Here is a 69,865-nt window from a genome sequence, read left to right as displayed (position 1 = left end):
CATTCTTTCTGGAGATGGTAAATCAATGTTTTTTTTTTTTTTTGGTACTGGGAATCGAACTCAGGATCTTACGCTTGTGAGGCAGGCAGCAGCACCACTGAGCTAAATCCCTGGCCTCAATGTTTTTTTTTTTAAATTCATCATTGGAAATTTGCACCTTCACATAATCTCTCTTGGTTCTTATTTTTCCCCCTTCCCCTGCCCTCCCTTCAACCCCTCCATCCCTCCCTATTTGCAAAGACTTTGTTTCCATTTTTTGCTTTTCTCATATTAATCCCATTCCCTTCTTTTCTTTCCCCACGCCTCCCACTTCCCCTCCCCTTTGCCCCTTTCTTCCTATTTCACATGACCTATTATACCTTTAGTCCTTATTTACACTTTCAGCTTCTCACCCTAGAGAAACCATTCGCTATTTACACGTGTGTCCTGTTTATTTCACCTAGGAGTATCAGTGTTGTTTTAATTTGCATTTCTCTACTGGCCAGTGATGCTGAACACTTTTGCACGTACTTATTAACCATTTGTACTTTTTCTTCTGAGAAGCCTGTTCATTTCAGTTGCCCATTTTTTGATTGGGACTTTTCCTTTGGGGGTCTAATTTTTTTAAGTTCTTCAGATATTCTAGGTGTTAGTCTTTCATCTGAGGAATAGCTGACAACAATTTTTGGGGGAAGGATATTTGATGAGCTTTCTGGGTGAGGTGGGGACGGTCAGCCTATTTTTTCCATAAGGGAAACTGAGGCTCAAGGCATTACATGATTGACCAAAGTATCTCCCTGGCTGTCTTCCTGCCTCTGGATTTTTTGAAAGTGGCCACCACTATTGGCTCTGTGACCCAGAGGGCCTTGTGGCTCCTATAAAGGGACCTGTTCCATCTCCCCCGGCAGTGCTTGGCCCTGAGACCCCTCCAGGGTCTGCCCTAGTGTGTCGCCCTTTCTGACAAAGCTGTTGTGTCTCAGAGGACCCCCGGTTCCCTCAGGGCTCTGGCCTCACACTCTTTTATTCCTGCTTCCGGGACTTGTCCGGTGCCCATGATGTCACAGCCCGAAAGCCCAGGGCTTGCAGCCCCTCTCTCTTCTGGGGGTGGGGATGCTGCTGGCACTGCCCTCCTGATCCCAGTTTCCCAGCTGCTTCTCCCTCACGGCTTAGAGCAGAACAGCAATGCCACCTCTTCCCAGAGTGAGACAGCCACTGTGTTCTTGCCTGCCCATCCCCAGGGCCTGCAGCATCGCTCCCCTATGACAATGCAGGACTCAGGTGGGGCCCCCCCCAAACCCTCCAGTTCCTCCCAGGCTCTGTCCTGGGCCTGAGGGACTCTGACTATAGAGTGTCTGCAAGGAAATGCCTTCCTTGGGCTTTGGTGGGCAGAACCATGGCCCCCCAAGAGACACCTTAAGTCTTAGATCCCAAGAGGTTACGGATATCAAGATGGCAATTGGCCTGGTTTAGCCAGGTGGGTTTGATGGCACCTGAGTCTCCTTCCATGGGGAACAGGGGTGCAGGAGTCTGGCTGTGAGAGGTGGCAGACTCAGTGGCCACGACTGGCTTTGAAGGTGGCAGGAAGCTTCTAGAAAACTCTCCCCTCACACCTGAGAGGAAACACAGCCCTTTCCACACTGTGGTGTTGCCTGGTAAGACCCATTTCAGAACCTGCAGGTAATAAATTTGTTTCATTTTAGCCTCCACATTTGTGATAATTCATTAGAGCAGGACTAGAAAAAGAACACCCTGGCAGCATCGTTTCTGGTGGCACGCTGCAGGAAGTACAGGCCCACAGTGGCAACCAGGCCGCAGGAAGTGAGGCATCTGGGCAGAATCGAAGGTTCTCACCTCATTTACCAGCATGGCTATGACTCCTCAGTGCCAAGCTCGGAGAAACAGCTTCCTTTGTGCCCTCACAGCTAGCCTGAAACGCCCTGACTCAGAGCATTTCCTCACCTGCTCTGGGCAGGCGACAGTTCTTGGGGTTACAGAAGCTTCTCTTGAGCTGGTGGCCAGCTGGGAGTGAGGAGGGAGGACTGAGGCCTGCGCTGACTCCAGATTCTCTCCAGTTGGGACGCCAGTGCCTAGGACGCAGCCACAGCGCTCAAGAGGACCGGGGTGGCTTAGAGCTCCAGCTGACTCCTGCCCCAGCCTGCTGGCTCCGTCCCAGGGAGGCAGGGACCCAGCTGTGGCCCCTTTGCCTCTGCCTTGGGGGGCCCAGGCCTCAGCCCCTCAGGGACCTGGGTGCGGGGGACATGGCCCAGCCTTCCTGTGGGCTTAGCCCTGGCCCCATGGTCTGGGGAAGGGAGCGTTTGTGAGGCCGGAAATCAGCAGTGTGAGTTCATGGGAAGTCCAGGAGCCTGGAGGGCAGGACAGGGCCAAGCCCTGGGGCACAGAGGGGCGAAGGTCGCTCGGGGAGAGTTCCTAACTGCCCTGCCTCCAGCACGTGGTTCCAGTTTGGAAACTTGTCCCGACTCTGCTCTGCTCTGCTCCGCCCGCATGAGTTTTATCTGTCTTCTTGGGGACTTTAGTCTGTGGCCCTCACTGAGGAAGCTGAGTGCTGGAAGGTTCCACAGCAACGTGCAACTCATTTTGTTTGAAAGCAGTTATGTTTAGACTTGGCTAGAACAGGAGCTGGTAAAACTGAAGGTTTTGGAAGATAAAAATTTGAGACTATCTTCCCCCTGGTATTTGGGATTGAACCAAGGGCCTACACAACAAGCTATAGCCCAGCCCTTTTTTATTTTTGAATCAGAGTCCCCCTAATTTGCTAAGTTGCCCAGGCAGTGCTTGAACTCATGCTCCTTCTTCCTGCCTGGGATTAGAGTGCTAGGATTGCAGGCAGGGGCCACCATGGTTGACTAAAATTTGATAATTTTAAGTTTGGAATCAGTGAAACCAATAGCAGTATTCCACTAGAAAGTACATTATTAGCACTTATTGTATTATTTTATGGGTAAAAAATGCTTACAGGTGCAAGATTATTCATATACATTAATGGTAGACCAGAGCCTTTTAAAAGAAATTTTTAACTCAAAGTATAAAGTACATAGAGAGCCATTTATATGTCTTTAAAATGGCATAAAACCGTAACATTCATGTATGAGCTAAGATTCTTTTTGTTTTGGTTTTTGAGGCAGGGTCTCGCCGGGTAATTCAGGCTCACTATGTAGCCCTGGCGCACTTTGGACTCCTGGCGATCCTCCTACCTTACCTCAGCCTCTTGCACCCACCACCACCATATCCAGCAAGATTCTTCCCCTTTAATGTCTCTATTAACTAATGTGAGCAATTGCTGATCATTGATTGAACCCTCCGCATCTGGGTCATAATCATAGCCACAGTTTGTGGCTTGGTTCCTGTGTCCAAGCTGCCTACCATGCATGATTCCTTTGCCTCCTTTTGACTGACTCATCATGAGATTCTATCGAGACCCTTAATTTGGAGACAGCGAAACCAAAGCGCACAAGGATCAGGTAGTGGAGCTGCAGGCTCCTCAAGGGTGGGTTCCTGCCTCCAGGGTGCAGGGGGTCAGGCTCCTTGCTGTGCACAGGGGACTGAGAGGTCCTTAGCCATGGGAAGGACCCTGGCCTGCAGCTCGCCAGGAAGAGAGGGAATTTTGCTGTTGGTGACACATTGTCACTTCCGAATCTGCCACGATGACTTGTAGAGGAGAAATTAGAACCGTGCTGATTTCTGAGCGTTCCCACACCTAAAAATTCTGAGAGGTGACAGGCAACTCTGGCCAGCCTCTTAGGGGTGTGCTCATTAACTGGGCTCTTAAGGCACAGCGAGGCGCAGAAAAGGGAGGGGCCTTGTCTTTCCTAGAGGAGCGTTGGGGGCATTTCTTTCTCAATCCCAAATAAGAGCCTCAGCTTTTTTATATTTTTAAATATTTATGTTTGTTTGTTTCTTTGTTTTTTGAGACAGGGTCTCGCTATCCTCCTGGCTCGGCCTGAATGATGGAGTCAGGTGTGTGTCTCCATCCCAAAACGGACTTGGGGTCTTTGGAAATCCTGCCTGACCTGTGACCCTGCAGGCAGCCAGCCTCCGGCCTGGATGGTGGAGATGCGCGTGTCTCACAGATCCTGCGGGGTTGTACTGCTCCAGTAGTCACTTCTGAGCTGGTGGGAGAGCGGGCAGTGTGTCTGTGGAGTGGCTGCCGGGGTCGGCTCCCTCCTCCAGCCCTACAGCACCGTTTGTCACCTTCCCTGTGGCAGAGGAGCTGAGGCTGGGCATGGAGGCGCATGCCTGTGATCCCAGCACCTGGGAGGCTGAGGCAGGAGGATGACTTCGAATTCAAGGCCAGCCTGAACCACATAGTAAGACCTGTCTCAAAAAAAAGAATTCACCTCTGGAGTCACCCTTCTTCCCACAGAAGTTTTTCTTCTCTACTTTCTCCTTTCCTGGGAATCAAAAAAAGCTGCTGTGCAAGGACAAACATCTTTCCCTGTGTCCAACTGTGTTTTGTGACCCCAATGAGGTCCACACACCCACATGTTGGCTTCCTGCCCTGCGCCTGCAAAGGGGCAGTAAGAGGAGACTGAGAAGCACAGAAGCACTTCACACTTCCTGACTTTCGTGCCCATTTTAGTTTTGTATTAAGATAAATGAATCTGGGTTTCAGGTTACGCATGTGTTGAAGTCAGAGCGCACAGTCTCGCTCCCCTTTCACAAGTTTTGACACTTCTTTTTTTTTTTGTGGCACTGCCAGGTGAACCCAGGGCCTAGGCACTATGCAGCACCTCCCAGCCCTTTTTCAATTAAATGTATTTATTTTTATTTAAAGACAGAATCTTGCTAAGTTGCTAAATTGCTCAAGCTGGGCTCAAACTTGCCATCCTCCTGCCTCAGCCTCTCCAGGAGCTGAGACCACAGGTGTGTATTGCCAAGCGCAGCCAACTGGGTATTTTATCGAATTTGCTTTTCTGAGTAGCTTTTTCCACCACACAGAAGGTCACAGCCTCCCCGCGCACCGGGCACAGGTCTAGGAGTGTCACGGGTTTTAACTCCCCGAATCTCAGCCCTGTCCATCAGAAAAGTGCTACTCTGCTTCTGTTTCAAACGAGAGTGGGGAACTGAGGCAGGGAGTGGAAGGACATGCCTGCTCGAAAGCCATGGTGTTGCAGGCTGCAGCTGGGCCTGGAGCTGACTTCTGCCTTCCTCCTAGCTCTGTCTCACTCCTGGTCCTTGGCCCTGGTCCCAGCCCGGGCCGCACTCACCTGGTCCCCGTGCTGACCACAGGTGTCTGACAGCAGGCTCCTAGTCACTCAGGTGAGGGCTGCTCCGTCCCCACCGTGAGGCCTGCAGGGACAGCCTGGCCACTGGAAGGGAGGCAGGTGGGCCTGGGCTTTGGGTCAGAACAAAAGGGTTTGTGTTCAGGGTAACTCTACACGCACGAAGGAGGATGGATCAAAGCCAACACAAACCAGCTATGGAACCCTGAGTCCGCAAGGACAGACACCCTTCCTGTGGGCGCAGAGGGATGGGTGTGGTGACCACCCCACTTTACCCCGTGTGACCTGCGTGGGACTTCCAGGAGCTCCTGGGTCAGATGGGCGCTAGCTCTTCACGAACAAGCCTGGAAGAGAGGCATCATGCCTTGGCTTTGTTGAGTAACCATGGGTAGAGTTTTGTATGACCCCCTGGGGTTCTGTCCTCCTGTTTTTTTGTTTGATAGTTTTAGTTTTGACACATGGTCCCACTGTGTACTACAGGTTGGTTTTGAACTCACTCCGATCCTCCTGCCTCAGCCTCCCAAGTGCTGGAATGACAGGTGTGCGCCACCGCACCCAGCTCTGTCCTTCTGTTTTCCTAGGCTGTCCTGGTAGTGGAGAAGCTGGTGTCCTTCAGTAGGGTAGGGGACAACATTCACGAGAAGCATGTATTGGGCCTCTCGACCGGACCGGGCTGGCTGCCAGCTTACCTGCAGTGGGCTGCTTGCTTTCTTTCTACCACCAGCTCCATTTATTTCTGCAGGTAACTGAGCTTCCCAGGTTCTTCGCTTCCTGATCCATCAAACTGTGACTGTGACACGGAGGAGAGAGTCTCTGAGGGGAGAGGGGTCTGGGGCACCGAGCTGGGTGCTCAACCTGTGGCAGCTACAGACAGCTCACCTTGCGTGCCCACGACTGGGTCAGATCGATGTGCCTGATACGGGCGGAAGCTATCTTGGGGGAAACCCAGGAGAACACCCAGACTGCATGGCCACTCCTGCTTCAGCATGGTCACCTTTGCTTTTAATTTTTAAAACTGGGTGTGATGGTGTAAGCCTATAATCTTAGCACTTTAGGAGGCTGGGGCAGGAGGATTGCAACTTTGAGCCCTGCTTGGACAACTTGAGGACCTCGTGAGCCCCTGTCTCAGAATAAAATATAAAAAAGGGCCCAAAGTGTGGCTCAGGGTGAAGGCCCCTTGTTTAATTCCCTGTCTCTCTCCCAAAATTAAATTTTTAGTTGATATACAGTAGTTGTCCATATGTATTATTATATTTATTGAGGTGTCTCTAAGTTAGTAAAACCACTTTTAGGTGGACACGGGGGTGCGTGCCTGTGACCTCAGCACTGTAGGAGGGTGAGGCAGGAAGATCACAAATTCAGGCCCTGCTTGGGCAACTTAGCAGTTTAGTGAGGCCCTGTCTCAAAAAAATAAAAAAAGGCCTGGGGATGTAGCTCGGTGAGAAAGTCCCGGGTTCAATCTCCAGCACCATCCCCTCAAAAAACCCCAAATCCAACACCTATTCATGCATAATCTGCAGAGATGGATGGTGGCTCAGTGAGGCCAAATTACTTGACACATTTGCAGTGTTTGTAAAGGACGTGTGTCTTCTCTGGCAGTGGAAGCAGCAAATAGAGAATCTCCACAGCTCATGGGATTTCGGTTTACAAGAAGCTGACCATGGGTGGGCCGAAGAGATTAATGGTGCTCCGTGTCTGCAGCTGACCATGCTGTCGCTCGGCTTCTCTGAGCTGAGGCCGGAAGCCCAGCCTCATTCGTGCTGGCTGAGCCCTGTGGCGGGCACTGAGCGGCGTCCAGCCTGGGGCCCTTGAGTGGCTCAGCTCCCCCTCCATGGCAGGGGCCGGCTGTGAGAGGGTGTCCCTGCTGCACAGGACTTGTCTGTGGTCAGCAGAGTGGCCCTACTGCCGGGACTTCGGCGTGGCTTCTGTCCAGCAGAGACAGTCCCGGGCCGGTGGACTTGCTCCACAGGCAGAAGTGTGGCCTCCTAGGACGAAGGGCAGATACGAAACTGCCAAACGTGTGACCTTGCAGCCTTTGATTGCTTTGCTTGGAGGTGGATGGGGCGTGGTGGTGAAATCAGCGGGACGTGGCCGTCATCCTCAGGAGAGCAGGGGGTGCCCGCCAGTCTTAGAGCACAGGGCCCCCTGGAGACGCGGGACCCAGGACCCGGCTGGGTGCTGCCCGTTTGAAGCTGGGAAGGAGACACTGGTGAGTGGCAGCCAGGGAGGCTCCAGCTCGGTTCCACAGCTTTTAGCCTGGAATGTCGCAGACAGAGCTTGGCCTAGCTTCGGTCATCGGCCTCTGAGTGATGGGACATGAATCTGTGCTGCATCAGCCACTGGTCTGTGCCATTTTGCGATGGCAGCTCTGGGTGACTCCCACAGTGACTTGTCACTGATGACTGTTTAACTTCCTCCTCATCCTCCTCCTTCCTCTCCTCCTGTTCTCCTTCTCCTCTTCCTCTCTTCTTTTTGGTGCTAGGGACTGAACCCAGGGCCTTCACACTAAGCTCCAGCCCCAGCCCTTTCACTTTTTATGTTGAGACAGGGTCTCACTAAGTCACTAAGTTGCCCAGGCTGGGCTGGAACTTGTGATCCTCCTGCCCTAGCCTCCCCCAATCTGGGCTTGCAGGTGTGCACCCTCATGGCCCACGCTATTTTATCTTCTGATTGCAAAGGTACACAGCCCGCAGCCTGGCTCTTCCTCACCCCACCATCACTGCACAGTGGCGGGCCCAGGCAGGGTGTGCAGAGGTCTGAGTGGATTCCACAGTGTGTGGTCCCACAGGTGGCCCTGGGCTGGGAGATCTGCCACAGCGTCTGGAGATGGTGGCCACTGTTGGTGAGGAGCCCTCCCTCTGCGTGGGGACTCATCATCCAAGACTATTAAGTAGAACCCCCATCCCAGGAGCCTCACTGTCTACAATGTCCCGTCACCCACTTCTACTTGGCCAGTCCAGACGTGTCTGTCCTGGGGCCGGTGTTGGTAAGAAGGGACAATAGGATGAGGGACCCCCAGGGGAAGGACACCCCCAGTAAGGGGGCTGCACACATACTGTACACAAAGCCAATCAGAAAGGTGCTATTGTGGAAGATCAGAAACTTGCCATTTTCAGTCCTGCATTTGAATCTGGTGCTGTTCACAGGACCAATCAGAGCATGCTCTTTTCAATGCTTCATTTGCATGTTGGCACAGCCAATCAGAAGACACTTCCTGATCCCTCATTTACATGTAACAGGAAGCTAGGAGCTTTTTTTTTTTTGGTACCGGGGATCGAACTCGGGACCCTGTGCTTTTGAGGCAGGCAGCAGAACCACTGAGCTAAATCCCCAGCCCCAGCTAGGAGCTTTTTGATGGGACAACTATCCCAATGCCTTATTCACATGAAAGAGATAACCCAGGGATTTTGGCTACAAAAGACACCTTTCCCTTTTCTTACAGCCTTTTCACTTGCTGTTCTCACTCTGCAGAGAATGTTTCTTTTCCACTTTCAAGAGACGCACACTTCTGCTGCCTTCTCTGTGTGTCTTGTTCAATTCTTGGTTGGGGACACCAAGGATCTGGAAAGGATCCCATGGGACCCCGCATGTAACACTGGTTATCTGAGCTTGGAAGGAAGGGACCGGGACATCCTGTGACCTCTGTGGGACCCTGGACATAGTCTACTTAGGCAGAGAGTTGGACTTTAGGTGTGTGTACAAATAGCATGGTCACCTGTCATGCAGAGAGACAGAGGCACGTGTGATCCACTTAGAGTCATCCGTTAGGGTCAGACCTGAAGCAACCCACAGGCACCATGATGTTTTAAGGTTGTGTGTGGAGTGTGACCACTCAGGCATCTTGGACCAGAGCAGAGTTCAGCGAGTTCCTGGCTGCTGTAGCCTACAGCACAGTGGCGCCAGGAAAGGAAATGGTCTTTAAAGAGTCTTTCCCTGGGGTTAAGCCTGGTTTAAGACTTATTTGCATGTTTTCTCATTTCGGCTGGGGGGAGGCTGTTGGCACCTGCACGGATTACCTCCTCTGAGCTGGGAGAGGTGGGACAGGGGCTGGGAGCGGCGAGAGGGATGGTGGCCCGAAAGCCCCTTCCTCTGGGCCAGGAGCGGCGGGACTCAGTACTGTGGTCTGGTGGTCCGGTGTCCTCTGCGTCTTTGTAGTGTGGAACCAGATGGCTGTAAGCCTGGTTTAAATTAAGGGTTTTTTGTTTGTTTGTTTGTTTTTTGATACCTGAGATCGAACTCAGGTCCTTGTGCTTGAGCAGCAGGCAGCAAATTAAGGTGTTTTTTTTTGGCGGGGGGTACTGGGGATTGAACTTGAGACCTTGTGCTTGTGAGCCTGGTTTAAATTAAGAATTTATCAAGCTAGGCATGGTGGTACACACCTGTCCTTCCAGCACTGAAGAGGCTGAGGCAGGAGGATCCCTGTGAATTTGAGGCCAGCCAGGTCATGAGACCCTGTCTCAAAAAACAAAACAAAACAAAACAACAACAAAGAATTTTTTATGTTTCTTTCATGATGAAAGCCCCTGAGGAAACACTGATCATCTAAAAAGGATAGGAAGACATTTTGTAATTCCAAAGAAATGTCTAAGTAAAATATTAATAAACATAACTACTGTGAGCCCCAGGGTAAGTCCTGTGTGCGTAAAAAGTATCCAGGCTGGGCATGGAGGGCAGCACTGTAGTCTTAGCACTCAGGATGCTGAGGCAGGAGGAGCCCCATGAGTTCAAACCAGCCTGAACTACATAGAGACCCTGTCTCAAAAAAAACAAATAAAAAGATGTCCAGACTGCACACGGGGTGGATGCCTTCCTGGCACTGCTCACCTCCTTGCTTGAAGGTGTAACTTGCTCTCTATCTGTTTCCCCATAGACTCTGCTGAGACTTCTGCATGGTCGTGGAGTCTCAACAATTCTTTTTTTTGGTACCAGGGATCGAAATCAGGACCTTGCACTTGCCAGGCAGCTGCAGCGCCACTGAGCTACATCCCCACCCCTACTGAATTCTTTTATGGAGGCCTAAAGGACCAAGGATGCTGGAGGCAGCTCGTGGCTGAGTCAGGACCTGGCTTCCCATGAAAGTTTGGTTTGGTGTCTGCCACTGGTGCGTCGGGCTGATGCCAGCCCTGGACTGGAGGTGCTGGCATGGAGGGTGAACAGGACCCTGGGGTGCTGGCTGATGGCTCAGATGGGACACCTGAGACCTGGCTGGGGGAGGCAGCTTTGTGCTGGGCACCACAGGCCCTGCCCCGGCCTGGCTTCCTGGGTGTGGCACCACTGGGGAGGCAGCCAGGAAGCAGTGGACACTTCCTGGGATCAAGTTGCTCTGAGAGGCCACCCTATCTTCCTGGGAGAGGACGTCAGGCCCGGCTGTCCCCAGACGAGCGAGCAGGCTCCTCCTGCTCCTCATCCAGGCCCAACACCGTGCTGGCCACTGCCTGCAGCAGCTCAGGAGCCCTCTTTCCTGAGTGCCTTTGCCAGGTGTGATCACAAATGTGGTGACTGCTGCTGCTGAGCACCATGCAGCAGAAAGGCAGCTCATAAAGACAGGACGCTGTGTCCTCATCCACCTATGTCACTGGATGTAGCACCATGGGACTTGGGCTCTTCCCCAAGGTCCAAATGACCATGACAGGGAAATGTTTTGAATCCACTCAGAACATGAAGGCAGCCAGGACAGCGCAGCTAAATACACTCAGGAAAGAGGACTCCAGAGCTGCTGCAGGAAGCAGCAAGGACGATGGGATGAATGTGTTCAAAGCAAGGGAAAGATGTCCAGAGGGATTCCTGGAGACATTTCTTTCACTGTTACAAATATTTTAAATTTAAGCACATTGTATTTTTTTAAAATCTCACTTTGTACAGTGGGTGGAAAGCCAGCTCGAGACTGTATGACTGTACACCAGTTGAATTTGGTCACCAGGGCCTGTGAGAAGTCCGAGGCAACCCCTCCCTCCCAGGCTCACCCTCCTAGGCCACGGTGAAAATCAGATCGGATAACTCAATTGAACTCAATCAACTTTAATTTAGCACTAAGTTCCAGCCAATCGCTCCTGCCTATAAAAACGGCTTCACAAACTGTTAACCACCAGAAAAATCAAGAAGAAAACATTTATTTCAGATAGTACAGCTAATTAGCCAAATATTTATAAGAACCAGCTTCCAATTATAAGACAGAACCCTCCCAACAAGAAGATTCATTGGAAATGAGTAGTCACTTATTTTATTGAGGTGCTAGGTTTCAAAGACGACACAGCATCTCCTTGTAGCCTCCGTGAGAGGACATATCACTGCCTCCTCCATCCCCAGAAGCGGGTGAAGGTCAGTTAAAGGCTGGCTTAGATTTTTCTTTTTCTTCTTCATATATACTGGGAGCTGAGCCACGGCCTTCACATCGACTCTGTCCCCAGCCCTTTTTAATTTTTTAATTTTTCTCTTTTTTTTTGTACCGGGAATCGAACATGGGACCTTGTGCTTCTGAGGCAGGCAGTGGAACCACTGAGCTAAATCCTTGGCCCTTAATGTTTTTAATTTTGAGACAAGTTCTTCCTAAGTTACACAGGCTGGGCTCCAATTTGCAATCCTCCTGCCTCAGCCTCCCTAAATGCTGGGATTGCAGGTAGGTTTCTATACTCACAAGATATACTAAAGCCCTGTGAAAGAGTATGTATGGAGAGACAGAAAGAGACACTGGGGCAGAGACAGGCTCACGCAAGGCCATGTAATAAAAGGGGGTGCCTTTTCTCTGGGGCTCTGTTTAATTCTGCCTCCTCCTAGATTGGATTCTGGCTGGCAGACATGTCAAGCTGCATCGAAGAGCCCCATGCCACACTCCTCAACGTCTGCTCCGAGTTTGCAGCGCTGGCCCTGGGCCCTCCAAGGGTAAGGGTGCCTCTGGTGTCCCCTGTGGCCTGGGCATGGCCGGCCTCCCCGGTGAGGCAGTGAGCTGAGACTTTTCCCCACTCACTGGACCCTGGCAGCCATGCTGAACTTCCTCCTGGGTCCTCATGATTTGCTGAGGCTTTGGCCTTGCACATTGCAAACTCGGCCCCCAGAGCAGCAGAGCAGCCTACGTCCTCCCGATGACTTTGGAGAGGAGGGAAGAAGAGACTCGGGTCGGGCAGCACGGGGCTCATGGAGGGCTACGCCCCCAGGAAGCAGGGCAGGGCTGGTGGGAGCAGTTGGGGCCTGGGGTCCTCTTACTGGGTGGGTGGCACTGGTACTGCTCGGGGGTCCCACAGGCTTCTTGCCAGGCCGCTGGTGTACCCGACAGAGAATTGGGTGAGACACAGAGAAAAGGGAGGGAAGGTGTACTTCCACTGACAGTGGAAAAGAAATACACTCCTCAGGGGACAGCAGCTGGTGAAAGAGCTCACAGAGCTGGAGAAGGGAAAGGGGTCTTCTGTATCCAATAGTTGCAGGTTACCTCTCTTTCTTGCAAAGAAAACATTGGGAAGGTAGGCTTAGCGAACACTTGGCAACACACTGTCCTATCAAAAAACTCTGGCTTCCTGCTGTATGCAAATGAGGGATCAGGAACAGTGTCTTTTGATTGGCTGTGTTGACATGCAACCGAAGGATCAAAAGCACGTCTTCTGATTGGTCCTGTGAACAGCACTAGATTCAAATAAAGGACTGAAGTTTCTGATTGGTCCACAATAGCACTTTTCTGATTGGTTCTGTGCATAGTGATGAAGGAGGCACTATACTGGGAATGTCCTGTCTCAGCCTCCCCAGTGCACCACCACACCTGGCTCTTCCAGCTTTTAGACAAATGAATATAGACATGGATGGGTTTTCAGTGGACTCCAAACCCACAGGGCCCACAGGGTTTAAGGTTGAGACCTCCCCACACTCAGTCTTAAAGTGAGGGCCGTATTCCCCACCACCCTGCCCTATTCCCTTTGGGTCCTATGGGCAGCTAGGGAGCTTCAGCCCTGACCCTAAATTGTGCCCACCCTGCACACCTTCATCAGGTAGCATTGGAAGAAACAGAGCCGGCCCAAAGCCCCCTGGATGGGCACCCTGCCCCACCTACGCTGCAGGGGTGAGGGGGGCTTGGGAAAGGAATCTCAGAGGAGCTGGCGCTTGGGGTGTTGCTGGGGGAGTTGCTTCAGTGGCGTGGGGCCTCATTGCCATGGCTGCAGGCTGACCTCTCCGCATCTGAGCAGGATGCTTGATGGTCAAGAACTTATTCTCTGGTAGCAACGGCCTTGAGAGGTGACTTCACTCCACTCAGAGGTGGAAAGTGCTGATATTTGAGGGGTGTGGATAGTAATATGAAGAAAGGATGCTAAAACAAACTAGAAAAGGCCACAGAAGACCCAGATGTTCACACGTCCTGCCAGCTGGCCTCCCCTTCCCCGGACAGGGATGGTCTCAAGCTGCAGTTACTGAGGTGGCACTTTTTTTTTTTTTTTAAATATGGCTCTGGGAATTGAACTTGGGACCTTTGCACTGAGCTACATCCCCAGCCCTTCAAAAAATTTATTTTGAGACAGAGTCTTGCTAAGTTGCCCAGCCACTTGGACTTTAACTTGTGATCCTCCTGCCTCAGCCTCCCAGAGTGCTGGGATTACAGGGGTGCACCCTGCTGTTTGTCTGGCAAACTTGCTGCTGCTCCGTCCTCCCTGGTTTGCTTCCTGAGACGTGGTCCCAGGCCACCTGGGTTGACGCCTGCCTCTCCAGGCAAAACCAAGTTAACTTCTCTGAGTGCCACTTTTCTCACACACAAAGTGAGTGAAAGTAGTCTTGCTGGTCACCTCTGCAAACTCTTTTCTTTTGGTACAGGGGATTGAACTCGGGACCTTGCGCTTGCAAGGCAGGTGGTGGAACTACTGAGCTAAATCCTGGGTCGTGCAAACTCTTCAAAGCAGTCTCCTCTAACGACCTCATGGCCTCTATTTAAATATTTTGTTTTCTAAAAATAGTTTTGAGCTAAATTCGCATCCCAGATGTTTCACCCACTTAAAGTGTACAAAATGTTCCTCCTTGCCATATTGCTTTATTAATATGCCCAAAGGGATCAGCCCGAGCTGATCCAGCTGCTTTGTCTCCTCCCTAGGATGAGAAATATGCACAGATTAGGAGGTGGGGCTTGGCATGCTGGGGTGAGGTGGTAAAGGAGGGAAAGACTGTATCTAGGTTAAGCAATGACAGGGACTTGAAAACGGGATTTGGGCCCTGGACTGGGGCTCAGTGGCAGAGTGCTCGCCAGCAGGTGCAGAGCCTGGTTCTGTCCCTACCTAGCACCAGCAGCGAGAAACAAAGGTGCTTTAGAGGGCGCTGTGGACTCCGGGGCGGGGCTGGAGGAGGCAGGGGAGTGGGGAGTGGGCGGGTTGTGGAGGGGCCTGGGGGTGGGCGGGGCGTCCCTGGCCCCGCCCCCGCGTTGGCAGTGGCTGTGCACCAAAGAGGAACCTGCCTTACGGGCTGGGGAGCTGGGACACCCTGTTCTGGAGGCCCAGCCCGGAAGCGCCCTTGCAGGTGGCCTGGTTGCAGGGTTCCTCTTCTCTGATGTCTGAGAGGGGAATTCAGCAAGAAGGACTCAGTCTGGAGCTGCCCAACTTCCTCATAAGGCAGCCTGTACGAACCAGGTGACACCTTCCCACCTCGGGTCCTTCGTCCTGGGTGACCGTCTGCGGTCCTCTGTCCCTGCCCCGGCTCTGGGTCCTGACCTGGGCTGCGGCCCCCTGAAGGTACAGAGCTCTGGCGTCCTGAGCAGCCCTGCCTGTCAGGGGCCCTGGCACTCGAAAGGAGCAGGGTGCGTGTGATCCAAAGAGATGGTGAGTGTTTGCATTACAGTGATTATTACAGCAGAAGACTCGGGCCACGGATCCCCTCAGAATCCTCCCTACTGTGCACACACTCATCCCATCGCCCTCGCCACTTCCTGCAGCAGCTCTGGAGTCCTCTTTCCTGAGGGTCTCTACCAGGTGTGATCAAAAGTACAGTGAATGCTGCTGCTGAGTGGCATCCACCAGAAAGGCGGCTCATAAAACCATGACTCTGTGTCCTCATCCACCTTAGTCACCAGGTCTGGCACCGTGTAACTCCTGGCTCTTCCCCAGAGTCACAATGACCATGAAAGGGAGATGTTTTGGATCCATTCAGGACGTGGAGGCAGCCAGGACAGCACAGCTAAAGACCCTCAGGAAAGAGGACTCCAGAGCTGCAGCAGAAAGGAGCAGGGACCATGGGAGGAGCGTGTTTAAAGTGAGGGAGATTCATGGCAGTGTCTTTTACTGTAATACATGAAAAAAAAATCGAAATAGCCCTGTTTCCCGCTCCCACAGAGGGGACCCTGGAGACCAGCTGGCCTCATCCGTGTGCCTGCAGGTCTGAGGCTGAGCTCCCCCATCCTGGAGTGGCATCTTGCTCTCTGGAGGAGGGAAGCAGGGCCTGGCTCTTGGACAGCAACCCCTCAGCCTCAGTGTGATGCCCGCAGCCCGAACTTCTGTTCAGAGTGCCTGGGTTTGGGGGACACCCGGTGCTGGAATCGCAGGGGGCTGCTCTCTGGGCCCTGAAATCCTGGCTGTGGGAGGCACAGGTGAGGCAGGAAGGTGTTGCCCATCAGCCTGTCTGTGTGGGACCATGGCTGCTGCCTCTGCCCGCTCCTGGGAGCCTGAGGCTGATCAGGCAGCCCTGAGGGTCCTGGGCAGTTCCCGGGGCTCACAATGGGGCTCCCAGCTGGTGTGCCCCCCAGTCCTGTTTCTGCTGATGCCTATCTCTGGTGCCCAACACAGTCCCCCTCCACCCCTGATGCTGTGCTTTTGAGTGCTACCTCCTGGGGGACTTGGAGGCTCAGCAGAGGAGGCTGGTGGCCTTGCTGCTTCAGGGCCACTGTCCTCTGTCTGGGCTCTGGGGCTCCGTGCAAGGACGATGCACGAAGCGGATCCATTTGGAGTCAGAAAGAGCAGACAGCTTTGATCCCTTTCCTGGAGGTGGGAGATTCAAGGCAAAAAGCAGGGGCCCTCCCGGGGCTCCGGGTCCTTCCGTTCCAGAGTAAGGAAAAAACGGTGTGCGATGAAACTGCAGAGAATTATAGCATTGCCAGCCGAGGTGGCACACATCTGCCATCCCAGCACTTGGGAAGCTGAGGCGGGAGGATATCCATGAGTCTGAGGCCAGCCTGGGCTACATAGTGAGACCTTGTCTCAACAAACAAGCAAACGAAAGTCCCAGAACCGTAGGTGTCATACTGGTAGTCACCTTGGTGAGCAGCTGGCCCAGTCTGCTCTGCAGTCCAGAGGAAGGAACCACAGATTCCGAAGTGTAGGAGAAGTCACAGAACAGGCCCAGAACATTCTGCAGGTTTGAGCAGGAGGACAGAGCACACTGGGCCCTGCAGAGCACTAGCCAGCTCGAGCCAGCGGCCCCCAGAGGCCACGACAGCCTGAGGCCACCTGCTGCAGGCCGTGTCCCCTGGGCCAGGGATCAGCCGGCCGTGCCTGTACCTGGTGGTGCTCTCTGGCTGCCAGCCCTGACCTCCGGCAGTGCCCCTGCCTTGGCATCGTCCATGCCTCCTGGCCGGTGTCCTCTCCGAAAGGAGAGAGGGACTGGACTGGACAGTCCCATGGGACTGCAGGGTGGAAGGCCCTTGGGGACACTCCCTCTGGGCAGGTGGCCAGAGAGGGCCTGCACTATTTTCTTTTTTTTTTCAGCCCCTAGGATTGAACCAGGGCCTTTGCCCTGAGCTACAGCCGATACCTCAATTGGAGACTGAGTCTTGCTATGCTGCTAAATTGCCTAGGCTGGGCTTCAACTCTCGAGGGTCCTGCCTCAGCCTCCCAGCATGCTTGCATTATCACACCTGGCTTTGTTCTGTTTCTGAGACGGGGTCTCACCGTGTTTCTGGGGCAGGACTGAGCTCCTGGGCTCCATGATCTTCTCTGCCTTCCGAGTGGCTGGAATCTGGGTGCCTGTGCCTGGCTTGTGTTTTCTCATATTTGTTCCCAGGCTAGCGGAGCGCCAGCCACCCTGGCTTTGGGAAAGGTGTATGTCCACTCCTGTGGCTGCTGTCCCTGGTGTCCCCCCAGTGCCTCCTGCCCCTCCTGGCTTCAGGTCACACCCCAGCTGCAGCCATGCCCACCAAAATGCTCTGCAGAAGCCACGGGCGGGAAGAACACTTCCCCCTGCAGGGAGGCCCTCCTGCCCCTGGGACCCTTCGCTTTGCCCCTCCTCTTCCTTTCCCATGGAAGCCACAGCCCTGCCCCTCGGTGACCCCAGGGCAGCTTTCTGTCTGTAGCTCTCCCACCTCAGGCCATTAGCTTTGCCTTTGGCCCAGTGCTCGGGGCCACACAGCTGGGAACAAGACTCAAATCACAGCCAGCAGGGAGTCGCTTGTCCTTGACGGAAGTGAAAATCGAGCTGAGGATGATCAAATCTCAGACTCAGAGGGCATGGAGGGTTGAGGGGCCTCCGGAGGATCTGCTTCCATCTGCCTGGTCACGAGGCCTGGACTAGGGATCCCCATGAAAAGTGTCTGACTTTAGCCGGGCTGGGTGGTGCACGCCTGTTATCCCAGCACTGGGAGGCTGAGGCAGGAGGATCACCAGGAGTTCAAGGCCAGCCTGGATTACAGAGCAAGGCCCTTGCAGCTATAAGGGGAGCCCATTCCACACCTCCGGCCCTTATGGAATTGCTGGTCCTTTGGCTTGAATCCTAACCCTGCCATTTATCGTGTGACCACAGGCAAGTAATTTAATCTTTCTGAGCCCCAGCCTCCATTCACAGGATGAAGGCAGCAACTCCTGCCTTCCGGAGGAGGAGATATGTACTGGCATGCAGTAGATGCTCAATAAAGGTAGCTTTTCTCAACGCCATTTTCCAGACCATTTCATTTTCTTCTCATGGTGGGACTGCCTGGAAAGCTGAGGGTTTGGTTTGTTTTGGTTTTTTGAGACAGGGTCTCACTATGTAGCCCAGGCTGGCATGGAACTCATGGTTATCCTCCTGCTGCAGCCTCCCCAGTGCTGGGCTGACAGGCATGTGGCACCATGCCCAGTTCTGTCCTGAGATCTCGAGTCCCTGAGAGGGAGGATGTTTGCCAACCGGCCTTGGTGTGCAGGGCTGTGGGTGACCCAGCAGCCCACCTTGGAGCAGTGGGAGCTGAGCAGTGGTGTGTCACGCGTGCGCGCTCTCATTCTGCCTCTCTGGTTGGAAACTGGGTCACTCTGCAGACAGCCTGTGTTGTCCATGACCTTGCACCTTGCTTGAAGCCTCCTGGTCTTTGAAGTTCCCCCTAGGAACAGCAGGTTCGGAGGTGCTAATCCCCAAGTGGAGCATGATACAGTTCCCTTACATGGGGGGGGCGGCTAATTGCTATCTTGAGCAATCATCTTCCCAAGGCTGAAAGTGTAACCTCCAATTAATATTTCATCTGCAGCTAGGGTGGGTAAAGTGAATAGGCCGAGAGACGCTGCTGCCCGGGCGTCGGGGGACACGGTGTCCAGTGCGCCGTGCCGGCTGTGGCTCCCCGAAGAGCAGTGTCTGACCCTGAAACCCAAATTGCTAGGCTGGGTCGGCTCCTAGCCCCAGTTGCCCAGAGCATGGGGCAGGGACCCTGGGTACCGTCAGAGGCGGCCTCCCAGGTGGAGTCCTGCAGCCCTTGTGGGGCTGGATTTCTGCAGGTCAGAGGTAAGAGAGGGGAAGCTGGGTGGTGGCGCATGCCTGTAGTCCCAGCACTTGGAAGCTAAGGCGGGAGGATCCCTGGGAGTTCGAGGACAGCCTGGGCTACATAGTGAGACTATCTCAAAAAGCAAAACAAAACAAAACAAAACACAAACCCAAATAAGACCTGAGCACTGTCTTGATGTTCCTGGCGTAGGGGGCTCCAGCTGTTCTGAGTGAGTGGCTCCTGGAGGGGCGAGTGGGCTCCCCAGGAGCCTGAGAACCGAGTTCTGAGCGGTGAGGGGGGAGGCGGCCAAGTGTGTGGAGAAACCGAGTCTTGGGTGCTTTGGCGACCAACCGTGATTTTTTTTTTTCTTTTCTTTTTTTTTTGGTGCCGGGGACTGAACTCGGCACCTTGCACTTTCGAGGCAGGCGGTGGAACCACTGAGCTAAAGCCCCGGCCCATTTCTTTTCTTTTCTTTGAGGCAGGGTCTCACTATGTATTCTGAGCTGGCCTTGAACTCGAGGTGCTCGTCCTGCCTCAGCCTCCAAAGTGCTGGGGAGTTCGGCTGGACAGATTATGATATAACCCTTTAATATAGTCATTCTCCTGTTTTTAGAAAGCTTGACTCGTGGGCCTAGTGCGATCCCACTTCTCCTGCGACATCTCGGGGGGCCGGTGTCTCTCTGGCCGTGTGGGTCCCCCTGGCCTGGGCAGCAGCTCCTGTGGCTGGGTCCATGACATCGGCAGCCTCCAGATTTCCCCAGGTTGGTGGGGCCTGGGGAGGTCGGAAGCACCTCCATCAGCCAGGTAAGAGGGGCAGGACAGCAGGGTGGGGCTGTGGTGGCCCTGAACTTGCGCTGAACTGGAACCAGAACCAGAGCAGCCCCAGTAACGTCGGGTCACCCACGTTTACACTGGCAGGATTATAGGTTCAGAGAGCACAAGTGACTGGTTGAAGTCCCACAGCAATGTCAAGAGTGGCCTGGGGCTCAGGGCCTGTCCGGCGTGCGTGCACGTGTGTGTGTGTGTTCACACGCACACATGTGCAAACATACATGTATTGAGTGCAATGTGTGTGCACACATGCACACGAGTGTTTGTGCATGTGTGCAAGGGGAGACAAAAGCTGACTCAGCCCCCAGCCAGGGCCTGCGCCCCTTCAGCGGCACCTGGGGCTGGGTTGGGAGAGGCGAGGGCTCCAGATGCAAACCTCTGTTTTCTCCAGCTGTCTGCCCCTAGTAATTCAGGTAGCAATTACTCATTCTGAATATTTGGCAACCAATGAGTCTTTCCCGGAGAGATATGGCTCAGAGGAGGCTCTGCCCAACCTGATCCACTTTCTTAGCAGCCCCAGGAGAGGAGGTGGAGCGCTGCAGGGCAGGGGGGCCCCGGGCCTGGGCTGGGCACAAGTCCTCAGGAGGAGAAAAGAGCCAGGCAGGGGCCAACCCTTCACAGAAGCACGCGTCCCTAAGGCTCCAACACACAGGAGGGCTTGGGGGGAGACCCTCCTGCCTCAGACTCCTGAGTGCTTGGATTGCACCCTCCATTTTTTTCTTGTTTGCCTTCTGTGGATGTGGGGTGTCTCCCGTGCCGTGGGGTGCCTGGCCACATGGTCCTGGGCTCCAGTGCACCAGGACTGGGTGATGCTGGAACCCAAGGTTCAGGGTTGCCTCTGAGCTTTTGAAGTTCCTGAGGTGCTCTGAACCCCACTTTCCTCATGATGCCCATGTTTGGGGGTTTTCTGCTGCATATTTGCTATGACCCAGAAATGGATGCTCAGGGCTCCCTGCTCCATGAGCTGGGGCTGAGGCCAGTGACCCTTGCACCTGCAGCTTGGACAAATCCCCGGGGGTACCGGAAGCTGTGGGGACACCTGGTGTTGCTCCCTCTCTCTGCAGCCAAGAGCACCTCACTCTGGAGGGGGCAGGATGCAGCGTGGAGCACGCCCAGGAGAGGCAGCTCAGTCCCTTCTTTAAGGTCAGGGTGACCCCGGGTATGTCTGGGACCGCAGGGACAGGGCTCAAGGAAGCTCCACTGCACAGTGCCCAGCTGGGTCACTTCCAGGCCCAGACCAGCTGTCCCCAGCCCTGGCACAGCCACTCCCACTGGCCACACCTGGCGGTGGCCTGCTGGGCACACACAGCCCCACACCATGTCCCTCCCCCTGTTGCTGCACTGCGTAAACACCAGGTGTGCTGCCGTTAGGGTTTCCACCTAAAGTACCTGCCTTTCTGTCAGCTTGCCCTTCCCCCTGCCTGTGCCTGGGAGCCCTTTGGGCCGCTGTACCTGTCTGTCCACCTGTGCACGGACCTGGAGCAGGTCCCGGGAGAGTGTGGAGGAGGGAGCCCACCCCAGACCCCTCTCCTGGCCTGGGTGACTCAGCACAGTCCACCACTGCCAGTTTCTGCCTGTTCTTGGCCCACCACGAGCCTGAGCCAAGGCAGGCACTCAGGACATGTTTGCTGAATGACCGGAGGACACCGAGGGGGCTTCCTGGAGGAGGCAGTGTCCTGCTGAGACACACAGCAAAGTCCTGTTTCCACGAGGAGAAGATGGCTCGACAGGGCCTCTGGGGCTTGCTTGTCCCAGGGTGGGGGACTTCTGGGGGACTTCCAAGGGCCCCAAGCGGGGAGGGACAGCAGGTGGCCCAGGGCAGGAGGCAGAGGTCGGGCAGGAAGGCTACGCAGTGGCTGAGGCTGCTGTTCTGAGAGGCGGGGTTGTGGGCCCGGACCTGGTGACCAGGGACTCGGGGACAACAGAGGGGAAGGGCAGAGGACCCGGCTGTGACCTGGAGCTGGGCCCTTTTCCTGTCCGGACACGGCTTCTCGGAGAAGGGAGGTTCTTAGTCCCATGAACCCAGGGACTGGCTCCCTGGGACCTGGGCACATCGTCTTAGACTGGAGGGCTGGTTTCCAGCACTCCAAGACATGCCGATGCTGGTGCTTCACCGTGGAAACCCCTCTCTAGCAGCTCATCCAGGCAGCAAAGCCAGAAATAGTTTAAATCCACACCCTGTTTGCTTTTGCGGTGCCAGGAGGTACATCTCCAGCCTGACCCTTCTGGCCCTGGCTGCAGCCATGAGCCCCACAGAGGATTCTTGGAGCTAAGCAGGTCATGGTGGGGCACACCTGCGATCCCAGCACTTGGGAGGCTGAGGCAGGAGGATCGCTGTGAGTTGGAGGCCAGCCTAGAATAAATAGTGGGACCCTGTCTAAAGAATCAGGCAGCAGCAGCAGCAGCAGCAGCAGCAGCAGCAGCAGCAGCAGCAGTGTTGGAGGGGCTGGAGCTGGGGGGTAGATTGAGCAGGGCTGGAAATGTCCCAGCTCCTCACCTGAGTGGGGCTGGCACCTGCTACCTGCCACCCTGAGGGTTAGGTGAGATTATACGTGCAGAGCACGGGCCAGAGCTATTATTTTATTATTTTATGACACTCAGCTTGTGCGACTGCCATGGGGAGACAAGAAGTCAGGCTTGGGGCAGCCCTGTACCTGCTTTGTGCCCAGGACAGGTGAGGGCAGATGGAGAGAAAGGGGCCACCTCTGCGGGGGCGGTCTGCTAGGCTGTTCCCCAGGGTATCAGGCCTAGACTCCCGAGCCAGTCTTTAAGTCTGGAGGTGAAGGACACATGCTGCTCTCTCTCTCGGAAGTAATGGCGGCTGTGGAGGTTGCCGTGGCAACAGGTAGCTTGCTCAGAAGACCCCTAACCCATAGGCGAGGTGGCTGCCTGCAGTCTATGGCCACAACAGGGAAGCCTCCTTTGGGGCTTGTAACCCAGACCTGGTTTTATTTTTGCTTCCTGTTCGGACGAGATGGGGAAGCCTGCACGGCACACTGTCAAAAGGTCAAAGTCCTATAATCCCCGAACTCCGGAGGTTGAGGCAGGAGAACTGCCATGAGTTCGAGGCCACCTGAACTGCATGGTGAGACGCTGTCTCAAAAGGAAAAACTAAGAATAAAAAGATCATTTTCTGATGCTTGTGGATGACATGGCTTCACGCTCACTGCCACGGGGCTGTGTGTGACACCTGTCTCACTCAGGCCCTGCACAACGTGGGTGCTAAGCCCCCTCATGGTCCTCTCAGCTGGCCGAGCATCCACTCTCTAGTGGACGGTGCTGAACATCTCACCCGAGTGGTGGCCCGGCCGCTATTTTGGGGCTGGTGGAAGTGCTCTCCCTGGGCCCAGAGCGCTGCTGGCCTGCGCGAAGTTCTGGGAACTGGGGTGACTCAGACCCAGCTGAGCATCCTGCTCACCCCTTGGCTGCTGCCTGGCATGCGCTCTGGGCAGGGGTCCCCATGCCGGACACAGCGGGGGACTCAGCTGGCCCTGCCCCCAGGGAGCAGCTGCTGCTACCTCCTCTCAGACCAGTGTGTCTCCGAGAGGCTGGTGCTGCCCCTTGGTCACTGCCCAGCTCCTGCTGACCGCAGGGCCTGCTGGGGGGTATGGGTGCCCTTGCCGGGCTGTGCTGCAACATCTCCTCTGGCCCTGCCTCCATCTCCTGGTGCCCTTCCCCTTTGCGAAAGGCCTGTGCCTCTTCCGGCCTGTGGCTGGTCACCCCCACTGCAGGCTGGCGTCCCCAGGCTCTGCCATCGCAAACGACTTCCTGCCAGGCCACTCTGCCACGGTTACGTGTGGTCAGTTTTCTCACCATTTCCCGGGCTGCTCCTGGCTTCAGGCAGCTCCAACAGCTGCGGGAACTGGGGAGGTCTCAGGTGTGACTCATGAGTTGGGTCGGAGACCGAGACCCGGTCGGGAGGAGTGTGGTGGGGCGTCCCCACCGAGCCCTGGGTTGGCCCACAGAACACAGACTGCACACTCATTGTGACCCAAAAGTTTGGTTTTTCTGGTGGATGCACCGAAGCTGACAAAAATGGTGTCATGCTCTGAGAAGTCAGAAACTGATTCCAGGCCCCTCCCTGGGGGAGCCCTGAATTCCCTTGGTGGCTTAGCTTCGGTGTTTTCTGAGCCTTCAATTAGGAGACTTGCAGCCACAGTTTAAAATATATTTCCCAAGCCAGGTGTGGTGGCACATGCCTGTGATCTTAGCACTCAGGAGGCTGAGGCAGGAGGATTGTCATGAGTTCAAGGCCAGCCTGGGATACCTAGTGAGACCCTGTCTCAGGAAACCAAAGTAAAACAAAATCTTCTGCCAGCAGCAGCCTGGGGGTGCAGTGGGGTGGGTGGCAGGGAGGGAGGTGGCCCAGGAAAGAAAGGCAGGCCCGGTCCTGGCCCTGCTGGCTGGATTGCCTGCTGCTGAAGTGGCTGCTGTGGGAACAGCACACGTCCTTGGGCCAGGTCAGAGGTGGCATTTAGTGAGTTTGCCTGTGTATGTGTAGGGTCTCGGCTTGAAGAAACAGGAAACACAGGATTTGGGTCAACACTGGCTCCAGCTCCTCGACCCTCACCTCATCCTGCAGAAGAAGGGGCCAGGGTTGGGGTCCCCCAGAAGGTCAGGGCTGACGTGGGTACCCAGATCCACGGTGGCTGGAGATCATGAGGGCTGTGGGCAGCCATTCCTCCATTGCTGAGGACACAGGCCTAGGGAGAGGGACCGAGTGCTCCCATTTCCTGGGGGTCAGCACCAGGGCCAGATGTCCTTACTTGGCTATCATGGTAGATGGCCCAGGCTGGCCTTATACCCGAGGCAGTCCTCCTGCCTCAGCCACCCCAGATCTGGGATAACAGAGCTGAATTCCCCACTGTGAGTTCCAGAGCTGGGCACCTGGGCCAACTCTCATCCCCCATCTCCGGTGCTGTGGATGCCTTTTGTGTAGAGTCCTGGGGTGTCCCATGGGGTGTCCCATGGGATGTCTGGCTGGAGGCCACCCCATGAGTATATGAGGAGTGGTCGAGAAATTTGGTGAGTCCAGAAATTAAAAGATAGGACAGTAACAGATGCATAGCCATGGGTGCTTTCAAAATCCTCCCCTCCTTTCAAACACACTCATCCCCTTGTCCTGATGCTTCCTGCAGCAGCTCTGGAGTCCTCTTTCCTGAGGGTCTTTACTGGGTTTGACCAAAAATCTGGTGACTGCTGCTGCCCAGTGCCATCCAACAGAAAGGCAGCTCATAAAAACCTGACATTGTGTCCTCATCCACCTTAGTCACCACATCTGGCACCGTGTGACTTCTGGCTTTCCCCCAAAGTCAAAACGACCATGACAGGGAGACGTTATGAATCCATTATGAATCCAATCCAGGACCTTGAGGCAGCCAGGACAGCACATCTAGAGACCCTCAGGAAAGAGGACTCCAGAGCCGCTGCAGGAAGTGGCAAGGACGATGGATGAGTGTACTCACAGAGAGGGGGACTCACGGCAATGCATCTTTTACTGCAGTATTTTTAAAGATATAGACACACACCTCACACGTGGGACAGGCTGAAGGACACAGACAGCAGCCTTGGCAGTATCTGGGTCAGGCTCCCCATGTCCACCTGGACAGGTCCTGGAGCTGGGAGTGGCTCCACCTCTGCTCCAGAGCCTTGGCTGGCATCTGGTGAGGGGCAGTTTGTGCTCAGGGAGGGAAGGAGCTGGGTCGGCTGGGTGGGACTCAGTCTTCCCCCTGGAGTTCCACCCTGTCAGCTCCACCCAGAAGGCCCCTCCGGATGCTGCCCCCCAAGGCTGGTGCCTCTGGCTGCGGAGCCACGGTGGGGGGGGGGGACCTGGCGGGAACAGCTCACCCTTCTCCAAGTGTGCCCACACTAAGCCTTCTCTTGTTCCACTTCCAAAAATAGCTAATGAGGAAACTAATTCTGTCACCCAGAAGTGTTCTGTAAAAACATGTCAGGGAGACAATCAGCCTCTGCCCCATCAGTGCTTCCCACATTAGTGAAGCTCGCATTTGGAGATGTTGAGAGATTCAGGCGGGGAGAGACCCCCAAGTCAGAGCACCCCCCAGGCTGAGAAGGCAGGGCCGGGGCTGGGGAGTAGGGGAGAGAAGCAGGGACTGGAGTGTAGATTTCCTGCGGGCTTTTTATTATTCACTCCCTTGCTCTTGGTTTATGGGCAGGTGAAGGTGGGGCAGATTCCACCCAAGAATAAAGAGTTAGAATTCTCTGAAGATGTGGAGTTTTCCACCTTCCCTTGACCAAGTCATCTCTCCATTTCATGCCTCTGTATGCTTCTGGGGGGGGGGGGGGACCCTGAGCCCCAGGAGGTGGCTTCCCAATGGCTCAGGCGAGCTGGTTAGACGTGTTTGCTGGGAACCTTCACTTCACGTCTCCCTCAGTGCCTCAGAGTCCTGGCGCTGGGGCCACCTGGGGAGAGGTCGAGCCCTGAAGACGTCGCCTACCGGGGCTGGGAGCTGATTGGAAATTGTGGGCGGGAGACACAGGTCCAGGCGCCGGCAGGGGTGTTGGCCTGAGAGGGTGGTGTGAGGGGAATAGACACAGCCGACCCCAGGCCTGGCCCACTTTGGGGGCCCAGGGAGGTGAGTCTGACGGGCCTCCTGGGGCTTTCTTGGCTCTAAGATGAGGGTAAGTGGCCCTAGGGCCCCTCGAGTGTCCGCCACCTCTAGGACTTGGGTCCAGGCCCTGCCCCTGAGGTGGAGGAAGTGCAGGACTCCCCTGCTTTACCCAGACAGCATGCCTAGGTGGCCAGCCAGAGGAACTGCCTTGCTCCCCCGGTCAGAACCTGGGCCTTTATTCATGCTCCTCAACTCTGAAATGCAGGCAGGACCGGAAGCAGCAGCCGTTCCTTCAGGTCCGGTGAGCGCATGGGTGTCAGGGTGTGCGGGGTGGGCTGGGCTTGAACCATCAGCTGGGAGGTGGTGAGGAAACAGAGAAAGGCAGGTGGAACTTCGTCCCAGAAGCTGCGGCAATGGCAGTAGCCAGCTGAGGGGAGCGTGGGGAGGGACCCGAGACTGAAGCTGAGCACGGCTGCCATATGGGGGACTCAGCGTTGGGCTGAGAAGGCGTGGTCACACCAGTCTCACAAACAGTGCGGCACAGGGGAGAGAGGAGGTGTTAGGTCCCTGGAGCTGGGTTTTCTGATGACCTGGCTCTTACTAATCTGATCTTCTTGGGCAGAGCGACAAGCTTGCAGATTGCATGGACGATAGCTGTCACCTATCTTGGGTTCAGTTAGGCCGTTGCCCGCTCTGTGCGACAAACCTCCTAGCCAGGAACCAGGGGAGACGCGTCCAGCTCTCGGGGGTCACAGCTGGGGAGCCAGAGCTCCTGAGTCCTGCCACAGAAGAGGTTCTCAGAGCGGCATCTGGGGGTCCCCAGGCTGGCTGGAGGGGACAGAGGATGGGGAGCTTGTGTTTCACGGAGGACACTCAGTGTGGAGGGAAGTGACCCAGTAGAGAGGATCCAAGTTCACATAAGCTTGGGGGCCACAGGAGGGATGAGAAAGCAGGCATGGGTGGGAGTCTGGGGTGCCGAGGGCTCAGGGGCTTGTGGTGGCTCCTGGCCATCGGTCTGGTGTCCTCCCAGGCCAGGGGCAGAGCCAGGCTGTAGATCTTGTCACCCAGCTTCCCAAGGTGGCAGCAGCTCTGATGACTGCTGGGTGGGACCAAACAAGGCCCCCAGATTAGTACAAGACAGGAAACTGGGAAAAGGAAGGGGCTCGGGGGGCAGAGACAGAGGCTGAGAGCCGCTGTGCTGTGCTGTGCTGGGATACAGGTTTCCCAGGGTGCAGTGGGCTCAGGCCAGTGTGAACCCCCGGTGAGAGGGTGGAGGAGATGCAAATGATATGCAAATGAACCAGCAGGGACGCAAATGATATGCAGACCAGCTACTCACGGGTGATGTCTCCCTGTCCCTTGGGTGCAGCTTCACAGCCTCGCCCCACCCTGCAGGACCCAAGACATCTGAGGGACCCCAGGCGTCCCAGTCCAGGCCCTCATTTCCAGATCGACCAGGACAGTTTCTCCTCATGAGAGGGAATAAAGTGTGAGAGAAGCATGTTTTCAGCTCAGAAGCCCTGGGCTTGCAGGTCTCACACCGTCCCCAGGCAGTTGCGCGGAGCTGGGGCCGACCGAAGGCCTGGCCTGCTCTGCATGGTCCCTCTGCCCACCTTTGTCCCCCGCATCTGCATGCACAGGGAGCTCAGGGACTGAGCAGAACCTTGGGTGAGCCCAGCTCCTCCAGGTGACAGCCAGCCCGGACCAAGGGTCTCATCCGGCCCCTGCCCTGTGTCCCTGTGCCCCGTGTCACCATGTTCCCGTGTCCCTGTGTCCCGTGTCCCCATGTCCCCGTGTTCCCATGTCCCCGTATCCCCGTGTCCTGGCTCTGTGGCCTCAGGCCAGGCCTGAGCTCTGGCTTCCAGCCTTGGGTGCACCCAGGCCTCTGGCTTGCTCTTCCTGGGGCTGTCTCGTCGGGCCCCGCGGGCCACCTGCTGCCCTAAGTTGATCAACTGTCACGCTGGCCACGGGGTGTGACGGGGAAAGTGGGGAAGTGGCAAAGCTGAAGAAATCGCACAAGGCCCTTGCAGCTGGCGCCCAGTTCCTGAATCTCGTGCCCTTTGGCTCCCCTTCTGCCAGGTTCCCCTCCCGGCCCCCACGAGCACCCCACAGGCACCTCTGACTCAGCTGCTTCTCGGGGGTGGCTGGGGCAGCTGGTCAGGGGTCGGGCGCGTTTCCCAGCTGGGCCGGGCACTTCCTACTTCGAGGCTGGGTCTCGGGGAGGTCAGGTGACCGGCAGCAACGCCGGGATTCACTGTCAGGTGGCTCCGCGTCCACGTCTGTGGTAAAAGAAGGCAGAGAGAGCTTAACGGGGAGGGACAGGAGTGGGTTGTCCCTGAGTGGTCACTGAATGGATGGAGGCAACCTCAGCTCTGCTCTGTTCTTTTTCTTCTTGCTGAGATTTGAACCCAAGATGCATGCCCACTGGCCTGGGAGCCCTCTGCTCCACTCACTTCTGTTTCTGCAGCCTGAATTTGATCTCAGCAAAGTTTGAGTTTAAAAAACATAATCCCACCCAGGCGTGGTGGTGCACACCTGTCATCATTCCAGCACTCTGGAAGGCTGAGGCAGGAGGGTCCTGAATCTGAGCCCAGCCTGGGCAACTTGGTGACTTAGTGAGACCCTGTCTCAAATTAACAAGTCTAAAAAAGGGCTGGGGTTGGAGCTCAGCACGAAGCCTCTGGGTTCAATCCTCAGTGCCACAAAAGAAACAAAACAAACAAAAAACGCCAGTCCCATGTGCAGATGGCGGGGTTGAGGGGAAGCCCCCCAGGGACAGGAAGTGGCTGGAGGAGGCCTGGGGCCAGGCACTGTCCTGTGTCCCTCTCACTCTGCTGGGGAGGGGAGGTGACTCTGAGAGCCCAGCATGAGCCTGGTGATCTCTCTACACACTCGCGTGGCCCCCCGTGAGAAGGCGAGTGAGCGAGGCGGGAGCAGCTCCTGCAAGCACCTACTGCGCGCGCAGCCAGCACGCAGCCTGGCGGCCTCCTGTGACCACATCACAACCTTGGCAGCCGCATCTGATGGACGACAGCTGGAATATTGAGAAACCCCACAGCTGCAAAGAGGTGGAGCCGGGATTCGAACCTAGGACTCTGAGCCCTGAGCTTGCCCTTTAGCTTCTGTTGTTGTTTGAGTCAGGGTCTCATTATGCAGCCCAGGCTGGCCTCGAACTCATGGCGATCCTCCTGCCTCAGCCTCCTGAGTGCTGGGGTCACAGGCATGAACCCCCACATCTGGTTTAAAACTCACTTTTAATTGACAGGCAATAATTGTGTGTATTTATGGAACACAATGTGATGATTTGAGATATATTCTTCAGTCTAGCTAATGAACAAATCCATCATTTCACATAATTATTTCTTGCACGAAATGGTGATTTAACAATGCATTGGTGTTTCAGAGGTGCCGAAAGCGTACATTATAAACTCTGTACCTGCGCTCTGTGGTTAGGGACAGACAGGCCCCGTCCCCCTCAGTAATAAATACACACGTGTGCACACACAGAGGAACACACACCTATGCACACGTACATGTGGCTGTAGCTTTCCAGCCCAGCAGAGGGCTCAGCCGTCAAATCCAGCCCAAGTGCAGCATGCTGGGGTCACATCTGAGCTTGCTCTGTGTGTGTGTGTGTGCGTGTGTGTGCACATGCACTGTCACATACACCTGTTCACTAATGGTGGTGAGGCAGCCATGGCCCCAAGCTCACCCGAAGTCCCCATTCTGTCTGTGTCACTGTTCTGTAGCTGAAGGCACCTGGGTGACACCCAACCCGGGGTGTCCCGGCCTGGTCAGAGGGCCTTTCAGCAGACATGTTTAGAGGGCAGGCAAGCCGAGAGTGGTGGTAATCCCAGCACACAGGAGGTTGAGGCAGGAGGATTGCTGAGAGTTCGAGTCCAGCCTGGATTACATAGCGAGACCCTGTCTGAAAACAACAACAAAGACAAATAAAAACATAGAAGGCAGGAAGAGCATTAGCCCACACGGCCCTCCAGCTCAGACCTCCTGAGGCTGACCCTGAATCCCACAGTAAGAACCAGGAAGGACCTGGGCGGCCTCCAGTCTAGACGTGAGCAGTAGCCCTCAGAGCCCGGATGTGAGCAGCAGGACAGGGGAGCCGCTTTTACAGCCTGGCGCTGCCTTCAGTTCAGAGGCCCTTCTGCCTCAGCCCACTCCCCAGCGCTGGGTCCTCATTAACTCCGAAGTTCGTGACCATTCTCACCCGCCTGGGTCGTGAGCGAGTGGAAGTCGGGCTGGAGAGGAGCCCAGCGGCAGAAGGGCTGCGACAGCCCTGCGTTGGCCTGAGGCTGGGGACGCTCCCAGGCTGCCCCTCCAGGGAAGCCCAGGATCAGCCCGCAGGCGGCCGGGACCCTCTGGGGTGACTGAGTACAGCGCTGGCACCGCGGGGACCTCAGGAGACCAGGCTGTGTGCGGGGTCAGGGCAGCGCCGGGGTTTCGCGATCTCCCCGGGAGTGTGTGCATGTGCACGCGTGTGCGTGTGTCACGCAGGTGTGACCGTGTGCGGTGTTCTGCACATTGGGGCTGACCCCGTAACCGCTCGCGCATCTGTGCGGCCCACATCCAGCACGGAGGGTCCCGGCGGCCGCCGGTGGGAGGAGCCACGCCCGCCCTCATTCCCGTCCAGACCCCACACTCTGCCTCGGGTAATCGCGGCCTGCAGGCGACCCCCGGGATCATCCTGCAGGTGAAGCCCCGGGATGCCAGTCAGACACTGCCAGATCCTCTGGAGACTTGTCCTCATTCAACAGGAAAAGAGTTCAGCTTCAGGAGGGCGAACTTTTAAATTCGCGTTCTCAGCCAGGCACAGTGGTGTGTGCCTGTCATCCCAGAACTCTGGGAGCCTGCGGCGGGAGGATGGCAAGTTTGAAACTCAGTGAGACCCTGTCTCAAAATTAAAATATATTTTACGGCACTGAGCTGGGCATGTAGCTCAAGGTGAAGGCCCAGGGCTCAAGTCCCGTAGTGAAAAAAAAATCAAATTCTCAATTGGGTCTGTCATGGATGGCCTGTTTTCGGCCCAGGCTGGCGATCTAGAGGGATAAGCAGAAGTGGGGTGGCCTCAGGGGGAAGCCAGGGGACCTCTCTCTTGGGACTGGAACCTGCACTAGGAATGAGGGCACTGCAAGCATTGGGCTGGCATGAAGGCCCTGTCTCTGACCCTGGTTTCTCCTCTGTGCACGGACGGAGCAGGCAGCACAGGTGTGAGGGGGTCAGACAGAGCAAGCGTTCTGCTTTCCGTCTTTTGAGACAGGGTCTCACTCACTGTGGAGCCCAGGCTGGCCTTGAACACAAAGAGATCCTCCTGCCTCAGCCTCCTGAGGAGAGGGCTGGGATCACAGGTGTGCGACACCACGCCCAGCTAGTGGCCTTGTTTCTGTTCTGTGACTTTTGACACTTTGGTATGTGCCCCTATCTGCCTGTGGTATGTGCCCCTATCTGCCTGTGCTCCTTTATCCTCTGAGATCCTGCACAGTAAGCAGCTCCTGGGCTGTAGGTCAAGTGAGTCTGTGTCACCCGGTGACTCCCAGAGAGCACTGCTGCTCCCGAGAGGCGCCCTGGGGATGCTGTGTGGCTTTCTGGCTTCTGCCCCTTTGCTGTCAGCTCTCTGCCTACTCACTCTGTGACCTGGGAGACCCGGGTTGGGGAGTGGAGGAAGCAGACAGCATAGGAGAAGGGGCGCCCTTGCCTGAGGAAGTGGGTGTGCCTGGGCCTGGAAGCCGGAAGTGAGCAGGCCTCGTCCAGGTCCTTGGGCAGGCAGGGGAACAGGAGTGTGCCTGGTGGAGTGGGCTGCTGGCCTCCTGTGGCAGGGTCAGGTCGCTCTGCCATGCACTTCCCCTGGGTGCCATCTCTGGGACAGGAATGGCCTGCAGGTGCAAGCTGAGCCCCTCAGAGAGGGCCGGAGCGACAGTCCAGGAAGCCAACCCCCTGGACCCTGCCCACGGCGGCCTTTGCAGCCTTCTCTGGGAACACCGACACCCGAACCTATCCGCTCATGCAGTGTCTGGGGACCCACTGGCCGGGCCCAAGTGGCGCTGTCCTCCGCCCCACCAGCCTGTGGGCTTGGGGGCCAGGCCTGGGCCCTCAGGACACGGTGACCCCTGCTGGGTGAAAGAGGACACCCACTCTTCCCTGGGCCCTGCTCACTTTGGATTTCCACCCTTGGAGGAAATCTGAGCCCCTGGACCACCTGAGGACAGCGCTGAGCAGGGAGGGACCACAGGCCCCAAGCCCCGCTGTGCTGGGGAGGGTCCCTGAGTGTGGAGGTGTCCCTGCCTGTGGCTTGCTGGCAGCCACCGGGACCTCTGGAGTGCTTTCCAATTCCCTCTGGCCCCTTGGAAGCCCCTTGGATTTAACTTCCCCTGGCTGCAGCGTAGCCCTAGTGTCGAGGACTGGACTCTGTGTCCAGAGGCCAAGTACTATCTCGGGGGGCAGTGAACCCGGTGCTGGGCAAGGCGGTGGCTCAGGAAGGGCAGCTCTGAGGCCCCTGTCCCACCCGACCCTAACCATAGGAGATGGCCCTACTGTCCGGGTCCCCTGCTGAGGGTCCTCGAACCCAGGATAGCTGGGCAGTGCATGCTGGGCTGGGAGGGAAATGAGTCAGCTCTCGGGGCCCGGCTGCCAGCCACAACCTGTGCTCTCCACGCCCACCTCCTGGTCTGCATGTCCCCAGCAGTGAAATCCGTCCGCTTGGCCGACATGGGGTGTGAGCTTGGGTTTCTGGCGAGACTTTCTGAGTCCAGGGCGGTGAGGCTGTGCTGTGCCCCGGTGAGGATGCAGGAAGAGCCAGGGCTGGAAGTGGGGTGATGGCCAGACCTGGGCACCACCCAGGTGCTCAGTGGGGTGGTGGGGCCAAGCTAAAGCCCACAGTTGGCAAGGCTTCTCTGGAGGGAGAAGCTGAGGGCCACCTGCCCAGTGGGGTACAGGACAGGGACCCAAAGCTCTGGCCAGGCAGTGGGCACCTGGGTGTCCAGGCTGGCTGGGGAGTGAGAGAGGGCTTCTGGGGACGTGGACCTGGGCCAGCAGGTCTGGCCTTGGCATGAGCGAGGCGGGGTGGACTTGGCGGCGCCCAGCCGTCTCTACCTCCTTGGAACGAAGCCCTGTGCAGCAAGCGGCTGCTAGGAGAGCAGGGAGGGAGCCTCTGTGGCCGGTCTGGATCCAGATAGGCAGCTGGGCATCGGTTCTGCCGCTTACCAGTGCCTTCCCGGCCCAGGGTCTCTCCCTTCTGCTCCACGTCCATGCCACGTGTTGCTTTTGATCCTTTCATCTTTGACCTCCTGGTTCCAAAATGGCTGCTATTGCTGCACAATCACACCCCAATCCAGGGAATGAGGGCAGGACCAGCAAGGTCAGGCAGGAACAATCTAGAGAGCAGGAGTTTCCCGGTGAGGCCTGGGCCGTCATCGGGTGGTCATGGCCGCTTCACCTCACTGACCAGGGCTCGTGCCCACCCTTCGGCCCAAGTGTGCAGGAGCAGGTCTGGGCGTGGATATGCTCTGGAGGTTGCATGGGTGGATGAGTTGGGGAGGGGCCGAAGCCCTCGGCTCTGAGACGACAGAGTGACTCGGCTTTTTATTGCCTGCCTTCTATTCTCTGGGCTTCTGGTGACCGTGTCTGCTCCTCTCTCATGACAGCAGCGTGTCTCAGCCAGACCGCAAAGGCCAGGACGGCTTGGTGTGGAGTCTTTCAAGCCCTGACAGGGTGCCACTCTGTGCAGCCTTCTGTGCCCTGCAAAAGTAGCTCTCACAATGGATGGCGAAGAAAAGACTTTTTAGGAGAAAGAAACCCTAAAGAAATATGTGAGCACTAAACCAGCACAGTGGAAAATCCTTTTGGATTTAGTTTTAATTTTTGTGAGCCCATGTTTGTAGCACATAACGATCACATTCACCATGGGGAGTTAGTTGTTCATGGACAAAGCACATCTTAATTCTTTTTACGTTCCAGAAAATACTGAAGGGAATACTAGACAGACATGAAAAATAATTAAAAAGCCTTAAGCGTTGTGAGATGAGGGTGTGAACCGTGGCAGAACAGAGACGATTCAGACAGTGCAAGATGTTTTTTGTTTTTGCTTTTTTTGAGACAGGGTTTCGCTACATAGTCCAGGCTGGCCTCAGTCTCCTGGAGATTCTCCTGCATCAGCCTCCTGAGTGCAGGGATTATAAACACATCTGCCCCTCCGCTTGTGAGCATTCACTCAGTCAGTGCTCAGTACTTTCTCACTGTGCTGTCTCATCTTCCAGAGGGAGAGTCCAAACCGAGTCTTCAGGAAACCCCTCCCGCTCTGCTGTCAGACTGCGGCGCACTTCTAACTGTGAAGACGACCAGGCCTGAGTCGTGACGCTGACTCTGCGGTGTGGAGCAGACCTGGGAGAAGCTCGGAAGCCAGCCCTGGTCGGTCAGATGACCAGGATGGAGGGGGCGGAGGCGCAGCGTGTTCTTCTCCCGAGGGTGAGCTCATCTTCCGGCCTGGCCAGGGTGGACCTGCACCCCGCGGCTCAGGCCCCGGAGTGGAGCGCGCGTTCTGCTCGGCCCGCAGCTGCGCGGGCGGCTGTGGCTCTGCGCAGGGCTCCCGCTGGACGACGCCGTGCGCACACTTCCGGGCTCCGGCCGGGGTCCTGGGCTGGGACCGGAGGGTGCGTGGAGAGCTGCGGGACCCCCCCGTGTCTGTGTGCCTGTGAGCTGCCCAGGGCTCAGAGCACTTCGTGCAACATGGCTCTTGGTTCCTGGTGGCGCAGGACCTCACGCCCACTTCAGAGGCTGATTTCCTGGTCTCCCGAAGATCAAAGCAAGTCGGAGGGAGTGCTTGTGGGAGCTTGGGAAGCCCAGGTGCTGGGCAGCTGCTACCTCGGGCTCCCTTGGGGCTTTGGGGAACTAAAGCCTCTACGGCCCCAGCTCCTGCAACCAATTCCACAGAGCCCAGGCTGGACTCAACCAGGCCAGCTCCCGACTCTGGGCAGGCTCCCCTCGATGGGACTCTGGGTGAGAGCAGAATGAACTGAAGCCACGGACATTTGCCCAAGGAGCATTTATTTTTATTTTTTGTTTTTCGAGACAGGGGCTCATTATGTAGCCCAGATGGTCTGGAACTCAAAGTGATCCTTCTGCCTCAGCCTCTTGAGTGCTGGGACTACTGGCGTGTGCTACCACACCCGGCCCAGGGAGCATTTACGGAGGTTCTGTTCTAAGTGCAAGAATGAATAGACACCAATAATCGCGAATAACCCCTTCCTTAGACCCCTGCTTGGAGTTTGAGCCAACTGGGGTCTCATGGGGAGACCCTTTAGTGACGAGGCAGGGCACTGGGAGGCAGACACTGGTCACACGGTGTCTGGGACAAGGCTTTGAGGTGTCCTAAGGCCAGCTGGCAGGGCAGGCCCGGCAGGGGCGGGGCGCGGGGGTGCTCAGCTGGCATCTCTGGCTGCCGTGTGATCGGGTGGCGAGAGCACACAGTGGTCACTGGGCATGGAGGCAGCAGGCAGCGGGGTCCGGGGCCACTAATGCCACATGCTGTATTTGGGGCTCAAGTTGGTGTCCTATTTGTCTCCATGACATCCCACAGGTCTGAGTGACCCAAGCAGGACACAGGGGGAACACGGCCTCGCCGGGTCCTGAATGGGCGGGGCGTGCAAGCAGGTGTAGAGGTTTCTGTTTGCCTCCTGCTTCTCCAGTGCTTCCTCTGATAACATTCAGGGTGCAGGGCTGCTGGTGGTTGCTGCCCACCGGGGTGGGGGTGGCCCCGGAGCAGGAGGAGGAGGAGGAGGAGGAGGAGAAGGGAGGCGAGGGCTGTAGGAGAGCGAAGAGCAGGAACACAGTGGAGGAGCCAGCCCTGAGCACGCTGTTCCTGAAAGTGGCTTCCTAAACTGAGGTTTCTACACCAGCCTCCTTGAGCTGGAGTTGATCCGGAGACATCTGCAGTGTAAAGGGCGGTCACCTCTGTGACGTGGTGCAGGGGACGAGATACAATCGGAACAAGAGTATATTTAGAAGACAGGAAATGAGCCCTCCAGCTTGCCCTCGATTTCACAGCCGGTGGCGTTCTAGCTCTGTGAGCAGCCCCGGAATTGATGGGGCTTCAGCTCAGTGAGAGAGGAAATTACTTTAGCCCTGCTGCTGATGTCGGCTGTCCTCTTCCCTTTTCTCCTCTCTTTCTTTCTGTTTCTTTTATTGTTTGGCCTCTTTGAGACAGAGTCTCGATATGTAGCCCAGGCTGGCCTCGAACTCACAGTGATCATCCTGCCTCAGCCTCCTGAGTACTGAATTGACTGGAGTGCGCCACCTCGCTGGCTGTTTCTGTTTCTGTGCCGGGCAGACTTCTGGGGTTGTCCCAAAGTGAAGGGGGACAGATGACATTTTGCTAGAAACTGAGTCATCCAGCTGGGCTTTTTCAGCCCTGTCCCTGCTTAGTAAACCTGACTCGGGGTGGGAAAATGCAGGGCTATTTTAGGGGTGCTCAGCAGCAGGGCTCCTAATTCCTGGAACAAATGCCACTGCCTTCCCGGTCACAGATACAGGGAAACAGCAACTCTGTGACCGTCAGCAGGCCAGCCTCGCCGGGTGTCAGCTTGCCATCTGTGACCCAGGCTCACGCCCCCGGCTGGTGGGGCCAAGTGCGAAATGAGGTCATGGCACACGCCTTCTGCATGCACAGCACCGGCTCCTGGCGAGGATTCGCTGTGCAAATAGTTCCTCTTGTGATTTTCCTGATGAAGCTGACCATTCCTGGACCAGCAGCAAGGAACAGGGCAAATCCCCTACGCCCATGAAACATAGGTCGAAACACAGGTCCAGCTGGCTATTGGAGGAATCAAACTGAGGCTTAAGCTTAAATCACCAGGAGGAGGAAAACTCAGCTGGTCCTTTATAAAAGTGCCCATTTGTGCCAGATGTGGGCACATGTCTGTAATCCCAGCACTCAGAAGGCTGAGGCAGGAGGATATCTACAAGTCTGAGGCCAGCCTAGGCTACATAGGGAGACCCTGTCTCAAAAAACCAAAACAAAGCAACCCCCCTTCTCCAAACTATCAATATTAATACATTTCAGTGACTGGAGCAAGCAGCTTAGGCTTAAGAGCTGACTTGGAGGGATTTTTACATCCTATGGTACTGAGCCCCAGCGACAGCTAAATTCCAGTTTACAGGCAAATGGAAGCCTCTTATTCTGACTGCACCTGCACCTAAGATGCACACGTTTATGCTTTTAGGCTTCGCTGCTCATGTGCTGAGGAGCAGGTTAGACAGTGGCACCGGCCGCTCTGTGCAGCTGTCTGACTTCATGGGGCAAACGAGATGTCCTTGTTGATGAGCTTGAACAGCTCTGTGATCCTGCCATGCTTTGCTGAGGCGGTGGTGTAGCCCGGCCTGAGCGGTGGAGTCTCCCATAGGGAACCTCAGGATAAACAATGGCGATGTTCAGGTGTCAAACCCCTGGCCCGCGGAGAGGAGGACACAGTACCTGCAGGCTGGGGCATCCGCCTGACACCCACAGCGGCAAGTGAGTGGTGGGAGGGTGTCACTCCCGGGGTGGACCCCATGGAAACGAGGACCAGAAGCATGGGACTTCACCGGGCCCTCAGCTGGTCCAGGAGGCCCGGGGTGGGGGGCTGGGAACAGCTGGGTTCTGGTGGCTCTGGATGGGGGAGAGGAAACACTGCCCTTCTTGGCTCTGCACAGAAACGGGTGTGAGCAGTGAACAGCCAGGTGCTGTCCTTATGTGTAATGTGGGTCTCCACCTGCTCACTTATTATGCACTTTGTGTATCTTAAAAATATAAGGAGCTGATCCTTCCCTTCTTTCCCTCTTCTCTTTAGGTTTAATGGTTGGAAATATTTAGTTTAGAAGCAGAAAGAGGAGCCGTGCCAGGGGAACGCAAGGCAGCAAGCAGATTTGGTTGGGGTGGTTGGTCCAAGTCTGTCACTTTCCTGTCCCTGGGACAGAACACCCGACACCCACAACTTCAAAGGGAAGTTTTTCTTGTGTATCATGGGCTCAGTTCATGGGGGAGACAAGAGGGGAAGGGCCTGGTGGTGGGAAGCTGCTCACCTCATGGCGGCCAGGAAGCAGAGAGAGCAGGGAGGAGCCAGGAACAGGAACGCACCCTTCCGGGTCTCAGCCCAGTGACCTCCTCCCACCAGGGCCGCCTCCTACAGCACAGTCAGCCCTGAACTGTCCATGATGGAGCCACTGATGAGCACAGTGCCCCAAGTCTGAGATAGAAACCACTGCAGCTGAGAGGTTTGAAGGCCAACGCCGACTGCACGTTCCACGCTGTGGCCTCCTAAGGTCACTGCCTTTGTCAGCCCTGCAGGTCCCTGGGCTCGGTGCAGGGCAGGATGGAGCCGGCTCTGGGCAAGGGCAGGAGCAGCAGGGCAAGGGAAGCTGAGGCAGGACACTTCCTTGAGCTGGCTCTGAGCGCCGAATGGGACAGGGATCTCTTCAGTGCTGGGCACCGTGGAGCACTTTCCTTTTTCCTGGACTTTTGAGCCCACCCTTGACACTACAGAAATGTGTGGAGCCAGGTGGTGGCACACACCTGTAATATCAGCAACCAGGAGGCTGAGGCAGGCAGGTTGCAAGTTTGAAGCCAGCCTGGGCAACTTAACAAGAACCTGTCTCAAAGTAAAACAAAAATAAAAAAGGGCTGAGGATGTAGCTCAGGGGTAGAGCACCTCTAGATTTGATACCTAGTACTTGCAAAATAAAAATAAATAAAAATAAAAAATAAATATATCCATATACAGGTAGATAGAATGCAGGAACACTAAAGGAAAACTACTGATAGCTACAAAACACAGAATCCTCACACTGTGCTGGGCCTGAGCTTGGTGAGATTCAGTCCTCGAGGAAGCCCGTGGGGTACCATTGATAAGTCATCAGTTCACTGTCGAGACCCCCAAGCTCCAGATGTGAAGCAGCTTCACACAGCTGGTCACGGCAGCTGGCATCTGGGGCTGCGTGACAACTCGAATACAGACATCAGGCACTTCTGCTCTGCCTCTCGGGGTACAGAAGGAGGGGGGTAACCTGTTAGGCTAGGCTCCACCACCTTGCTGAAGAGAAGGGTGAGTCTGTCCGAGGTAAGTGAAGGAGAGTCCCCAGTGTCTCTCCAGGCCCCTGACATTCTCGGACCAGTGGGGAAGGGGTCAAAATAAATACTGTGGGGTTTGTGGGAACAGCAAGTTCAAAATGAAAACCAACCACACTGGGCAGAAGGAGGAAGCGTCATTGTTGCTGTCTTGTGTGTGTGTTTGTGCGTGTGTGTGTGCATGTGTGTGTGTGACTTAGAGATTGAACCCAGGGCCTTAGTACTGAGCTATGTCCTCAGCCTTTTAAATTAAATTAATTAATTAATTAATTAATTAATTTTTTTGGTACTAGGGATTGAACTCAGGACCTTGTGCATGTGAGGCAGGCACCAGAACCACTGAGCTAAATCCCTGGCCCCATAGCCTTTTTTATTTTTAGATTTGAGGCAGTCGCACTAAAGCACTACGCTGCCCAGGCTGGGCTTGATTTTATGATTCTCCTGCCTCAGCCTCCTAGTGTGCTGGGATTACATGTGTGCACCTACTCCACTCCTCCCCTCCTCCTTGCCACTTCCTGCAGCAGCTCTGGAGTCCTCTTTCCTGAGGTTCTTCAGCTTCACTGTCCTGGATGCCTCGATGTCCTGAATGGATTCCTAATGTGTCCTTTTCATGGTCATTGTGACTTTGGGGAAGAGCCAGGAGTCACACGGTTCCAGATCCGGTGACTAAGGTGGATGAGGACACAGCGTCATGTGTTTATGAGATGCCTTTCTGTTGGGTGGCGCTCGGCAGCAGCATGTACTGAGTCTTTGAACACACTTGGTAAAGACCTTCAGGAAAGAGCACTCCAGAGCTGCTGCAGGAAGTGGCAAGGGCGATGGGAGGAGTGTGGGTGAATCGAAGGGGATTTTGAGGGGATTCATGGCCATGTGTCTGCTACTGTCACCAGTCTGTCTCAATTGAAGCATTTGCTCTGCCTTGCTGGGCAGAGTGCTCTGGAGAGGGTCTGTGGCAGACAGGAATGATGCCACCGTGGTCTGTGTCCCGGCAGGAAGCAGGGCTGGGACCCGAGGCTGTTGCCGTGTTGGTTGCATGGAGGCCTCACAGTTGCTTCTGCACAGGTTACGGAGCATGAGGAGAGCCCGGGGCTGGCACTAGCTGGTAGCTGCATCGGGTCCAACCTCCTTGGCCCGCCTGACTCTGTGTCCCTTGGGAGGGACCCTCGTCCCGGAGGACCTCGAAGCAGGCTCCCCCTTTCCCTGTCCTGCCCAGCTTGCTGTCCCAGCCCCCACACTGGGCTCCTCGGCAGCTGTTTGCCTTGAGAGGTGGAGGAGAAAGGGCCTGGTGCACACAGACGGCAGGGCTGCCTGCACCGTGCACACTGAGGACATTGTTCAAGACGCTGCCACCTTGGGGATATTGGTTCTGTACCACTGCCAAGATTTCTGAGTTATCTCGGGCAGCACTGCCTGAGGAGCTCGGCCTGCCTCTGACAGGGGTAAGCAGCCCGAGGTCACTTTCAGAAAGGCTCACAGTGTGGGTGCCACCGCAGCCGGGGACAGGGTCTGTGTGTGGCCATTCCCCTGGGCAGAAGCAGGAGGAACAATGGAAAAGCGGGGGAATCCTTTCTCCAGCAGGCTGGCAGTGAAATCGCCTGTTTCACACTTGCATGTCTTTAGGCCATGTCTAAAGGTGCAAAGCCAAGGTGTCTTTGTCTTCTTGACACCTCCAGCGAATTGTTTTGGGGGTACTGGGGTTTGAACCCAGGGCCTTCAGACTGAGCTGTTTCACCTGCCTTGAGACAGGGTCTCCACTAAGTTGCTAAGTTGCCCAGCAGGCAGGGCGCGGACTTGTGACCCTCCTGCCTCAGCCTTCCAGTGTTTAGGGAGTATCTTTCACCAAGGATTCAAAGCAGATCTGGCCCTGTCGCCTGAGAGGATCCAGTGTCCGTTCTGAGATCTGTGTGAACAATGTCAAGGTTGTGACTGTGGTGAGAACCTGCCTCATCTAGGAAAACAAGAGTGTTGCAATTCAGAGGCCCTGGGCAGGCTCTGCAGCCCTATTCACAGAATAATTCCACAGGGTGTGCAAGAGGTGGCAGGGACCGTGGGGTGCGTGTGCGTGTGTGTGTGTGTGTGTGTGTGTGTGTGTGTTTCAGTCAAGGAGCTGGGTGGGGCTAGAGGGATTGTTCGAAAGTTGTGAAAGTGAATAAGAAACTCAAAACTGGCCCAGGCATTAGATTATCGTCTAAACAGTTTGAGCATGGCAGAAACGGACAGTGAAGCCGGCCTGAGTTTGAAGAGACTAAGTTCATATACACAGCATCTAATGATCTTACAGGATCGACAGACGTGTTTTCCTCTGCCTTTCTTCACCCTGTTGTTTTGGTTTTGGTTTTTGAGACAGGGTCTGCTACGCAGCTCAGTTCAAGGCCGCTGAGATCCCCTCTCTTAGCCTCCGAGTGCTGGACTGCTCGCGTCGCCACCACGCCTGGCCCACGATTCTCATAAGTGTCTGTTTTACATTCTAGGTTTATTAGAGAGGAAATGAGGAGACCGCGGTTGGGGAGTGGGCTGAGAAGTTAGAGTCGGGCTCACCGCTTCTTCCCCGCCCCTGACTTGCTGAGTGACATCAGCCAAAGGATTAGCCTGCCGGGGCATCAGTTTCTCTGTCTCTTAGAGTGGAACATCACCTGACCTATCTCACAGGGCACAGTAGGAGGACTGGGCCAGCCCTTGAGAAAGAAGCAGAGGCTTGGAGACTTTGGATGCAAAGAAGGAGCAGGGAAGTAAGAAACAGCCCACTTCTTCCCCAGGCCTTGGAGTTTGGCTCCTTTTCAGGGCTGATGTTTGTCATCTGCGAAACCAGGCTGGCTTGGCCTGTGCCTCAAAAATATTGAAAGCAAATATTAACTCAAGATAATGCAACATGAGCAACGCAAAGGCCAATTAACCCGAGGGAAAAGAAAATATCACCATATTTTAAAATGATGGCACACGATCACTTCCAGAATTGCTCATAAATTCTCATTTTGTGGCAGCAAGAATGTGCTGGGGGAACGAAGGCAGGGGATCTCAGGCCAGCCCTGCTGTGGTGTCAGAGCCTCACAGCGCCCCATTTTCGAGCAACTTTCATGGCTGATAAGGTGGTTGCTAGAAAAATGGGAACTAAATTTATAGCTGGCTGTTGCGGAGACAATTTACATGTGGTAGCTCCAGAGCGCAGTGAAGGAGATGCGCTTGAAGCCAAAATTGGCTTCGTGGCTCTGGTTTCTCAGGCTCTGCACCACCTGCCTACAATCAAACTGTCCAATTACAAGAAACAATTGTTTTCTTGCTTTCTGGGAAGTGGAGAATTTCGTCCAGCAGAAAACTGATTTCTAAATGTTTCTTTTTCCTCTTAAAAAGAAAAAAAATCAGAAAAAAAACCCCAACAACAAATTGAAAACATCAGCCATGTGCTGCAGGAGAAAGTGTCCCCCTCCCAAATGACTTTCAAAGTTCAAAAACCAGAATACTGCTGTCTCCACTCTGAGGTGTTTTTGACCACAGGCGCTTGATCTGTAATTACCTCTTCTAATAACGTTATTAGCTGTTCTGAAGAAAGGCTCTCTCTTTTAACAGCGAGGCAGTAATTAAAGGCTGCGAATTTCACAGGTGAAATCTTGCAGAATGCACGGGTTTGAAGTCAAAGAATCCAGCCACACACCTCTGCATAATTACACATTCTTCTCCAAATAAAATCTTGCATCGGAAACAATGAAGTGGGGACAATGATACTATGTATCTTTTCTTAAAAGATACAATACTATGTATCACACCTTTTCTTAAAAGACAAGATATTATGTATCATATCTTTTCTTTTATCAACTCTAATTTGACTTGGCACAGTTTACTTCTCTGAAATGGTTAAAATAGCAGCCTCAAAGCTGGAAGGCACAGAAACCACTGGTCACATGTAAACGCCACATCAAACGTAGGCAGCAGGGTGATAATTACAGCGCTTGCTTTCCTCTGGCAGGTGATATTTTAATGCATGCAACCAACCAACTTCACTTGATGTGTTTCGAATTCATCGTCTCTTGAGCTTTTCTTTTTGGAAATAAAAATATGACCTCACGCTATGCTATGATTCAATAAAAATAACAACCCCATGTTATTCAGGGTAATAATTCCTTTCCAAGGAATTCTTCCATACCCAGTGCCATGGCTTTTGAGGATGCCGTCTCCCCTGGAAGTCATCCCTGGCGGGATGGGCGGGGGCTGCCCATCATTTGCTGCCTGGCTCGGGGCCAGATCAGGCAGTGGTGGTTTGCCCTTCTGCCTCATAATCTGGCTTTTTTGTGGCCAGGGCGCGGAGAAGAACCAGGCTATGAATGAATGGATAGCTTGGAGTGGGGTTGGGGTCCCAGAGCGGGGTCCCCTGTGCAGTGCCCTGGTGTCCACACACAAAGCCGGGCCTCACCTACCCTCCCTGAGCCTCGGTTCACCTGCCAAATGGAGCAATGCGCAACCAGCAGGATGGTGCCTGGGACTGCCAAGTGTGACCAGGGTTCTGCAGCCTCCAGCCCAGGTCCTGTCCCGAGCTTGTGAAGGACGAAGAAGTTTGTGGTAGGCAAACCCCAGATCTGCCCCGGCCAGCCTGGTAGCCACATGTGGTGGCCCAGAGGAAAGCTAATGAAAGCGGAATGAAGTCTACAACTCAGCCTCTCCGTTGCTGTGGCAGCGCTTCAAGTGTCTGCTGGCCCTGGATGGCAGCTTGCGGTCAGCACCCCAGTGCCGGTCTTTTAGAGTATATTGCAGAAGAGTTCTGGTGCCCTGGCGTCGTGCTGGGTGTCGTGCTAGGATCTTTCCCTGGGGACTCTTCCTCCCTAGGACTGGCACTGCCACTGTTGGAGCCACCCAGTGAGCAGGGCCAGGCGGGCCAGGGTTACCAGGGGACTATGTGGGCAGATGGCCTTGGACTGGGTTTCCCAGCTCTGTGGCCTGAACTGCTTTGTGCTTCAGTTTCTCTTTGTGCAAACTGTGTGTCAACTGTGTGCGAAAGTGAACTAAGAGAACGGGACCCAGAACGCGGCCACAGGACGACGTCTCCTCCGGGTGGAGCGGTCTGGCCCCTTCCTCACACTGGGCTGTGTAATTCGCAAGGGTGAATTTCAGATGCTGACGATCGGCTGCTTCCTGGTGACTTGGGGACGGTTGTGGGCCCCGGGGCTTTCCAGCAGCTCGGGAGCAGAAACCACACGGCGACCTCCCGCGTGCGCGGCGACCTACTTCCCAGCTCCCGCGGGCTCCGCCTCCACGCCGCCAGTGCTGAGGCGGCGGCTGCTTCCCCGCGGACACGGGGTGGGAAAAGGAACCGAGAGGCAGGGGCCTGGAGCGCCCTCCCCGGGCCTCCTGGGCTGCGGCTGCGCCTCCCACTCAGAAGGAAAATCCCAGCGGTTCGGTTCTCACCGGTGCTGGGGCGCACTTCGGGGCGGGGGTGGGGCGTTGAATCTGCCCGTGGCCCCGCCCGCCCGAGTGTCCCGGGAGGGGAGGCAGGCGGGCTGCAGGCTGCAGCTCCAGGCCAAGGGGCAGCCCGGCTCCTCCACACTCCGCAGACGCCCCCCCCCCCCCCCCCCCCCGCTTCTGCTTCTGAACCCCCAGCGTCACACCTCGCCCCAGTCCCCGTCCTTCTTTTGTCTCGCCCATTGTTTTGTTTACACAGGCTCTTACTGTGTAGCCCAGGCTGGCCTCGAACTCAGGGCGATCTACCTGCCTCAGCCGCTTGCTTGCTTGCTAGGATGACAGGTGGGCGCTGCCACACCCAGATCCTCTTGCCTGACTCTTGCCCCTGAGGAATGGCCCATTCTCGGGGATCCTTTTCCTGACAGTCCCCGTCCCCAGCCCACATGGAGATGGCCCAGGGCACCTGCGAAACCCCAGAAAACCCTTCTTCATTGGCATCACTCGAAGGGCTCAACACGCGGGCGGCAGCCCCCTGGAGGGAGACAGAGCCGGGGTGGGCACAGTGCCTGGGGCCTGGAGTAAAGATCCCATGTTTCCTGACGGTAAATGCCTAGGTGTGAAGAGGCCGAGAGCACAGCTGGGCACGGGGGCACACCCGTCACCCCAGTGCTCAGGAGGCTGAGGCAGGAGGATCACCGTGAGTTCGAGGCCAGCCTGGACTCAATGAGACCCACTCAAAAGACAAAGGCAAAACCACAACGACAGCAAAAAACAAAGTAACCAACAGAGGCAGTCACTGGTAATGCCCTCCTAAAAAACTATGTAGCAGAATCGCTCAAGGGCCTTAACAATGTTCTTAGTCTTTATTTTTTAAATTTTATTTTTGTGGTCTGGGGATTAAACCCAGGGCCTTCCCACTGAGCTACATCCACAGCCTTTTAAAAGGAAGTTTTTAAAATTTTTTTTTGGTTTTTAAAAAGCTAAGCTTAGCTAAGTTGCTAAGTTGCTCAGGCTGGGGTCCGTGAACTTGGGATCCCCTGACAGCTCCCCAGAGTGCTGGGATCACAGGTGTGCACCACCACATCTTGACTCTGTTCCCAGACTTTTAATACCTAGGAATGTATTTTCAGGCAGTAGTTAGCTTCATAAAAATTTCTGCCCAAGAATTTTCATTTTACAATTGATCTCATTAATGTACATGCAAATTAACACCTCTTGTACCCAAAATAGAGGAGTAAATAAATAAATTCTGGTATTTACATACATACAATAAAATATTTTAAAGCAATTAAAATGCACTTGAAGGGTAGTTGATAATATAGGGAGATGTTAATGTAAAATTAGGCTGAAACCATTAGAGATAAAATTGTAGCTACAGTGTAAACTGACTGTATAAAAACACATAACCGTGTGTATTGATGGACAGAGTCAGGTGCCACACAAAGGGAGTGATGGAGATGTTTAGGACAGAGGCTCCATGAAATTCTGGTGGACCCGAAACATTCTGGCACCAGGTAGCTGCTGTAATAATGTACAAGGTATAATCACAAACTACAGTGAATGTTTAGATTTCTAAAAAATGATTATAATAGAAGTCACATTTCCGTAAATCCCCTCAAAACCATTCCTCTTGCTTAGCACATACTTAGTATTCTTTTTTTAATTTTTAAAATTTTTATTCGTCCATGTTTGGAATATGTAACAGTCACATTCCTCGTGGGGAGATGGTAGATATATATATATATATATATATAAAAAATAAATTAAGATGTGATATATATATATCACATCTTAATTTATTTTTATATCCCCTTCCCTTCCGCTTCCTCCCACCATTGTCCTCGACACTTTCTGCAGCAGCTCTGTAGTCCTCTTTCCTGTCTTTAATTACACTGCTGTAGCTGACTTGTTGCCCCGAATTGATTTAAAATATTTACTTTTCCTGGTTATTCTGACTTTGGGAAAGAAGCAGGAGGCACCCGGTGCCAGGTCCGGTGACTAAGGTGGGTGAGGACATGGTGCTGTTTTTTAAGAGCCTGCTTTTCCACTGTCTGTGGTCACACCTGGTACAGACCCTCAGGAAAGAGGACTCCAGAGCTGCTGCAGAAGTGGCAAAGAGGATGGGACGAGTGCGTGTGACCCGAGGGGAGGACTTTGTGGGGATTCGTGGCAGTGAGTCTTTTACTGTAACAATGTCTAGTTCAACACTCACTGTACGTTCCGAACACCTCACAGTCTGGTGCACTGCTCTTGTGCCAGTGTGAAAGGCTGTCTGCACACAGGTCCCCTGCACTAGGATTGCATGTAGCACACAGCACAGCAGCGCATCACGCAGGCTCGAGGCTGGGTGAGGCCACGTCCCCCCGCCCAGTGTGCAGGAGGCGACGCTTTGTAGGTTCACATGGTGACAGAATCGCCTTGGACACTTCTCAGCTCTGTGGACTCTCAGGGCTCGAGAGCTGCCAGGGGGAGCAGGCGCCTGAGCCCTGTGGGGAGGCACCGAGCCACTGTCAGGATCTCGGCATCCTCCCCTGCACTGTGGGGCAAGGTGGGCGGGTGCAGCACAGCACAAGGCCAAGTGCAAATTGTTTTAAACCAGGCAAATGAGCTCTTCAGCTGGTGCCAAGGAATTCTCCATTTCAGCAGAGTGATTTTGTGCGTGCTCACTACAATCAATAAAACCGCCACTGCGGGGGAGCGTTAGACTCTGTCTTTAGGAGGTGATGTCACGGGAAGCAGCCACAGATTTCTTCTCATTTGCTAGCCTGACTTGAGTCCTTTTCAAAGTTGGATCAAGCCTGCAAGCCTGTGAACTCTCTCTTTCATTGTGAAATCGCTGCTCTCACGAGAGCCAGATTGGTCCGGTGACAGCTTTGAGGCACCCACAGTGCCTAAAGGTGCTCAGTCTGGGGCACACTCCTGACTTCAAGGAGCCACGAGGCCCTCAAATAGGGTGCTGACTTGCTAAGCTGTGCAGGCTGGACTCAAACTTGCGATTCTCCTGCCTCAGCCTCCCAGAGTGCTGCAAGATCCTGTATCAAAACAAAAATTAAAAAGATTGGGGGATGCAGATCAGTGCGAAGGCCCTGGTTGCAATCTCCGGTAGGCCAAAAAAGTGCAAAAATAATTAAAACCTATATTTTACTTTACCTAATAGATTGAAAACATCATTGCAACATGCAATCAGTGGAAAATTATTACGTCTTTGCGTGCTTTACACTTGAGCCGTTTAATGTGGCCTAGTCACATTTCAGGCATCGTTGGCCGCCTGTGGCTGGGAGCTACTGGATTGGGGAGCACAGCTGCGGAAGTCAAGCACCTTTCATCTCCAGCACCTGCAGAGTAGTATAGTAGCCCTTTAATAAGTACTTGCTGAGGTCTCTTTCTCTCTCTCTTTCTCTGTCTCTCTGTCTCTCTCTCCCTTTCTTCCTTTTTTTCAGTACCAGGATTGAGCCCAGGGCCTTTGCACTGAGCTACATCCACAGGTCTGTCTTACACAGAGGTGTTGGATAGACCAGAACTCCAGGAGCGGTGTGCATGGTGACCCAGTGCTTGGACTCGTCCAGCTGCCCTTGGGTGTGGCTGTGCTGGCAGACGACCCAGATGGAGCCGCTCGACCTCCTGTGTCCTGGTTCCTCATCTGCAAAGAGCCTCCAATGTCTGTCTCCCAGGGTCCGAGGGTCATGGGGCAGGTGGACACAGACTGTGGCATGTGTGGCACACAGCATGCATGCAAGGAGCAGGGTGTCAACAGGCTGGGCACTACAAGGACCTGGAGTTTGGCAGCGATGCGTAATCTGGCCCAGCTAAGTGGCTCTGCAGGGCAGACTCCTGTTTGGGGAAGCGTCCTGGGGACTCTCAAAGCCTTCACTGTGCTGCCCTTTGTGGCTGTGGCTGGGAAAGTCCTGTCAGCCTTGGGCTTCCTAAGGAAGCACCGTGCCAGGTGTGGCGCCCCGTGCTCTGGGAGTTGCCACCTTCCCACGGGACTGCAGGCGGCTACTGGAGTGGGCAAAGAAGGGCCCCATCTCCGCTGGCTCTGCCCACCCCGGCCCTCCTCGCCAGACAGGCACCCCTGACTTTCCTCTGAAGCGACAGACTTAACCAGTGCCATTGCAAGCAATAGAAACTGAGCGTTTCCTGATCATAACCTAGTTTTGAAAATGAAAAATGGGCAAAATGAGCCAGACGCGTGGTGGTATTAAGAAAAGCAAAGGTTAACTTAATAAAAAACTCCTTTGTGGTGGCAGGCAGGAAGTGAAACAGCTTTAAATGGCAAACATTTCTCAATCGCTGAATGCACCAATAAACCTGGCATTCTTTCCCCTTTGCCCCCTTAAAGTAAAAGAGTGCCAGACCTAACTCGGTGGAGACAGGAGGAAGGCTGCGGCTGTCCCACAGCCCCTGGAGCCCGGCTCAGCAGGAGTCCAGATCACAGGCAGTTGTTGGCCCGGCTGAGGACAGAGGAGGCTGGGCCGGGGGCTGGATTATCGACTGCTTGTGGGACCACTTTGCCGACTTGTCAGTCTGTCTGCCAGTAGCAGCACAAATGTGGAATCTTCCAGGGTAGCCTGCAGTGCTCTGAGGGGGTGAAGAAACCCCAAGTCCCGTGAGCAGCATTTGCTTAGCCTACTGGACAACATTGCCCACATTTCTCCTAAAACTCAGGTTCTTTACCCAGAACATAAAAACCCGGAGAAGGACGATCAGCTATTTTCCTAAAAACAAATAATGAAACAAAAAAACTGCACTTATTTATCGAGCGCCAACCCAACAGAGGAGGGCCGGGGAGCCGAAGATGAATGTCACCGATAGACTCCTGCTTAGTCGCACTTTCTAAGATTTATTTATAGATGTTAAACAGGATATGACACAGGGAGGTGTTCTGTAAATACCCCTTAATTGATTAAAACACAAGAATCTATTTGCAAATCTTTAAAGAAATAGGTACATTTAAAAAAAAACAGCAGTCGATTTTAATCAGTAACAGAAATAGTGTCAGGTGGAATTATGTTAATTTAAATCAAAGTTCGAGTTAATAGGAAGTAGCCTTCAAATTAATGACTTTAGTATCTTTCTTAGAAATTCTTTTTTCTGGAGACAGGGTCTCACTGTGCAGTTCAGGCTGGCCTTGAACTCACTATGCAGCCCAGGCTGGCCTCAAACTTGGGCAATCCTCCTGCCTCAGCCTCCCGAGTGCTGGGATTGCAGGTGTGCACCCCCACACCTGAGTTTTAAAGATTCTTAGGATAGTCTTGGGAGCGTTCTGTGACATTTGGTGGCTGACAGGCTAATAAGGCACGGAGAAGTCGGGGATTCTGGACCTCCAATGTTGTCAGTGTTGTCACTAAGCTTCTCTCTAGCCCCTTCTAGCTGGGAAGCTCTTGAATTTCCCAGGGCCAGAGTTGGCTTTGCCATCACCTCCATGCCACCTCTGGTTCAGTTCTGCTCCATGGTGTCTTCCTAGTGTCCGTCCCCTCCAGGCCAGCTCCTCAAGGGTGCCGGCCCTGAATTCCTTATCTTCATGCCACTGCCCCACAGCGCCTGGGAAGGAGTGGCCGAGGGGACACAGGGCAGGTCTGGTCCCGGGCAGAAGCTGTGCTACAGTTTGTGGCTGGCATTCTTCATGCTGTTTCCCGTACTCCTGCTGTCTTCCTCTTTTCTCCCCAAGGTAAAACACGAAGCCAGCTTCTCACTTTGCAAAAGGTGGGTTGTACCCCCACTTTCGGGGGCTCTCTTTGCAGGTGAGAAATGTACCCTAAGTCCCCGAAGACAGTCCTCAGTGAGGGGCTGGCAAATGTGGCTGCAAACTGAAAGCGCTCGCCCCTGGAGTTCAGTGGGAAGGGCACTGTGTGGTTCTCGCCTAATTTCAATGTTTTCCCTGTTTGTCCGCCGGGGAAGTAAGCAGCTGAGGAAGCTTGGTCCCACCCCCAACTCCTTGTAGCCAGATATCATCTGTGATTTTCCCCTCATGGATTCTTCCTGCTTAAACCTACTTGAAACATCCTCTTTGCGTATGGAAAACGGCTGGCTTTCGCGGTCTCCACAGCTAGCAGGTGACAACCGTTACACGGCTGGGGCTGTGCTCATTTTAGGGAAGTAGTTTTTTGTTTTGTTTTGTTTTGTTTGAGCCCTGATAAACAGAGGCCTCTCTCTCAGGTGGAGTGATTGCAAACATGTTGTGAACAAAGGCCATTTGTAGGGCTTTGCGGAACTTCCTTTCCTCCCATTTCTACAGAAACTGCTCGTAGGTGGGTGGCCTAGCGAGCACGCTTCCCCATTTCCGTCCTTCTGATTATCCTCGTACCTCAGACCTGTGGCTCCTCGTTTGATAAAGAACAACGGTTAGGGGAAGTCTTTGTCATCACAGCACTTGGCTTCAGGAACTAAGCACTCACCCCTGCCCTTGCGCCCTTTCAAAGAAACCTCTGCTCAGGAGCCCAGCAGGCTGAGGGCACTGGGGACTGAACTCGAGGTGGGGACTTCAGATGAGCCACGGGCACTGTTGCCATGGAGACGATCCATCCCTGGAGGAAGCCCAGGGAGGCACTGGGGCTGAGAAACCATGAGGAAATCACCTGCTTTCAACAACTTGCTGGCATGAGTGCCTCTCTGGCTTGTTCTGGCTCACAAGTGAGTGTTTGGTGCTGGGTTCCTTGAACTAAACTAGAATCAAAATGGATCAAAGATCTAAATACTAAAACAGAAACTCTTAACGAGCCAGAAGATCAGATCGGCAAAACTCTTGAAGACATAGGTGTGCAGGTGAGGCCTTTTTGAATAGAACTCTAATTGCACAAAAAATAACATCAAGGATCAACAAATGGGATCATAGTAGATTAAAAAGCTTCTGGATCGCAAAGGAAACAACCAACAGAGTGAAGAGACAGCCTACAGAATGGGAAGAAATTTTTGCCAGCTTCTTCTTAAACAGAGGAGTAAATCTAAAATATATAAAGAACTCAAAAAAAATTAGACTTCTCAAAATAAAAGAGGCAATTAAAAAATGGGCAACTGAAGTGACTAGACAATTGTCAGAAGAAGTACAGTGGCTAATAAATACATGAAAAAATGTTCAGCATCTCTGGCCATCAGAGAAATGAAATTAAAACAACCTTGAGATTCCATCTTACCCAGAGAGAATGGCCACCATCAAGAAATCAAATAATGACAAATGCTGGTGAGGCTGTAGGGGGAAAAGGAACCCTTCTACATTGCCAGTGGGAATATAAATATAAACTATGGAAATCAGTGTGGAGATTCCTCAGGAAATTAAAACTAGAAATTCCATTTAGCCCACGTATTCCCCTTCTAGGTATCTTCCTGAAAGAGTTCAATACATCGTATCACAATGATCCATGCACACCCATGTTTATAGCAGCACAACTCATAATAACTAAATCTTGGAAGCCACCTATATGTTCATAAACAGATTAATGGATAAAGAAAATGTAGAATTTACACACAGTGGAGTACTACTCTGCTGTAAAGAAGGATAGATTTGAATCACTTATGGGAAAATGGATGCACCTTGAGACTATACATGTACTAATAAAAATAAAAATGAAAAGCAAGAAATAAAGTTATATTTATATAATTGTGCCAATTTTAAAAAAAAGACAAGCAAAGGGAAGATGAGCACTGTTTCTTCCCCTAAGAAACACAGCTTGCTCGTGCTGTGGTGAGCTTCCAACACTCTTTGGGGCCCTCAGAGCCCGCAGCGAGTTGGGATCCCAGAAGGAGAAAGGGTCCCTTCCTTATTTGGCCTGCAGGACTCAGGTGCTTCCTGCCACTCTGCAGCTCCTGGCTATCACTGGGGACCCTGCTCTTGGATTTTCTAGCTGTTGATCACACTACTGTGGCCCCTTACCACACTGGTGGCAATGCTAGCTCCCTTTGTTGAAGACCTCCTGTGTGTCCAAGGGTTTATCCATGCCGTGTCCTGTTGTGAACCTCATTTTACAGATGAGAAAACCAAGGACTGAGAACCAGGAGACCCTCTTGAAGGTCTCAGGGGTCAGCACTGTTAGTGCAGGGGATCCTCATGAGTTTTCTGCCCAGTGGCCCCTCAAGGGCGCCCTTCGGGCCTCGCCTTGTGCTTTCCTCGGGATGGTGCGAGGCTTTGCTTCCCTGGCAGCTCCCGCTGTCTGCTGCCAGCGCATTGTCCCTTTCCGTGGCTTTCTGTTTGCTCTGCTTTCCCCAGGACTTGGGTCGCCATATCCCAAAGACGGCCTGTCTGTGACAGACAGGGAGCATGGTTCTCCAGGGGAGCACCGCAGCACAATACTTGACCCCACCTCTGGCCCTGGGTGCCTTTCTGCCTACAGAGCCCCAGAGGACACCGATAGGACAGCGCTGGGGACCAGGGTCTGGAGCCAGATACTTGGCTCTGCTAGGACTGGGACGTGGAGCGGCTGGCTCTGAGGCTTCCTCCTCCGTGGCTGCAGCACCGGACTGAAGCGTCCACCTGGCCGGGCCGAGGAATGACGCGTGGGTAGCGCTTGTTACCAGTCAGACTCCAGAAACGCTTCCCACTGTTGCTGCCACCCTCTCTGGGCCGTGTTTCGGTAACTCTCCCGAGGAGTCTTCGCAGAGCTGGGAAGGCCAGGCCAGGCCTCCTGTCTGCGCACACAGCGTGTTCCCGGGGAACCTACGGGGCGGGCGCGGTGTGGATGCCTCCCCATCCCCGGAGCAGGGGGCTTCGGGAGGGGAAGTGCTCAGGAGGCGCCCGCCGCAGGAGGCGAGCTGTTGCCAGCAGAGGATGTGGCTCAAGAAAAGGTACGAGAAATGAAAGTCAGGAGGGGAAGGAGTGGGACGCTGAGGTGCCTCGAGGACAAGGAAGAGGCTTTGCAGGCTCAGGTGGGAGGAGAAGGCGGTGGGAGGAGAAGCTGTGGTGGGCGGGCGCCACCGTCCCTCTCCCGGCTGGGCTGGGCTGCGTGAGGAGGTGGTGGGGCGGGGGCTGCGGAGACTTGAGAGCGGAGCACGCTCGCTCCCGAGGGAAGAGGGAAGCCCGGAAGGAGGGCGGGCCCGAGAGCCCCTGAGGGCTAGCGCTGGTGCCCCATCTTCAGCGGGCACACACGCTCCAGCAGCTGTGGACCCCGGTAATGTTCCGGGGTTGCACAGTACTGAACAAGGACGGGCTGGGGGCGGAGCCCATGGTGCAGCGCCCTGGGAGGGGAGGAGCTGGGAGGGAGACTGCTGGTCAGAGGGTGACACCCAGCTCCAAGGCTTTGTCCCTCCACCCGCCCTTCTTTCCTTTGGAAACAGTGCAGGAGATCGAGCCCGAGGCCTTTGCACCAAGCTACATCCTCAGCCCTTTTCTTCTTTTATTTTGAAACAAGCTCTCGTTGACTTTGTTAGCCTACTTGCCACCCTCCTGCCTCAGTTTCCCAGAGTGCTGGGATTCCGGGCCTGTGCTGCCGCATCCTTTCCTTCCACATGGTAAACACAGTGTGGGAGTCCACAGGGTGGGTCCGCTCTCAGGCTGAGCTGCGAAGAAGGCTGAGCTTTAACTGCAAGCAGCGGAAAGAAAGAATAACAGCTTCCATTGTGCTGAGCCGACTCCTTTCTGCTGCGGGCATCGTGGGGAGTTGATTGTTAACAGGAGGCAGGGATGAGATGGTTTTGCAGAGCAGTGTGTGTGTGTTTGCGTGTGTGTGTTTGCATGTGTGTGTGTGAAAGAGAGAGAGAGAGAGAGGGAGAGGAGCTGTTTCCCTCCTCAACTGAGTCACTTGACTGTGTCCATCTTCGAGGGGAGAGGCATCCCCTACCATCCGGTTGCCCACCCACGACATGGGGTCACCTCTGATCCCTCGAGTTCTCCAGGCACAGTGGACACTGTGAGCTGAAGTGGCAGGGAGATCCTTGCTCGCCCTGCTCCCAGCCAGCATGGACACTGTCCATCAGTTTCCTTGCAGCGGGGACCGAGCACAAGATGGCCAGGGCTGCTGGCCTCTCACACGTGCACTTATGGCCTTCAAGGGATGACAGCACACACACATGGAAACAGTGCGGTCAGTTGAGTGTGGACAAGCATAGTACTGCAGTCCGGACTTGGGGCCGAGTCTGTATCATTCGCGGGGGATTCGTGAGAGGCCGTGTGTATTTCCTGAGCACCTAGAAATTCTAGCACCGGGTGGATAATGGCAGCAACATGGCATGGGTGGATGAGTAGGGCTTTTTCTTTCAGTCTACTAAAAGTTGAGTTCTTTTCCCATAATGTCTCTAGTGCTGAACAATAAGATTTGCTCTAAATTGAAATTAGAGTGTCTAAGTGTTCAGCCCAGTCCTATTAGAAAAATTACACTGCTGGAATACTTCCTTCCCCTTGAAATACTGTTGGGAAAATAGTTTTTTAAAAAATTGGCTTTGCAGTCTTTAAAAATATCCTCAGTACTGCAAAAGCTGGGTTTCCCATCACCACAGCTTTCTCTGTGCTTAGGATCAGTAGAGAAAATTAAAAAAAAAAGTTTGTGGTGCTGGCGATTGAACCCAGGGCCTTGCCACTGAGCTACGTCCCCAGCCCTGTCAATTTTATTTTTTGGTTTTTAAGACAAGGTTTCTCTATGTAGTTCAGGCTGGCCTTGAATTCACTATGGAGCCCAGGATGGCCTTGAACTCACTGGGATCCTCCTGCCTCAGCTTTCTGAGTGCCAAGAAGTTTGGGCTGAACCAAAATGACCCAGCCACAGGTCCTAAATGACCAAGCAGTCAGGTGCTGTCTGTCCCCAGCAGGCAGGAGGAGGGCCTGTGGGAAGAAGGATGGAAAGGTGGAAAGAAGGAGGGAAGGAAGGAAGGAAGGGAAGGGGAACCGAGAGGGAAGGGCATTTCTCCACCAGGAGAACAGACTGGTGTAGAATGCACTTTGCTGACTGCTTGGTCCCTGCTCAGACACCCTGAGGTCCCAGTTCTCATCCCTCTGGTCTCAGTGTCTTAGTTACTTTTCTCTCCTTGCTGAGACAAATTCCTGACACCCCAAGTTAAAGGAGGAAAGGTTTATTTAGCTCACAGTTTGTAGAAGTTTCAGTCCATAATGGGCTGGCTCGAAGGCAGGGTGGATGGCAGAGGAGAAACAGCTCATGGTGGGCAGAAGGCAGCAAAGCAGCAGGGAGCAGACAGCCTCTTTCTGTCCTCCTATTGTATCCAGGCTACGGGGTTAAGGTGGTGCCAAACCAGCTGTGGGCTGATGCAGTAATTGCCACCCTCATCCCCAGGACCCTCGATCCCAGCACTGTACCTTGTGGGTCACACTCCCTAGCTGCCACCCCCTCTGAGGAAGCCCCGCCTCTGACTGCAGAGGCTTTTGGGTGTCCAGACCCAGGGTGCTGCTCGGTCTCCCCTGTGCTCTGGGTCAGCTGGTGGCCAGCACTGTGGTCCTGAGCTGTTCCTTCTCTGCTCATGTTGGACTCGGAGCTCCTGAATGCCTACACCATCATGGACCAGTGTGTCCCTGGAGGGGACAGGACTAAGTGCCAGCAGTGACACCAGCAGTGCTGGCACCTGGCTCCCTGTCAGACACGGAGCCCAGCACATGGCTGCAGGAAATCGGTGTCCCGCGCCCAGGGGCACCAGGACCCTCTGCAAGGGGCAGCAAGCCCCATTGGCATACAGAGGTCACCAGCAGCATTTACCCAGTGCCTCTGTGGCTGGCCTGGCTGGCCCTGGCTCCCCTTCCCAGCCCCATCTCAGTAGAAGATGAAACTGTCTTTCAGGGTAAACTGACGCCCCAGGGTGGCCTTCCTGGCCTGGTCTGTCCTGGGAGGTCAAATGTCCCCACTGAGCTCTGGCCTGGGCCTGCAGGTCTGGCCCTAATGTCAGAGCAGCTGGAGGTGGCTTCCTGCCAGCAGTGCCAAGGTCCTGGGGCCCAAAGGTGTCAGCCCACGACCCCGACTGGCTGAGTTCCTTCTGGTTCCTCCCGTGCCCCGCCTCTGCCAGCCCAGGTGCTGGGGACACTCCTTCCTGGGACAGCACCTTGCATGCTGCCACCGCCCATCCCTCCTCTCCTCTCCTCTCCTCTCCTCTCCCTGGGGTCCCGAGAGGAGGTGGGGGCCGGTGACCCCGCCGGTGCCCGGGGCCCCTCTGCAGCCCATGCGGGGCTCCTCCCATGCCCCAGCACACCTGGCCCTCTTTGGGGCGGGACAGGGTTGAGAAAGCACTAAGGTGTCCCTGCCCCTTGCAATCCACGGAGGCCCGGAGGCCCGGAGGCCTGGAGCAGCGAGGGCTGGATGCATAGCTACATGCTAGTGCGCAAGCGCGGGGCGCGGGGCACGGGGCACGGGACCGGGGCCGGGGGAGGAGGGGGACCCGTCCTGCATCCTGAGCGGGTTTTGGGCCCTCTGAGGTTGTGGTCGTGACCTCCACACCTGCCACGTGACGCTAAGCACTCGCCTGTGGCCTCCGAGGCAAAGAGTCTCGTCCCCCAGGGGCTGGATCTGAAGGGTTTGGCTCTTTGGGAGTTGAAATCCCTCTGCCACCCCCCCAGCTCTTTCTCAGAACTCGGGTTGAACCCAGGGCCTTCCCATTGAGCTACATCCCCAATTTTACTTTATTTGAGACAGGCTCTCACTAGGTCACTACGTTGCCCAGGCTGGGTTTGAACTTGTGGTTGTGATCCACCTGCCTCAGCCTCCCAGAGCACTGGGATTGCAGTTGTTCACCATCATGCCAGGTTTTGGAGCCCTCTTTCCTGAGTGCCTTTACCAGGTGTAATAAAAAATATGGTGAGCACTGCTGCTGAGTGCCATCCAGCAGAAAGGCAGCTCGTAAAAGTATGACGCTGTGTCCTCATCCACCTTAGTCACCGGATCTGGCGCTGTGTGACTCCTGGCTCTTCCCCAAAGTCACAGTGACCATGAGAGGGAGATGTTTTGGTTCAATTCAGGACACTGAGGCAGCCAGGACAGCGCAGCTAAAGACCCTTAGGAAAGAGGACTCCAGAGCTGCTGCAGGAAGTGACGAGGACGATGGGATGAGTGTGTTCGAATGGAGGGGAGGATTCGGAGGGGATTCAGGGCTGGGTGTCTTTTACTGTAGGACATTTTAAGAAGTTTAATCATCCACCATACTTTGACCATACCAGGTATGCTTCTCAGGGCAAAGCTCTCCGATGCCCTGAGTGCATTTCAAAGTTCTGTCTCAGGGATGAAGGGCTGGGATTGAGCATTCTGACATCTGATTCCTGGAGTCCTGAGTTTGAATCCCGACATTGGCTCAGAGTCAGGTTTTCCCCAGACTTAAGAAGTGGCTCTGGTCACAGCCAGGCTGGAGCCGTGCAGGGCATGAGTGCAGCCGTCCCTCCGCCTGCTTCTGCCCAACAGGAACAAGGGTGGAGCCCTCGGGACTCGGGTCCACCTCTGCTCCACTGCACCCCAAGTGTCAATGCGGGCAAGGCAGCAATCCTCACTTCCTGGGAAACCCAGCCCAGATGCCACGGTCACCCACCGAACCAGACGCTGGGCAGCGCATAAACTTTGTCTGTGACCCATCAGAGTGATGCACTGGGCCCCGCTGTGGTGGCGACAAACCTGCAGAGAGGAAAAGGTGACTCACCCCTGCCCGGCCCCGGCTCGAGGCTTCTCTAAGTTGTACAATCAGTAAGAAGGGAATGAGAAAGCCAGCCCAAAGACGAGGCCCCAGCGCCCCAGGGTTCTGGGAGTTCAGCAAAGGACACAGGAGCTTGGGTGAACTCCAGTTGTGCTGGGGCAGCACTTAACTCTCACGCCAGCACACAATGATTATTCTGCGCTATCCAACACCCGGGAGACCCACTTGTGTGAGAATTGCTGAGTCTTAAATGAAATTAGAGCAACTCCTGTCAACAAGGCGAGGAGAGAGAAAGCCCAACCCCAGAGGAGGCCCGGAAACCCTAGGACACCCTAAATACAGTTGGCCATGAGAGTCAGAGCCAAACCAATGTGGGGTGCCCCTGCTTGCCTGCTCACCCCGGGGAGTGGCCTGACTCTGCCTCTTGCTGACGAGGGCACGCACTGTGGCAGGGGGCAGGCTCTTTCTGCAGGTCCCCGTGTCCCCACCACTGCTGGGCTTTGCTGTTTTATGTCACTTTACAGATCTTCAGTGTGAGGAGGAAGAGCATTTAAATCCGGGTTTGGGCTGTGCTACTGCAATTCTGTTTGCAAATTTTTATCACTGCACAATCGAAATACATAACGATGACAGCCACCACAGGGAGCTGGGGCATGGGTGTGATGCAGCTTAATTCTTTCTTAATGCCCTTGCTCTTCCTCAACTTCCTCCTCCCATTTCTTGACCCCCTTCCCTTTTGGAAAAATTTATCTCCCTGTTTCCTATTATCTATCTTATTGTTTTGCTCTTCATCTATACCTTATGTTTCTCCTGTAACAAATAGCACATGATATTTAAGCTGTGTTTGATTTATATCAAGTAACATTATGGTCTCAAACCCCATGCATTTTTCTACAAATGATTCAAGCTTATCCTTCTTTATGGCAGAGTAGTACTCCATTGTGTATAAATACCACATTTTCTTTATCCATTCATCTGGTGTTTGTTTGTTTGAGGCAAGTTCTCTCTATGTGATCCAGGCTGGCCTTAAACTCACTATGTAGGCCAGGCTGGCTTTGAACTTTCAGTAATCCTCCTGCCTCAGCCTCCTGAGTGCTGGGACCACAGGCGTGTGCTACCATGCCAAGTCTGATGCATTCACCTATTGATAGATTTTGTGTGTGTGTGTGGTGCTGAGGATTGAAGCGTGGACCTTCACACTCAGCTACATTCCCAGCTCTTTTGTTGGTTTTAAATTTTGATAGAGGGTCTTGCTAGGTTGTCCAGGCTGGGCTCAAACTTGTGACCCTCCTGCCTCAGCCTCCCAGAGAGCTGGGATTGTAGTTGTGTGCTGTGTCTGTGATTCTTTTCTGTAATTTATTTATTTTGAGACAGGGTCTCACGGTATAGTTCAGGTTGGCCTTGAGCTCACTCTGTAGCACAGGCTGGGCTTCAACTCACAGTGATCCTCCTGCCTCAGCCTGGGAGTTTACATATGTGTGCCACTGCTCCTGGCTTTTGTTATTCTTTTAACACACTGAGACCTGAACATTTAAAAACATTTCTTCCTGCTTCTCTGTGTGGTGGAAGGGCTGACGTGTGTGTGTGTGTGTGTGTGTGTGTGCACGCACACTTGTTACGCTCAGTGTGCACAGGTGGACAGCACAGGCCCTCCCCTCACACCCGCCCCTGTGCAGGAGCCCGGGGTGCCCCGAGTGGGAGTGGGAGGGAGTGTGGGTCAGCGCTGGGCCCGCCGCTCCCCGCACCCCAAGTCTTTCCAGCCCCTGGCCAGCACCCTCTCCAAACGAGGCCCCTACGGGGAGGGGACAGGCAAGTTCTGCACCATGGCACAGGCCCCGCTCCACAGGCCACAACCCTAGGCTTGGAGGTCATGGGGTGGGGACCTGCGCCCCGCGCCTCCGCAGCTCTAGTGCGGATCTGGGTCTCGAGGAGCTGGGCTGCGGTCTGGTCTGGGCCTTTGAAGACCCAGTGCAGGCAGTTCCGCTTTGCTTTCATTCTCTCTGCTGTCCTCCAGCTGCCTTCTCTGACATTTCCTGCCCTTTGAACCCCATTCTTTCTGCTGACGAGGTGCTGAGCTCTAGGAAGGTTTCTCAGAGTCCCCACCCTGTGCCCACCAGGAGGGGTGGATGTGTTCCCAGCCCCACGGTGATGCCTCAGGGCATCAAGCCCAGGCCCCCTGCCCACCCCAGCGGCTGCACCGTCACAGGGGCCTGGCTGGCGGCAGAAAGCTCCCCGGTGTCTTCTGTCTTCGGCAGGCTGCTGTCCCACCCCATGGACAACATGAGACCCTTCCACCCCTGTGCGATTCCGTATCTTGTAAACTGGTGCAACCACTGTGGAAGTCAGTGCAGAGACTCCTCAAAGAACCACAGTGAGAAATTCCACTCCACCCAGCTGGCCTTCTGGGTAGTATCTTCCTGAAAGAGTTAAAGGCATCATAACAGTGATCCGTGCACACCCGTGTTTATAGCAGCACAACTCACAACAGCTAAATCCTGGAAACAGCCCATATGGCCATCAACAGAGGAATAGAAAAAGAAAGTGTGGCGTTCACACAAAAGGGAGCACTACTCTGCCATCAAGAAGGATAAACATGAGCCCTTTGTATGAAAATGGATGCACCTTGAGACCATAATGCTAAGTGAAATGAATCAGACACACAAGCTTAAATATCACGTGGTTTCTCTTATGATCTTTCTCAGATGGTAAAGGATCAAGAGATAGAGGAGGAGGATGGGAGGGGAGAGAAAGGGGGTGAAAAAGGAATGAAGATGTCTTATGGTCACATGACCACGCCCCTCAGGACCGGAAGCATTTTGTACTCCAAGTATGGACTAATAAAAAAAGTTGAAAACAAAAAACTTTACCCATTAGGGTTCTTACAAGGAATTCAAAAAGACACAAACGTGGTAAACTGGTTGCTGATGACCGGATTGGAGGGACATTCCTACCTTGACGACTAACTCAATAAACATACCTGCTTCCATCTCAGAGTGATGGTCTCAGTTTCTATGGTAACAACGTGGGTGTTTCAACAGGAAGTGGAGGCTGACGCAGGAAGATTGCAATTTCAAGCCCAGCTTGGGCGACTTAGCAACTTAGGGAGACCCTGTCTCACAATGAATAATTTAAAAAGAGCTGGTGATGTAGCTCGGGGCCAAGCCTGCTGTTTCGCTTCTGACTCTGACCTTCAGTCAGCCTGACCTCACCCACAGATTCACCCACCTGGGCCTCAGTTTGGTTATATAAATTAATATTGGGCAGCTGGGTGTGGTGGCACACACTTGGGAGGCTGAGGCAGGAGGATCCCCTTGAGTTCAAGGCCAGCCTGGGCTATACAGTGAGACCCCATCTCAAACAACAACCACAGAAATGACACAAATGAGCTGTTTGATTGGAAAGAATCCATGGAGCCAAAGAACTGCTAATAGTTCAAATTGTCCACTTGGATCTCAGTTTCAGACAGTAGAGAGATGCATTGTGGTAACCCATGTTTATCTGTGTGGATGTAAAACATGTTTCTCCAATTACTGTCTAGATCAATGAAACAATTTAGGAAGTCAGGTTTGGTTCATTTAAAATGGACAGGTGAAGAGCATCTAATTGGAAGTCTTCCTTAGCTGGCTTAGGAAATGTCAAACTCACTATTTTCCAGCAGTGGTTCTAAGCTCGGTGTGTATTAGGAAGGCCTGGGAAACTGCAAAGAGGCCCCTGGTGGTTAGGCTGCCCCTCAGACTTGTGCCCAAGTCCTTGGGGCTGGGACCCAGGTGTCAGTAGCTTGTAAATGTCCCCAGGTGAGTCCAGTGTGCAGCCTCTGGTGTCTTAACCTGGGCTGCGACACTCACGGGACCCTGGATACTAGGAATTGCTGGAGGGAATTGGCCCCAATATCCTTCAATTAATAATAAAAACTCAAGGTATATTAAGAGTGAAAAATACACTGCAAGTCCATTTTATGGTTTTGAATTCTTTTTTGTTTGTTTTTGAAACAAGGTCTCACTATGTAGTTCAGGCTGGTCTTGAACTCTCAGGGATCCTCCTGCCTCAGCCTCCTGAGTGCTGGGATTACAGGTAGGTATGTGCCACCACGCTTTGAATTCTTCATTAAGAAAAACCATTGTTTACACCTAACGTAGTGGTTAGCACAGGTGCGGCTGGCCCAGCCTTTTCCTTGCTGCCCCTGAGAGTTCAGTTCCTTCTCAGCAGAAAGGAATTCAGGAGTCCGGGGCCTGCCTTCACACGGCAGTGTGGCTTCACGAGGCTGGTCAGGGCAGGCTGTGGGGGGTGTATTTATGGTCTCCCTGGTGCAGGCAGGTGGGCGAGGAAGTCAGCTGTCAGGGAGGTGATTTACCAAGGCCAGAGGTACGCCCTGCCCAGCACCCTCCCTCAGAGCTGCTAGGTGGCCTGCAGTTCCCTCCTGACCATGAAGTCAGAGGCCCTGGGGAAGCGAAGGGTGCTGTGGCTATTTTGAGACAGGGTCTCACCATGTTGCCCAGGCTGTCCTTGAACTTGCAGCGATTGTCCTGCCTCAGCCTCCCAAGTGCTGGGATTCCAGCTGTGAGCCACCACACCTGGCCAGTACTGGTACCCATTCTCCAAATGAGAAATCTGGGCTCGCAGTGCTTACGGCGGCTGAAGGACAGGTCACATCCCTGCCACGGTCCTGGTCCTCCTTACTGAAGTAGCCACAGGGCCCGATGGCTGTGGCCCTGGCTGGACATCCTTCTCATCCTTCTCATGTCTGAGCACTAGGTCCTTCCTAGGCAGTCTTCTGTTTCCCATGCCCCTGTTAAAATCCTCAAAGCTAAAAATCTGCGTGCCATTCAGTCTTGATTTTCTTTAGATAAATCCTTAATGGTAGGATCGCCTCTTGGACTGCATTAAGTTTTGCAGATGTAGGTTCAGTACCTTCCTCTCTCTGAAGGAGAGGTTGGGGACCTCAGAAGAGGGTAGGCAGAGGAAGCGAAAAGCAGGTCCGAGCCAACGAAGGCAGGCAAGCTCTTTCCATGGCAGAAGCCGTGCCCGGTCCCAGAACACTTGGTTTGTAGACTACATGGCCAACCGTCTAGGCTCTAGTTTGTTCTGTATCATCTAGAGTTACTGATGCTAAGCCAGTGCTAGCTTTTCATTTCCTTTGAATTAAAAAAAAAAAAGCATATGTGCCTTTATTGTCTTCCTTTGCTAACCGGTGCCAAATTTTCCCATGTAAAAAATACTAGCTAAAATTCCAGTGCCACGCAGGAAGGAGACCTTTATGCCTCCACCTGCACGTTATGATGCTAATAAACACGTTATCAGCTCATGAAGATGATGGCAAACAGGTGACTGAGGAGGTGATAAGTCAGTGGTGAAAATTAACAGTTCTTCGCAGAGAAAGCCGGGAGAGGGCTCCCCCCTCCCCAGACAATTGTGGCGTGTGAATTTGCAGCACTTAAATCATTATCGGCAATTAGTCCCTGTCAAAAAGGTTGCAGCTGGCTTCAATTACAGGTACGGATTTTATAATTTGAACTTAGTAGCGTGTCTGAGGAGGATTTGGAGGAACCCTCTCCAGGAGATTTGCGATTTGAGAAAAACTTCAAGGTGTCTCAGAATTCGACAGTTCATTCCTCTCAACAGTGCTTTGTTTTTGACTTCTACCTTTCTAGAAAAATTTCCAAAGACTTTACCCTTCTACTGCTTCCTTTGCTAACAGAAAAATTGCTGCTGATTAAAAGTTTTTTTTAAATTACTAAAACACTCCCAGGGATTTAGCTCAGTGGGTTCCGTCGCCTGCCTTGCAAGCGCAAGGTCCCGAGTTCGATCCCTGGTACCAAAAAAAAAAAAACAAAGACTGAAATTACAAAAGCATGACAGGCACATGATAAGAAAATCCAAGCAGCCAAGAAGGCTGAGAGTGGAAACACATCTTTCACTTTCTCATCCTCCGTCTCCCAGGCCAGGAAGACGAACAGTTTTGCTTTTCACTTTTCTAGAAATTACCATCCTGATTTCATCTTTGGAGCTACTTTGACTGCATTGGATTGCTGAATTAACTTTGGACCCTGGGTATTAACTCCTCACTGGGAAAGATAAACCGTGGAGACTCACCACACCCACCATCTCTTTCGTGAGTTGATCACTGCTGATTGTGTATTCTTAAAGTCCTCTGTAGCTTCAACAACACTTACCGTATATGCCTATTTATTGATCTACCAAATTTATTCATTCTTTTTTTTTTTGAGACAGAGTCTCACTGTGTAGCCCATGCTGTCCTCAAGCTCACAGTGATCCTCCTGCCTCAGCCTCCCAGAGCGCTGGGGTAGACCTTAACATGGGGAGAGGATCTTTCTCAGATTACCTGGGTGGCCCCTGTGGTCCCATGAGCCTTTCTCTTCACAGAACTTCCTCTGGCCTGAGGCAGAAGAGACAGAAACAGAAGAAACCAGAGCCACTGAGCTCTTGCTCCCAAGGTGCTCTGCCCGCCACTCCAGATCTGGGGACACAGATTCTGGGACAGCAGCTCCACATCGGGGCCCAGGCCCTGGACCCGAGACCTGGGCAACAATGGACGTGAAGCTGCCCAGATTGCAGTGATCACTGCGGCAGGACAGACGGGACTCAGACGCTCTCCCCGTCCCTGGCTCGTCACTCTGTGCCCTGGGTCCGCAGGGCCCTTCCTCGTCCTCAGCTTTGCGTTCCTGGCCGCAGGGTCACCACTGGCCCTGTGCCCTCCCCTCTTGGAGGCTGTGGTCAGTCAGTGATGGGGACTTGGCCTGGTCTCAGGCTGAGCCCCTGGGACTCGGGCGTGCAGTGGGGGGAGTGTGTGTGCAGAAGGGGGTCAGTGCCCCTGCTCCGAGAGCTGGCGGTGAGCTCCTCGTGCCCGGGTATGGTGGCCACCCTGAGCCTCACCTTCACTGGCCTCCATGATTCTGGTTGGGCTAATTGTTTTGCTGTGGTGCTGGGCACAGAACCAGGGACTTTGTACTAAGCTCTCGCTCTCCACCCAATCCCTTGATATTTTGTATTTTGAGGCAGGGTCTCCCTAAGTCGCTAAGTTGGCCAGGCTGGGGTCATGGGGCACTGTGCTCATCAGTGAATCCATCATGGGTGAGTTCAGGGCTGAATGTGCTGTAGGAGGTGGGGCCTGGCTGGAGGAGGTCACTGGGCTGAGACCCGGAAGGGTGCGTTCCTGTCCCAGGCTCCTCCCTTCCCTCTCTGCTTCTCAGCTGCCATGGGCCGAGCAGCTTTCCTCTGCCACAACCTCCTGCCATGATGTTCCTGCCTTGGACCAGCTGACCATGGACCAAGCCCTCTGAAACCACGAGCCAAATTAAACCTCTCCTCCTTTAATCTGTGGGTGTGGGGTATTTTGTCTTGGCAACAAGAAAGTAAGGCAGGAGCATTAGTATCTGTAAAGTGTGCTGAACACCTGAACTAAATGAACCAAATGTGAATCTAGGTATGAATATGTTTTCCTGAGTCTCAGGAATTCCTACCATGTAGCCTGGCAGGGTTACACAGTTACAAAATGTTACCAACGGCATACATTTCCTCATATTAGAAAAAAATCTCATTATGGAAAACTCAGAGTGTAGCATTTTCCTCAACCCTGGAAATCACACAGCAGCACACAGCCCTGGCAGCAGTGGGTTCTCTTTAGTAATTAATCCTTTGTTTATATGAAATTTTCACATTCAAAATGTTTGATTTGCGCATCCACACACCCTGCTCGTTTGTGCTCTGAGTGTGTGGAGCTCTATTTCTAATTGCTCAGCTTAAATGCAACTCTCGAAAACTGCTTTTCTCCCCTTTCTCCTCCTCCCAAGTGCCCTGACCAGGTTTCTCCTTCCCCTGGTTCTGACCTGGCTATTGCTCTGTTTGGCCCCCTGTCAGGCACCACACATAGATGCTGTCCCCTCAAGTTCCTTCCCGACAGCTGAGTGTGGTACTGAACATGTGTGATCCCAGCAGTCTGGGAGGCTGAAGCAGGAGGACTGCAAGTTCAAGCCTAGCCTGGGAAACTAAATGACTTAATGAGACCCTGTCTCAAAACACAAAATTTAAAAAAAGGAACTGGGTTGTAGCTCAGTGTGAAGGCCCCAAGTGCAGTCCCCAGAACCACACACACACACACACACACACACACACACACACACACACCCAGGCCTTTGCTCCGCTCTTTCCCTTGCATTCCTGAGGCAGTGCCCTACTCCAAGGCCCGGCACCTCCACGTCTGCTCTGTGGTGTGTGGGGCAGAGGCTGGGAGAAGCTGAGAAGTCACTGTTACCTGGGATGTGCGGAAACTGCGTGCACCCTGCTGTGGTCACCTCCCTATGTCCATCAAGTCTTCTCCCCACATTCTCAGGTCAAACCAAACTCCTTACAGGTTTTTCTTTTCCTTCTTCCATTCTTTTTTTTTTTTCTTTTGAGACAGGGTCTTGCTTTGTAGCCCAGCTGGCCTCAGACTCACAGCGATCCTCCTGCCTCAGCCTCCTGAGTGCTGAACTCACAGGTGCATGCAGCCATGCCTGGCTTAGGGCTGTATCCTTTGATGTTGGGTGCTTCGAGCCACCTTCGGGCATAGCCGGGTTCGATTACATCTCAACATCTGCATAACCCTCCAGAGGTTTCTTTTAGTCCTGGTATAAACAAGCCCTTTCTCTAAGGTGATTGCTTTCATCTCTCTTGATAGGAAAACCTTAGCTGTTCAGGGATGAAGTCTCCCACCACCACTGTGTCTTGTCCTGTGACACAGCCCTCAGTACCTCCCTGTGCACTCGGAGCTCCTGCAGCTGTGGCTGGATTCCCAGTGCCCCTCTGTGTGATGCTGAGGTGGCCCTGCTCAGGGGCACTTGGGCTCTGCCACCTCGGCCCCTTGGTGGGGCTGCTCCTTGCTCTCAGGGTGATGAGCTGAGTGTGCCCTAAATCACTGCTTGTCCTGGACCCGTGGAAAGAATGTGGGGCCATTCGGGATCTGTATAAATTAGCTTTATATCGTATTAATGAGGTGCTAATTGCATTTGCCGCCTTTTTAATGCAGATTAACCTCATTCTGTTTGCCCTGCTGTGGGCCCAGCCTGATACTGCAGGCCCTTGACTGCTGTCAGGGTGATTATTGGTGTTGCTGTCTCTAAGGAGAATGGCCCACCTCCGTTCAGAGCTACACATGGGGTCTTCCAGGGTAACAAGGCCACTCTGACAGTGTCAGTCTCAGCTGAGCGTGGGAATCCCAGCACTCAGCAGGCTGAGGCAGGAGGATCACTGTGAGTTTGAGGGCACCCTGGGCTATATAAAGAGATCCTGTATCCAAATGCAAACAAACAGAATTACAGTGTCCCCCAAAGACAGGGACATTTATGAGGGGTCCCTCAGGTAACAGCTGGGTGCAGAGCGAAGAGGGAGGAGCTGCAGGCAGCCGGGAGTCCACCAAGGCAACGGAGAAATGAACAGCGGCCTACAATAAAGGCCACAGACAATGCGGCAGAACACCCCTGCCCCGGAAATCAGAAACTCATCTGCAAGACGCCCAGGTGGCCCAGGTGCTGTGGAAGCCAGAGGGTGCTGACCAGAGGCCACAGGTGCCAAAGCCCAGGGCGAGGCATGCGTGGCCAGGGGAGAGTCCGGGTCAGCTGGCTGCTCTCTGTCGGGTGGGCGCTGCGAAGGCTGCTGGGATTCAGCGGTGGGGAGAGGACGCAGGACCAGAGCCTGCAGTCGGGGCTCACAGGGCTTGGCTGGCGCAGGAGAAACCCTTCCTGCCAGGAGAAGTGACAGGGGAAGAGTCCGCTCACTGGGCTTTCCAGTTCTTTCTCCGGGGGGAGTCTGCCGCTGTGCATGTGTGGGGCCCCTGGCGGTGTTTGCTGATTGACTGATGGAACAAGGCAGAGGGCTGGGGTAAAAGGAAGGAGACGCTCTTTCTCTCTCCAGGGTGGTGCCAAGGAACTGGCTCTTGGGTGCAGGGCAGACTCCAGCATCCTGTGGGAACTGCTGAGAGCCAGGCGCTTCATGCCCTGGGCTGGGGCTGCCACCACTAGCTGATGGTTAGAGTAACAAAAGAGGGATGGCGTGGGCACATTTTCTCAGGGGTTTTTAGGGATTAGTCTTGGTTGGAAATATTTGGACACCAGGCCAAGTGTAGTTTTGAGCAAACTTGAAGTTTTACTTGATCAGCATTTTAAAAATGGACCTCATTGGGAGAATCTGGCGGCCAACTTGAGCTGACCCTGTGTTTAGCTGCCGTGTGAGCTATTATCCCACCATGGCACGAATCCCTCCAGCTCACTCCGATGTCCTGCTTTTCCTGCTGTTCTCCTCCTAAGACAGGGACACCCTTTGCCACCTATACCTTTTGTGGCATGTTGCGCACAGTCTACACTCATGAACCTTTTGCTGAAAATATCTTTCTGTGAGGATTCCTTTGGAGGGTATCTTTTCAATATGGCACAAAGTAAACACGAAACTACTGAAATAATTTCCCAGCTATTTTAAACCAAGAAATCCATCTGGACTTCACCTGCCTTTTATTTGGAGGCAGAATGCACCTTGGACCTGACACACACGGAGCCGTGTCACCCAGGTAGCAGCTCACGGCTCATGCCCGGTACAGCGCGTTGCAGGGAGGGTTGTGCCAGGTGCTCAGAAGAGAGAGCAGAGCACCCGATTAGACTCTGTCATGCTTTAGATCTATATTGTCCCCAAAGGTCTTCAGGAGGTGACTGAGCATGGGGCACTGTGCTCACCAGTGGATCCATCATGGGTGAGTTCAGGGCTGAAGGTGCTATAGGAAGTGGCCCTGGCTGGAGGAGGTCACTGGGGTGTGACCTGGAAGGTGCTTTCTTGCTCCTGTCCCTGGCTCCTCCCTTCTCTCTGCTTCCTGGCTGCATGAGGTGAGCAGCTTCCTCCACCAGGCCCTGCTGCTGTGATGTTCCTGCCTTGGAGTGCTGACCATGGACTGAAACCTCTGGAAACTGTAAGCCAAATTAACCTCTCCTTCTGTCAGTTGTGGGTGTCGAATATTTGTTCCTGTGAAGAAGAAAGTGACCAAGACATAAACCATGGTTTATTTTGGCTGTCCTCACCTGTCTGTCTGTCTATTGCCTGCCTCTGTCTCTCTCTGGACCCACTGCCCCATGAACACACTTCAGACTGCCTGGCAAAAACCCCCTGTCAGGCACGTCTGTAGGCTCTGCTTTGCAGATATGCTCACAAGGAGTGAGAAGATGTGTGGAGGTTTGAAAAAATCCCAGGCAGGCAGACATCCTGGTGTGGGGAGAGGCAAGAGAAGCCCTGTGTTTTCCCCACCGATGTCTTATAATAATTAAAATCCATCTTTAAACAACAGCAAGTTGCATCAGAGTGTGAATTGAACAATGTGAAATCATTAACACCTAGTGACTATTTTCTCAGATGGACACACGAATCGGGAAGCTAATAATGAATTAAAGAGAAGATAGTGGCAGATCTAGATGTGCAGAGATCACAGAGTGTGCATATACAAGGTGTGATCAAAATACATAGTGAATGTTAAATGTCAAAAAACTTATTACAGTGAAAGACACATTGCCATGAATTCCCCTCAAAGGGTCTTTATGAGGTGTGATCAAAAATATGATGACTG

At 54.0% G+C, this 69,865-nt stretch overlaps 3 long non-coding RNA genes across 4 annotated transcripts in view; 2 read left to right on the top strand and 1 right to left on the bottom strand.

Moving 5' to 3' along the window:
* LOC147821651 (uncharacterized) overlaps positions 1-2,364 on the bottom strand; it is a 15,967-nt gene extending 13,603 nt beyond the window's left edge. For both annotated transcript variants that reach the window (XR_015446739.1, XR_015446738.1), the window contains exon 1: positions 1,831-2,364. This is a non-coding gene — a long non-coding RNA (uncharacterized LOC147821651). The remainder of the gene's footprint in view (positions 1-1,830) is intronic.
* Positions 2,365-16,633: 14,269 nt separating this feature from the next.
* LOC147821650 (uncharacterized) lies at positions 16,634-44,577 on the top strand. The gene is made up of 3 exons (XR_015446717.1): positions 16,634-19,635; positions 34,502-34,709; positions 41,814-44,577. It is a non-coding gene; the product is annotated as an uncharacterized LOC147821650 (long non-coding RNA).
* Positions 44,578-52,694: 8,117 nt separating this feature from the next.
* LOC147821649 (uncharacterized) lies at positions 52,695-65,945 on the top strand. Its single transcript, XR_015446726.1, has 3 exons — positions 52,695-53,505; positions 64,245-64,378; positions 64,651-65,945. It is a non-coding gene; the product is annotated as an uncharacterized LOC147821649 (long non-coding RNA).
* The last annotated feature ends 3,920 nt before the right edge of the window (positions 65,946-69,865 follow it).

The sequence above is a fragment of the Heterocephalus glaber genome, unplaced genomic scaffold (assembly GCF_053883595.1).
Source record: "Heterocephalus glaber isolate CG9 unplaced genomic scaffold, H.glaber_assembly_v1.0 deba00001724, whole genome shotgun sequence".
In the NCBI taxonomy this organism is placed as follows: Eukaryota; Metazoa; Chordata; class Mammalia; order Rodentia; family Bathyergidae; genus Heterocephalus; species Heterocephalus glaber.
Note: the sequence above shows the minus strand (reverse complement) of the source record. Positions and strands in the feature narration are given on the sequence as shown.